The sequence below is a fragment of the Prunus mume genome, linkage group LG6 (assembly GCF_029339155.1).
Source record: "Prunus mume cultivar Tortuosa linkage group LG6, ASM2933915v1, whole genome shotgun sequence".
Taxonomy (NCBI): Eukaryota; Viridiplantae; Streptophyta; class Magnoliopsida; order Rosales; family Rosaceae; genus Prunus; species Prunus mume.
This window is the reverse complement of record NC_142703.1, coordinates 12707694-12768641: the sequence shown is the minus strand read 5'-3', so window position 1 is coordinate 12768641 and position 60948 is coordinate 12707694. Positions and strand designations below refer to the sequence as shown.

At 36.8% G+C, this 60948-nt stretch overlaps 8 protein-coding genes and 1 pseudogene across 16 annotated transcripts in view; 6 read left to right on the top strand and 3 right to left on the bottom strand.

Moving 5' to 3' along the window:
- Positions 1–5984: 5984 nt before the first annotated feature.
- On the top strand, positions 5985–10840 carry LOC103334851 (Protein phosphatase 2C family protein). Of its 3 annotated transcripts, none has more exons than XM_008237827.2 (5): positions 5985–6430; positions 6920–7358; positions 7768–8135; positions 8938–9174; positions 10244–10840. In XM_008237827.2, exons 2-5 carry the CDS (start codon positions 7040–7042, stop codon positions 10511–10513), a joined length of 1194 nt encoding a protein of 397 aa, XP_008236049.1. In that variant the 5' UTR covers positions 5985–6430; positions 6920–7039; the 3' UTR covers positions 10514–10840. The 3 variants fall into 3 exon arrangements, with proteins under 3 accessions (XP_008236049.1, XP_088910037.1, XP_088910038.1); XM_089053911.1 differs by having other exon boundaries at positions 6066–6430; positions 6839–7358; XM_089053912.1 differs by lacking the exon at positions 5985–6430 and adding an exon at positions 7473–7665 and having other exon boundaries at positions 7231–7358.
- A 4238-nt stretch (positions 10841–15078) lies between these two features.
- Positions 15079–18881, top strand: LOC103334853 (protein ALTERED PHOSPHATE STARVATION RESPONSE 1-like). The gene is made up of 4 exons (XM_008237828.2): positions 15079–16165; positions 17108–17334; positions 17510–17727; positions 17820–18881. The coding sequence occupies exons 1-4, from the start codon at positions 15223–15225 to the stop codon at positions 18655–18657; spliced, it is 2226 nt and encodes a 741-aa protein (XP_008236050.2). The 5' UTR covers positions 15079–15222; the 3' UTR covers positions 18658–18881.
- A 1064-nt stretch (positions 18882–19945) lies between these two features.
- Positions 19946–22099, bottom strand: LOC103334854 (chaperone (DUF3353)). The gene is made up of 3 exons (XM_008237829.3): positions 21642–22099; positions 20750–21110; positions 19946–20270 (listed from the first exon to the last, which is right to left on the bottom strand). Exons 1-3 carry the CDS (start codon positions 22044–22046, stop codon positions 20095–20097), a joined length of 942 nt encoding a protein of 313 aa, XP_008236051.1. The 5' UTR covers positions 22047–22099; the 3' UTR covers positions 19946–20094.
- Positions 22100–22974: 875 nt separating this feature from the next.
- LOC103334855 (uncharacterized) lies at positions 22975–26913 on the top strand (annotated as a pseudogene). Its single transcript, XR_016128000.1, has 13 exons — positions 22975–23329; positions 23409–23475; positions 23669–23775; positions 23904–23972; positions 24067–24121; positions 24376–24423; positions 24535–24689; positions 24957–25195; positions 25422–25512; positions 25797–25925; positions 26034–26186; positions 26394–26488; positions 26582–26913. The product of XR_016128000.1 is annotated as an uncharacterized LOC103334855 (transcript).
- Positions 26914–30359: 3446 nt separating this feature from the next.
- LOC103334856 (putative FBD-associated F-box protein At5g50270) lies at positions 30360–33000 on the bottom strand. The gene is made up of 4 exons (XM_089054672.1): positions 32840–33000; positions 31178–32197; positions 30951–31094; positions 30360–30723 (listed from the first exon to the last, which is right to left on the bottom strand). Exons 1-4 carry the CDS (start codon positions 32867–32869, stop codon positions 30430–30432), a joined length of 1488 nt encoding a protein of 495 aa, XP_088910798.1. The 5' UTR covers positions 32870–33000; the 3' UTR covers positions 30360–30429.
- A 1007-nt stretch (positions 33001–34007) lies between these two features.
- VAB2 (ATPase, V1 complex, subunit B protein) lies at positions 34008–38935 on the top strand. The gene is made up of 15 exons (XM_008237833.3): positions 34008–34213; positions 34879–34943; positions 35152–35207; positions 35352–35450; positions 35683–35742; positions 35867–35978; positions 36067–36281; positions 36426–36554; positions 36711–36848; positions 37077–37227; positions 37326–37408; positions 37882–37929; positions 38033–38086; positions 38178–38261; positions 38360–38935. The coding sequence occupies exons 2-15, from the start codon at positions 34886–34888 to the stop codon at positions 38543–38545; spliced, it is 1473 nt and encodes a 490-aa protein (XP_008236055.1). The 5' UTR covers positions 34008–34213; positions 34879–34885; the 3' UTR covers positions 38546–38935.
- Positions 38936–39632: 697 nt separating this feature from the next.
- LOC103334858 (Sept9 (DUF616)) lies at positions 39633–43848 on the bottom strand. Its single transcript, XM_008237834.2, is given in 10 exon segments — positions 39633–40518; positions 40694–40878; positions 40968–41383; positions 41715–41914; positions 42000–42077; positions 42767–42943; positions 43087–43150; positions 43152–43194; positions 43517–43629; positions 43706–43848. Coding segments are annotated over 8 exon segments (1560 nt in total). The 5' UTR covers positions 43170–43194; positions 43517–43629; positions 43706–43848; the 3' UTR covers positions 39633–40096.
- A 4662-nt stretch (positions 43849–48510) lies between these two features.
- Positions 48511–51202, top strand: LOC103334859 (DNAJ heat shock N-terminal domain-containing protein). 6 transcript variants are annotated; one of them, XM_008237835.3, is made up of 6 exons: positions 48523–48749; positions 49043–49737; positions 49833–50015; positions 50474–50566; positions 50715–50797; positions 50929–51202. In XM_008237835.3, the coding sequence occupies exons 2-4, from the start codon at positions 49072–49074 to the stop codon at positions 50492–50494; spliced, it is 870 nt and encodes a 289-aa protein (XP_008236057.2). In that variant the 5' UTR covers positions 48523–48749; positions 49043–49071; the 3' UTR covers positions 50495–50566; positions 50715–50797; positions 50929–51202. The 6 variants fall into 6 exon arrangements, with proteins under 6 accessions (XP_088911463.1, XP_088911462.1, XP_008236057.2 ...); XM_089055335.1 differs by having other exon boundaries at positions 48524–48749; positions 50715–50818; XM_089055337.1 differs by having other exon boundaries at positions 48511–48749; positions 49060–49737; positions 50715–51202.
- Positions 51203–52883: 1681 nt separating this feature from the next.
- LOC103334861 (transportin-1) overlaps positions 52884–60948 on the top strand; it is a 12246-nt gene continuing 4181 nt past the window's right edge. Inside the window, 19 exon segments of the mRNA XM_008237840.2 lie at positions 52884–53205; positions 53767–54054; positions 54208–54297; positions 54469–54505; positions 54508–54545; positions 54641–54721; positions 55319–55369; positions 55669–55754; positions 56873–56939; positions 57040–57096; positions 57191–57220; positions 57318–57377; positions 57541–57654; positions 58762–58875; positions 59498–59596; positions 59960–60085; positions 60177–60251; positions 60364–60435; positions 60617–60727. Coding sequence (XP_008236062.2) covers positions 53020–53205; positions 53767–54054; positions 54208–54297; positions 54469–54505; positions 54508–54545; positions 54641–54721; positions 55319–55369; positions 55669–55754; positions 56873–56939; positions 57040–57096; positions 57191–57220; positions 57318–57377; positions 57541–57654; positions 58762–58875; positions 59498–59596; positions 59960–60085; positions 60177–60251; positions 60364–60435; positions 60617–60727 — 1782 coding nt within the window. The 5' untranslated portion in view covers positions 52884–53019.

Sequence of the window (60948 nt, the reverse complement as noted above, 5' to 3'; positions counted from 1 at the left end):
ATGTTAAGTTTACCTAAATTTAAATCCAAAGAGACAGTCCCGGCCCGCACCATCATTACAACACATGATCATACATCTATTGTTTAAAATTATAATATATGGGATTTTCAGTCTTTGATGAAACATCAAATCCAACATATTTGATAATGACTTCCTTTTTTCCCTCTGCCCACTTGAAGTTCGAAAATGACTTTGCACCTTGCAATTTTAAGTGCTTAACTAAATGACTGAAGAGTGATTGGTTGATATCGAGTATCAGTCTTCTCGTTACTTAAGTGTTTAATCTTCTTTTACTGTAATTCCGACACACAGATGTTTCGAGCCTAATTCTTTCCAACTACCAGATACGAAAGAGATCGGAAATTACTTCTTCAAGAATGCATGTAGCACAAATAGTATAAAACTTACACAAGCTGCTCAGAAAATAGCACACTATGCCTATAGAAAAAATAAAGAAAATAAACAGTAAAAAGGGTTGAATTATTTTTCTCAAAATCGCTTTCGAAAACTCAATTCTGTGTTTCAGTTTGATGGTCTACTATTCATTGTCACACCCTTTGTCAACCGTATCTGCAGACCCTTGAACATCAATGTACGACTGATTATGAACCAAATGATTTTAAATTTTCCTCCACAGATACTACCTTCCAGACAATATCAATAATGATCCTATATAAGATTCTTTGCTGACCTTGAACATCAATTTTTAAGCACAAAAACAAACCCAAAAAAAAGAAAAAACTTTGATTTCCAAATTTAAAATTCTACTACTTTCTTTCTGATTCATCGCGTTTTTCATGCATATATATATATATATATATATTCATTATGCATGTAAGTTGACCATTGTAATAATTTTTATTTTTATTTTCCAATGTAAAAGAATTAATTTCCTAAAATTAAGGCAATGTGGATGTCACAGCATACATCATCCATGGTTTAATTTACTTGGAGGACACATCACACATCATGCAAAGAAAGAGTGATGGCTTTTTTTTTCTTCACATGTTGTGAGCTCAAAACTAAGCTTTCACTGGTATAGGGCAGTTGGGGAGAGTTTGGAGAGAAAAAGGAGTTTATACATTCCAAGTCAGTGGTCAAAATGATGTAAACAGAAGAGAATCAAGTTCATCAAAATCCAATCAGATTGGCCCAGAGATTGAAGATAGGGGGTAAGGGTCTACGGTCAAAAAAGAAGAAAAATATGAGTTTGGTCAATTGGGTCCTGCTAACTATATTGACAATGGAAGTGGGATCAAATTCAATTCTCACCCACATTGAAACAATCAAAAAAGGCCAAAAGGGCTCCAATTCATCTGCTCCAATTGAATAGCAGAGACCCTAGTGGGAGTTATTCAGGGTTGGCTTTAACTGAGGCTGGTGTTTTATACGAGTGATCTTGAGGAGGGAAGAATCGAACGTAAGACCTCGGATATAGGGGTAAATGTTTTCAACCACATCAGCTACAAGCTCTTCCCTCCTCATGCTTTTTCTCAACTGCATAAGTAGGCACAAGAGCAATAATTAATCTGATAATTAATCCTTGTTCAATGAACCAGCAAGCAAGAATAATGCATATACATAACATTTTTTTATATTTATAAAAAAAGAAAAAAAACCAAAATATAGATGGTCCACTCCATTAATGCTGCAGAACCTAGGCTCTCTCAGATTCATTGTTTCCATTTGAGACATGACAGTCTATATAGATTTGAGTCCTAGACTCAGAAGAACATTATCCATATTGTTGATATCTGGTGGTTGGGATACGGGATAAGGCATAGCAAGACTTCATAGCTGATAGATAGGTCATTACATTTTTGCTGTCATTGAATTTGATTTCTTTGATTGATCAAGAGCCTTATGAACCCAAGTTACTCTTTGTGATCAAAAGCCTTATCAAAAGTCAGATTTGGCATAACTACATGTTTGCTTAAAAAAATATATCTTGATTTACCCATCAACTTGGAATTGATACATTTATGACAAAACCATATGGGTTTGATTGTTGTACTTTCTTTTCATAGAGGTATGGAGATCCAAAGTAGGACCATGTTTTTTAAGGGATTCTCAAATTATTTGCAAGCAATCAGTTGGTTTTATTGTGAAGGGTTGCAATACAAAGAGCGGGTAGGATGTCTTATTCTTCTTCACATGGCACAACAACTTGAAGCTTCCAGATTGTCAATTTTCTCTGTAGATTGTACGGCCTCTCTGTCCCTTCTCCATCCATCACCCCTGTATATTTCGTTCAACTGGTAAATACAATACAACGCCTGGATCTTTGGGATTGATTGAACCAAATTTAATGATTTCAAGCCATTCTTTTCTAATCATAGAGATTGGCCTGTCCACATTGAATTTTTAAGTGTTTGGTAAAGGGACATATCTCTCTTTGCTTTTTATCCAACTTTATCTGTTAGTGTTTCATTGCATGCATGCCTATCACAAATATATATAATAAGGTTCATCAGAATGCAGGGATTTGAATAATTGTGCAGCATACACATTCTGGGGAAGGCTTCTTCCAGGATCAAACTAATTGGTTTTGCATTGAGATAAAGAGAAAGAGACAAATCAGCACAGTGCAGTAATAGATTCTAGTCAATGGTGCTGGCCTAATATGCATAGATAACACTATTTTGTTATTCTCGATTAATAACGCTATGATACGCGTGATAACACTTTTACGTGGCATAACATTATTGGTCGGGGATAACAAAACAGTGTTATCCCTGTTGCAACTAAGTTTTTCTCCCAAAATGGGAAATCTGGATTTTTTTCTAATAGAAAAAAGGGAAAGATGAACCTCAACAGATTACAGGGTTATATGCATCCACTCATGTCATATTCTAAGTAAAAACCATACTGCTACATCTCTCATATTTTGGTTTGAAATGGAAATCTGGATCTCAAACCAAAACACTGAATATGGCAATGAGAGTATGATAAGAAATCATCTACAAGACTGTAAAATTTGATGGGTTGTTAACTACCTGGTTTTTAACCTAATCTGCAGTGTAAAAAAAAGATTTACTGAGCTAAATAATGCTATTGGATTCTTTCTGTCATCTTATTTCTGTTCCTGTCTGCAGAAGGCAGCAGAGGCCTATACAGGAGGGGAACTGAGAAAGTCTTTTGTGTCTTTAGCACAGGCAGGAGATCATGTGTCTTTTTCAGCCATTCTTTTTTACTACTGTGAAAATCCATTGATTGCCATTTTACCCTGCCTCTCTAGTCATGAAAACGTGCTATTGACCATGAAACAGCAATGTGGTGAAATTTTAACCAGAAGCCGAGTTTGACTAATTATGACCATATGAGCCAAATTCAGATCATACGAAATTTCAGATAGACATTTAAAAGGTGCCCCCACAATGAATAAATGTGCCACATCTGTAGTCTTTAGTGCAAAACTCCTGTGGATATAGTTTATTTATTCATATGCCAAACTTGTCAAACAGTTGCTAATTATGATGGTGGAAGGAATAGTTTGATGAAAGTTAGGTCTTGTGGCAAATCGTTTTTGAGTAGCCTATGCAGGCTGCTGCATGAAGCTAGTACCTAATTTGTATCCTCTTTTAACAAGTAATGGTTGGTCCTCCTTAAAAACGTGTAGATTAATATATAAAGGCAGGCAGTTTTGTGGGGAAAAAAAAAAGCATATTGGGAAGAAGCATATCTTATATGGTAAAAAGGAACAATATCTTGTTAATTAGTGGAAAAGTGAGCAGTTCAAACCACTTAAAGTGGCCAATTGATTAGCTGGTTTTTAAGTTCAGATTAAAGGTATTTAGGTTCTTAGCTAGCTACTCAAAGTGGCATATTTACCTTATGCGAAATGAGAACTGCTAATGGCATAATCACTCAACCCATCAACGACTGAGAGTTACCGAACGACGCACCATGAGCAACACATTTTGTAATCTTATTTACCCACCAGGACAAAACAAAGGCACAAATGAAATTATGGTGCCAGGACACAATGAAGATGTACAGATGGACCAACATTGAGTAGAATGTGACAAGTCATGTGGATGTCCATGGATAGAAAAAAACAAGTTCTAAAAAGAAAATAAAGGGCACTGTTTTTCTGGTTACTGTAACTTTCTGCTATGGAGAGCCAAAATGACCTCTGCAAAATGGACCCGGTAGTTCTGGAAACCAAACATTATTTAGTTGGTGGATCATGCCATCTTATCCAATTACCTGAAAATGACAAACCCTTATTTTATCACCTAGTGCTATGTGCGTACGTTAGCAAGCACTCAGTTTTCCTTTTCCTTTTCCTTTCTCAAAAACCTTTCCCTCACCGTAATAAAACTGTAGCAATCCTTTGTACATTAACGTTGTTATATCAAACAAAGGCTAATGTTATCTTGCCAAATTTACGTTGCTAGATAGACTGATTATGTAGTCGCAATGTGAATTTGAACTATACAATCAAGTAACAATTTAGGTATTTTTGTTACGAGACAATTTGATAAGAAAACATTTTTCATGAAACAAAAGAATAAAAATAAATATTTTCAAAACAAGAGCTTCATTTAGAACAAAAGGAGATCAAAAGGAAAAGCAAGAGGATTTATAAGTCCAATTGGGGAAGAGTATTTGTACACGTGTTGTGAAGAGAGGAGAGGGGTTGTGTATGCTAGAATTCCTACCCTGAAGAAATAGCTTCTATGTGAAGTATGTGGTAGGCTCGAGCAAGGTAGGGTCCGAAAATAGATGGCTATGAACACCAAAGGATGAAGTGGATTTCACCTCAGCAGAAAATCCAATATGTGTAGGACACTGTGCAGGACAATGCCCTAAGAATTAGGCTTTGCAATGACTACATCCACACAAATAGTACATAAAGCTTAATCTTGATATCATGATTCATGACTGCAAAAAATTCACAAATAACTCTCCACATGCACTTGCCTCCTTAAAAATGTGTGATTGATTATCAATCGTTGATGTTATAAAGTAATTTTTTTAATGTTATCTTCTTAAAAGTGTATGATAGACTGTCAACCAAAGCAGGTTTCATAATATTTTTACAACTGATAAATCTGTCACGCACACAAAGCTCGACCTCTCAACCACCTAACTTGAAAAACGAATGGTGTTTAAACCAAAATACACATGAATTTAAAGGAGAATTACAAGTATGACGGTAAGATGGACAAAAATAATGGGCAGAGGTTGTTTTGTGCAATTTGCATCATTAGTGGGAAGCTCCAAAATTGTTCTGAAAGCATGATCACCCAAAAGTTGCATGGTAAAGCACCTCTGACTGACATTTGGAATTCTTGGCACTCTATTGGTCCTCTTCCCCTCAACTCTTCAAGTCACGCATGTATGGGATAAAAACTTCTTGTGGGTTGGACTTCAAAACTCTGAAGGCGTAAACAACCAGAATTAGCGGGCTCTGTCACTCCGCCCAGCAGTAACCTGGAAGCAGAGTCACCTTAAGCGGTACAACAATTCTGTGCTACAATTTAATTGTTTTCTAAAAAGAAAAAGGGTAGGGAGTATGGTTTTTTTTTTAAACAAATACAAATATTATGAATTCGGCTTCCTCCAACAAAATAGAGATTAAAGATTAAAAGATCAAACGATCAATTTGCACATTCTTTTCGAAAAGTTCATAAACTAATGATTTAAACTTCACCTATTTTAGACTGTCTTTTTTATATAGATTTTTAATAGAAAGGGCTTAGTTTATGGGATGGGAGCAGTAAAGTCAGGGAAGGCCAAGAGCAATGTTATATTGTTAAATAGTTTTACAGTAACTCTAAATTCATAAATAGTGTCACACAAAAATATTTTCTATAAACTTAAATTCCTTTTTGGCAAATTTCTCCAATGAAATCAAGTTTTACCACCACCAATTATTCCATGTCACATAAAAATCCCGACCTTTTCCACGTGTTGCCACATGGGCTGCAGTTCATGGAATGCCCGTAATATTTTCCTACACATTATCATTGTCCAAAATATTAACTTTCATTGACTCTCTTCCTTTCTCTTTCTATCTCTGTAGCATATAGTGGTGTGGAGCCCCTCGCTGGACCTTTGCTTTGCTGGCTTCAAGCTCTCCATTGTTGGTCTTTTATGGGGCTTGTCTGCTGAGAAAAAGAGAGAGAAAGAGAGAGAGTTTTAATTTTAAATTTTTCAGTTGGCCCAATCTTCTCTTTCACAAAGACTCTTCCTTTTGAATACTCCCATTCACTTGTGTCTGCTTTTTCAACAATCTCGTCATCTTCCACACAGCACTAGTTGATATATATAAAACCAAAGCTTGCTCCTTGTTTTGATTTCATGGATCCACAGATCTAATGATTCCATACCCACATGAGCTTCTCTTCTTTCCAAGATCTTCAACTTCAACTGCAGCACACAGGCGGTTTCAACCAGCAGAGTCAGTCAAATTTGGAATTGGGTAAGTTCCCTTTTCTTCTTGGTGCCGGTATTTGAGAAAGAAAAATGCTTTTTTGTGATTATTGGGGCTTTGGAATCTGTGGAACAGAAAGTTCATTTTTAGCAATGTGAATAGGTAGACCTTCTGGATTTCCAAATGGCTGACCAAACTCTTTTGTTGAACAATAAAAAAAAAGTGACTTTGACCACTCGTTTTTTTCAAACCTCCCATTTAAGTTTCTGTTGAATTTTTCTTATTTACCAGCGGCTTTTGTGGTCATGGGTATTTTGTTTTAAATGGATACAAAGATGGGTTTTGGGAGTATTGGGTCCTAATTACTTCTGTTTTTGTGCAATTCCCAAATGAAATTAACTGTAAAGGCAGCTTGTTTATGTAATTCCTTTGATCTGTTGGGTTCTGATTGTGCAGCTTCTATAAAATGAAAGACAGAGATTTTTAGTTGTGCAGTTATTAATCTTGTTGTATTTCTGCTGTTGATGTCTGTTGTAGTGTATAATAGTTGAGCTGAGAAATAGAGGACAATACTATACTAGACTCGATTGAGATTTCGGGGTGAGGGAGTTGTTTTAAAGTCGTTCTTACATGTGGAGATTTTGGATGAGATGAGGGATGTTATCAGAGTTGATGAACTTCTTGAGGTCCTGTTTTCGGCCGAGGTCGAATCGATATGTTCATACCGGTGCAGATTCGGGGGGTCGTCAAGACGGGCTGCTGTGGTACAAAGACACAGGCCAGCACATAAATGGTGATTTTTCAATGGCTGTAGTTCAGGCCAATAATTTACTTGAGGATCAGAGTCAGCTTGAGTCGGGCAGTTTGAGCACGCAGGAATCTGGCCCCTATGGTACTTTTATTGGTGTTTATGACGGGCATGGTGGACCAGAGACGTCACGCTATATCAATGAACACCTCTTTCAGCATCTCAAGAGTAAGTGGATTTAGACTTTTTGATGGAAATCTGGACATTTTAAATTCCTTCAGCAAGCTTTGTTGGCTATATGGCTTTTGGTTTGAAATTATGTTTGGCGTTTATATTGGTCAGGGATTTGAAGGGCAAAAATTTACAATAGAGGGCATGGTTTAGCTATGTGGTGCATCAGTTAGGATGTGGAACCTTGCAGAGTTGATTATTTTTTTTTAGTTTTAAAAAATGATGTCTCGGTCAAATTGAGTTGAGTATGTGCCATAAAGGCAGGTTCAAGTCCAAGGATTTTGCATTGAATCAACAGCTAAAGGTGTAGCATATGGAATGTAAATTTTACAATTCAGTTGGTGCATATGGGCTTAGATTTATAGACAAACTCCCTGTTGTAAAATTTTAATTCCTTGATGTGCAGGATTTAGTTCGGAGCAGCAGTCCATGTCTGTGGATGTAATACGAAAAGCATTTCAAGCAACAGAAGAAGGTTTTCTTTCCGTAGTTACCAGGCAGTGGCCTATGAAACCGCAGATTGCAGCAGTAGGGTCCTGCTGCCTTGTTGGTGTTATTTGTGGTGGAACTCTTTATATCGCTAACCTTGGTGATTCCCGTGCTGTTTTGGGGAGAGTTGTGAAGGCAACAGGGGAAGTGCTCTCTATTCAGTTGTCACAAGAGCACAATGCATGTATAGAATCTGTGAGACAGGAGCTGCAGTCTTTGCACCCTGATGATCCACATATTGTAGTTTTGAAGCATAATGTATGGCGTGTAAAGGGCCTAATACAGGTAACTCTTTTACAGTATCAGGATTGGTTATTGATATTAGTACTTTGCAGCTATACCACTCAAATAACTCCTCTACTTTCTTTGCACCAAGACCAAGTATTTGTAAATACTTGTGTTCGGAGGTAATCTAATAGTACTATAGTGCATGCTGAAAAGTTCCTAATTCTAGTGCTTTAGTTTAACTATACTTCCCCACCCCCCCTTCCTCCAAGAGTATGTTGGCCTCATTTACGTTTTCAGGACAACATTTGTGCTGCATTTGTTGGCTATTTTATGATTTTATAGGGGATTAAAAGTGGGATCAAGTTTTCTTCTGATGCTCTTTCCAAATTTGTCTTCCTTGCTTTCTTTGCTGAGCAAGAAGGCGAAAATTCTCAAACTAGACCTTGTACTTCCTAAAGCTATATAAACCTACCATACTTTGAATAATCTGAAAATTTTACTGATCTAGATTGTTTCTGACTGTGCGAGAAAGAATAATGAAGTTCAAACATTCATGTATGGCGAAAATATTGTATAGTTGTTATGGTTTCACGTCTTTATTACCAGTGATAGCTCTGGTAGATCATTACTCAAATCTCGATGAATATCAGTCCATGGAAGATATAATACAAGGTGTGCGATCACTCATAGGCGACACCTTATCATTAATGAATATAAACTCATTGATAGTACATCTTACGATGCTACACAAATGTTTTGGTTACTTTTAGTCTTGCAATTTTACGCCTTGTATGGTTTGACTTGATACATTTTATCATTTTTATGCTGACTCTGATTTTGGGAATCTTACATCTTGCAGATTTCTAGGTCCATTGGCGATGTGTATTTAAAAAAGGCTGAATTTAACAGGGAGCCTTTGTATTCCAAGTTTCGTCTTCGGGACCCTATCAAAAGACCGATACTGAGCGCTGATCCTGCAATTTCAGCGATCCAATTGCAGCCGCATGATCAGTTTATCATCTTTGCATCCGATGGGCTCTGGGAACACCTCAGCAATCAGGAAGCAGTGGACATAGTTCAAAATCATCCACGAAGTGTAAGATTTATTTCTCAATATTATACTTGTACTCTAACAATAAAGGGATTATATTCATTAAAATAGATTAACTATTTGTATATCTGAAAGTAGAATCAAGAAGCAATTGATGAGTTAAAACTATGGCTAGTGTATGTATGACTCATATCTCCATATTTTATTTTGCTAATGAGAGAAAATATTGGGGAAGAAAATAAAATTTTGACTGCACAAACTTACCTGGTATCTCTAAGTTGGTCTTCCATGCTAGAACTTTGATTCACAGAAAGTTATGTACATTATTTTAAGATCAAAGGATTGCCGTATCATCATGATTTGTGCGTATATCACTACCAGGAGGAGCCTTTGTATGACATGATATTGTTATGATCTGTATCAGCATGAACTGAGGATTTTCTGCAAGTTATAAAAAATTTATGATCTTTTGGTACATTGAATTGAATGAATGCTTGTATGTATTAGAAAATTTGGCTCACGTGTCTTGCGGGTAGAATCCATCTTTTAGAGTGGAGCCAGTTTTGTAAATAATGCCTCCTTAGCTGATTATATGGAGAAATTATGTCATCTTGTGAGATACTTGAAATGATCCTCCTATGAAGTCGTCGTTTTAATTTTAGATCCCGTTGTAAGCCCATGTTTTTGTAGGATTAGGTTCAAATTCCTTTTAGATATCATGCAGCAGGCAGTGCATTTTGATACAGGGGATCATTCAACCTTGTCCCAACTGGGTTCTAAAAACCCAAAATTTCTGACTTTTCTATTTAGGCCAAGTAAATTTAGCTGGATTGGCTCTTGTGCTGCTAGACATAGCTATCAGTCTATCATGTGCACAGTCCATCTAAAACCAATCATTTTCCCTTGTGTCTCCTGTGTTTGAGAATCACCAGCCTAAAATTATTCGCTGTTTCATAACTTCGGTTTGGGGGAAAGAAATACGAATCCGCCTCTATTCTATACTAACAATCTGTTTTATGGATGTTTTATTGAACAATGCCTTTTTATGATATGTTGCACCCAAGTCATTCGTCTATGGAAGAGAATTTAACTTTTGTTTGCTAACCACATGCAGGGAAGTGCAAAGAGGCTGGTGAAAACTGCCCTGCAAGAAGCAGCAAAAAAGAGAGAAATGAGGTATTCAGACCTGAAGAAGATTGACCGTGGGGTTCGCCGTCATTTCCACGATGACATAACCGTGATCGTTGTGTTTCTTGACTCAAACCTTGTGAGCAAGGCTACTTCGGGGAAGTGCCCAAATATATCAGTGAGAGGGGGTGGAATCAACCTGCCTCCTAATTCTCTGGCTCCTTATGCTACAGCGACGGAAGCTGGCAATACCTGATCAAACGGTATCTCATGTGTGTTTTTCTGTTGTACCATTATCTTGTGTTAATACTAGGGGTAGCTTCCAAGACAGATTACAAGGAGCGGGCCTTCAATTCTTTAATGTACACTGTAACTTTAACTGGAATCTAATACTTGCATTTAGCTTCTGTGCCAACAACAAAAAGAACTGGAGAAGAGAACTTCAAGGTGACAGTAATCATAGCTATATTTCCTTGACCCTGTTCTTATCCTTTTCTTGTTTTGCTTTTTATTTCTTTTGGAATTTCAGATCTGTAAATTGTATGACATGGCAAATTAAGTTTTTGCTTCCATTTTCTCTGCATGTTTGTTCTCTTGTGTATTTATTTCATATTTGCCCTTCACTATAATGCAGCAGATATTGCAATGATACATGACATAAAATTACCCGCTATCACGCATTGCCGTGTATTTTAACTATCTTACGTGATAGTCCGTGGTTGGATGGGGTATCGCCGTAGTGTGTGGTTAGCTGGGATGTAGTGCGTGGTTGGCTGAGATATCGCCACAGTAACGTTTTCGTTGCGTGAAAGTGCTCATGTTTGAGATTAAGATGCATAAAGTGTCAAAAGTATGACGACATATTATTGCATGTTTTCCACCATTAATAATCAGCTATTCCAGAAAGTACTTTTGCTTCTCCTGCTTCCTAATTGGAAATATAGCACATTACGTTAGGAGGATATGAATGAATGCTTTTCAAACATGGAGCATCTGTGGCTGCCATGTACCTGAGCTTTGATGCATTGTACATAAAACTCTGATAAAATCTGCAATCACTGAGTTTCTGCCTTTAATTATAGGCTTTTTATAGCTGTAGCTGCTATACAATTTATACAGCTATTGTGCAATATACCTAAGGTCCTACAAGAATTTCAAAATGAATATGGAAAAAAGGGAAGTAGGGAGTTGAGAGGTGAGAGAAAGGCTCTTTTACTCTCACTCGTCAGACTCCTACCAGGGCATATTCTCCCACCAACTCACATACAAAAAAAATATTTTGTCTCACCTAATTGCCATTTTTTTTATCTAACCCTAGACAACCAAGGCACACCACTCAATGCCACTACTGTACGCCCTTCAGGATTTGAGCTAGATAACAACTGCAAAACACTATCCATCTCAGAAATTGTGCAAGGCCCCATGGTCACAATCCCTCCATTAATAAGTCAAAACATTTCTTACCCAAAAAAACTCAAAATAGTTTGATCTGTTTTCTACTTTGATCTTTGTTACTATTTTGGTTATTTTCACTGTGTAGTTTTGTTTATAAATGAATCAAGCCCTACAAATGTAACAAATTTGAAGACAGAAATACCGTGACGTGTAGTATTTGTATATTGCCACATCGAATTTCTACGTGTAGTTTACGATTAAAGTTTGTTTAGAAGTCAAACTATAACTATATGATTAAGATTGCCAAAACTAAAATGATGGAGACTAAAATGAAAATTGAGTTGAATTAAGGGCACAAAAAGAAGTAGATAAGAAGCTTCCTCATGCTTCCACTTGCAATATGTCAAAGGCAAATATTGTTACTTAAATAATAGTAGCAGAAAATTACTGAGTACATATAATCTGATTAGGTTTTGGGCCAGATTTGACTAATGGGAAGACACTCTGTGTGATTCTGTGAATAGCATGTGGCAAGTCTCTGATTATTTGGTTGGAAATAAAATAGTTAAAAGGTTTTACATGCTCAAAATCCAGGGCAAACTTTGATGCACTCCCTAGATCCTCGGTTGTCATTCTCACATGCCTCTCCAATTCTTTTTATAATACCACGCAGTCAAATGTTATGATGAAACTATTACTCTTCGTTTTGGATGAGAAAAAATAATTCGAAATTTAGTTAAAAATAGGAAATTTAAGAAGAGAAATTGACAATTTCTTTGTTTGGCAACTTAAACTTAGAATTTATTAAATGACGCGTATGAAAAATTGTGGAAATTGGAACATCAAATTTCCGAGTTTAATTTCCACCAAAATAAGCTTCATTCAACAATTTCCATAGTATCATTTACAAAATTCGTTCTACATAAATCCAAACACTAAATTTTTTAATTGCCAGAAATTGAAATGATGGAAATATAAATTCCTTCATTTTAGAATTTTGTGTAATTTTCAATACCTTCATCTAAACAAAGGGTTAATAACAAATTGACAATGTAGTATAAATTATAAACATAATTAAGTGGTAATTCATGTTTGTAAGTATTATTGCTATTTTGATATATATGCAGTACTAATAATCGAATCCCTATTTAACCTTTTTTTAAAGAATCTTTTATATTGAGAGGGGTAATAATATACTAAACTTACACACACTATATATATGCTATGATTTGAATCCAGGACCTTGTCTGAAGGAGCAATTATTCCAAACCACTGTATTAGTGAGTCCTTTGCTATTTAACTTTGTTTTAGATGTTCGTATATGTACATGTAGCTGATAATTATGACGCGTATGAAATTAATTTCGAAACTAACACGTTGAAAACTAATAATTGTTTACCTCATTTGCTTAAGTTGTACTTAGAACAATCATATGCAGATGAGAAATTGTAAGTCCTTATCATGTTTTGCCCTAGTGCACCCTAAGTAGTCATCCTTAACACATTTATTTATAAATTTTGAAGAAAGCATATGAAGTTAATGACCTGCAAAGTTCATATGGAACTCAAATCAGATCTAGCAGAGGTACTCATTGCACAATGGTACCACGCGCCTGGTTCCCAAATGGACAAACAGAAAACTTCTTTTTGCTTTATGTCACTCTCACACCAGAGAACTTCAAATTCTTGCAAAATCCAAGTGCCATTTCCATGGATTTCACTTGTTGGGTAGACAATTTCGAAGGGATAGATTTTTCTCTATGGGAAAGACAATGACAGTTGAGACTTTTCGCGACAGTAAAACCCCATGCTTGACTGTTAATTTAGGGAGGTTCTGTTCGTACCAATGGAAATGTCTATTTCAACGACCAATTAATGAGCTTCTTTCATTGTTTTTAGGTTATTTTCATATTAACTGTTTTAAACAATATTTAATTGTTTCAAATTTGTATGAAGAATGGGAATAGAATACTGTCATGTTGATTGGTTAGTATGTTTGTATTCGTAGGTTATTGTATTTGTATTGGCCTTGCGTTTAACTTGACGGCCTTAATTATAAATGCAATTTTTCAACTTCGAAAAAAAAAAACCTGTTATTATTGTTTTGCAAGGCTAGACCAGCATGAATATCAACTTTTGTTTAGCTTTAATGAAAACTTTAAATATGAAAACTTCAGGCACTATCATTTTAGGTAAACTTGATAATAAGAAGAAAAGAAACTCTCAAGTTCCCATTCACTCTTCCAAACTCTCTCTAGCTTTCTGAACAAATTAGAATTTATGATGACATGTCCCTTTTTATATTATAAAATCAGATAGAAAACAACAAGGATACCCAAGAAAAGACAAAGAGACCTCTGGTTTCTGCAGTGGTGACCACCCCTTTACCATTTATTTACTGAGTTTGACTCCTCTTTTAACTCACCAGCCTGCCACTCTAGCTCTAGGGGTGTGTGTGTTTGTCATCCTTCTAAAACCTCAATGTTTAATTGTTGTAAACTTTTTTATTTTTCTTTGATTTAATTATTTATTTAGTTAAGGTCTTGTGGGAGAAAAAGAAAGAGTGGCTGGCTGAATGGGTTTATTATCAGAAAAATTTGTGTGAAATATGTATAACATTGTTTTGCTATTTTCAGTTAAATACAGACTGTTACGTAGAATAATTATCACTTATAATATGCTGTTATTGACCGAAAATAACAAAACATCAATATTCTATTTTATACAAGTGTTTAATTGTTCCAAACTTTTTATTTTTCTTTAATTTAGTTATTATTAAGGTCTTGTGAAGTTGCCCCAAGTCCTGTGAAGAAATAGAAAAAATGGCTGCATGGGTTTACTGTTGACATATGCAATGCCAAGTTGCCAACTAATTGAGCTCAAATTACCAAATAAAAGACAGGAACACTCTCTAGCTCTCTCTCTCTCTCTCTCTCTCTTTCTCGAGCCCCTACCTTCTTTCCCTCCTAGGGTTCTGCCTGGCATTTACTCTGTCATCTACTTGCTCTCTCTCTCTCTCTCTCTCTCTCTGTGCATACATGTGGTTAACTAATCGTGAGTGGGTTAAGGTTAACTGGTTAAGAGGACTGGATGAGATAAAAATCTCTCCTAGAAAGGAGAAACCTGTCTGTTGAACGGTGCTTTTAAGCAGAAAAGTATTTTCTTCCCAAAGCACAAAATAAAATAAAATAAGGCACTCTGCTGCAGCATACATCTGTGCATTCTCTCTCTCTCTCTGTGTTTGTGTGAGAGGCTGTGATCAAGGCACTGTGCTAAGAGATGAACTGGGTTATGGCTTTTAGAGAGCTGCATTTCTTGCTTAAAGAGATGGGTTGCTCTGAAACTTCTACAAAAGCTATATTTTTAACTTTATTTCTATAAAACCCCAGTTAAGGCAAGCACATTCTCCATTTGGGCAAAACCCCACCTCCTTTTTATCACAAGAAAATACACAGATTCCTCCAAAAAACCACCTTTCTCACTTTAACCCATTTTTATCTCCTAAAAGCAGCCTCAAGCCCCTCAAGAGCTATTGTAGTGAGAAAAGCTTCCAACTTTAACAAGAGAAGTGATGGGGGGATGTGTTGCCTCTAAGCTAGAGGAAGAAGGAGTAGTAACCATCTGTCGAGAGAGGAAACGCCAGCTGAAGTTAGCAGTGGAGAAAAGATGTGCTCTTGCAGAGGCACATTGTAAGTATTGTCATGCTTTATATGCAGTAGCTGCAGCCGTAGACCTCTTTGTTGCAGGCTACTCTTCTCCTCCTTCACCTTTCCTCATCACATTTTCACCACATTCACCTCCTCCTCCAATCACTGAAAATGTGATAACCAACCCAATGTTCCTTCAGCAAAGGCCATCTGAGTCAACCCATGAAGCCATTACCTGTGCTTCATGTGCTTCTTCAACATCCTCAGAGTACTCTGAGGAAGAGAGAGAGGAGGAAGAAGAAGAAGTAAAAGAAGAAAAAGCAGAGGAGAGAGAAGAACAGGCTTGTGGGTACTTTTATATGCAAATGCAACCATCAATGCCATCTCCTCAGAGAGATTTTGGGTGGGATTTCTTTAACCCTTTTGACGCCGTGAGACCGGAGATTATAAGCAGTTACAGGCGGAGCTCTGAAGATGATTTGAGGGTGGTGAGGGAAGAGGAAGGGATACCAGAGCTAGAAGAGGAAGGGGTTCCTGAGCTAGAAAAGGAAGGGGTTCCTGAGCTAGAAAAGGAAGGGGATAGAGAAAAAGAGCAAGAAAAGAAGGTAATGGTGGTAGAAGAAAATGTTGATGCAGAGCAAGAAAGTGCAGGTGAGGTGGTGAAGGTAGTTGATGAAGCTAATGTGAGCCATGGAGAGCATAAAGGACTTGCTGTTGTTGAGACACCAGCTGAAGGAAGGGAGCTATTAGAAGCATTGAGGGACATTGTTGACCTTTTTACTAGGGCTTGTGATTCTGCAAAAGATGTGTCTAGGATGTTGGAGGCCAACAAAGTGCAATTGCAGTCTGGTTTGGAGGAAATAAAAGGTAGGTCTTTGTTTTCTTTTCAAAACTTGAAATTTAACCGCATTTTTTTAATGCCATTTTTATAGGATGAATTCCCTTTCTGTATGAACTATGCATGAGTTCTGTTGTCTGTTACAGCACAATTTTAAGCTGATCTGCGGAGTGTTTGGTGATAAATATGGATGGCATAATTAATTTGTTGTTTTGGATCTTGACCCTTCTGTGTATTTCTTTTGTCTTCTCGTATTACTTTGCATGTGCCCTGTTTGTGGGCTGAAATTTTGATTTCAGACGATAAAGATATTTGTTCTTATTCTGGTCCTACATGAGTCTTGGTTTCATTTGTTTGTGCAAACTTTTTCCTCAAATTCTTAGTTTTTCCTTTCGGGCATTATTTTCTTTTAAAATTTGATAGAAGCAAATATGTAGGGGCTTTCTTTTCTTCATGAAGTTTACATTTTTCTCCAAATTTTTGTCTGAATGATCTGCATTATGCATTCACTTTGTTGATCTGTTTGTAGCTGCCTAGATTTCTTTCAACGTTATTGAACTAATAGAGAGAATGCCTAAACAATTCCCATTTGCTTCCAACTACCCTTTTAGTTATTCCACTATCTTCTGAAAATATCAATGGTGGGGCTCATTTAGTTTTTATGTTTGTTTAACAGAGAATGTATTGTTCTGTTTAAACTTTTTCCGTGACTTGGTTTTTACATATATACCCAAGTCCTATTTCCAAATTGTTCCAGACTAAACAAGGATATGGTTTGGTGGACCTCAGTTTCATTTTCTTTTCTCAAAAGGTTGGAATATTCTTGCAAATGTAGATCATCTTCTTTTTCAAATGAGAGGTCTAATAATCACTTTTAATGCTCTCTATCTGTTTTGATGTTATTGGTCTCTTACTCTATTTCCATCTCCATATAACATTTATAGTTCTTCACTGATCCTATTTTAATTCAGAGAACTCAACAAAGCTAATTCAAGCTATAGCATGGCATCAATCGACGTCATCATCCAAGCTTTCATCATGTAAGAGTCTCGTATCGTCTAGCTCCAAGAGTTCTTCAACATGGACAGAATTTAAGAATGATCTTTTTGATGATTATGGAGGAATGGATTCAGGAAGTCATGCGCTTACTCTAGGAAGGTTATATGCTTGGGAAAAGAAGCTCTATGAAGAAGTTAAGGTAAGCTGTTTTTGCTGAAAACAGTCTCCCTGAGTCTGACTAACCCAGCACATGTTTCCTTTTCACCAAGCTATAAACTTGAGTTGCAAGCAAAGAACGGAGAACACAAACACTTAAACTAATTTGTTATTTTTACTAATGTGGTCTGAGTATTTGACATTTACATTGCCTTTAGGCTGGAGATATCACACGGAAACTATATGAGAGAAAATGCTCACGACTTAAGCACCAGGATATAGGAGATGATGACGCCATGGACAAAACTCGAGCTGCAGTAAAAGATTTATATGCTAGGATCCTGGTTGCAATTCGGAGTGCTGAGTCAATCTCCAAGAGAATCCAGATACTGAGAGATGAAGAACTGCAGCCCCAAATTGTTGAGTTGTTGAAAGGGTATGGAAGTTAACAGATAGAACTTAAGCAGTCCTCCAAATTACTTTCACTCTGAGTTTCATCAGTTTTCATTTTCCTTGTATCTTGTGCAGCTTAATGCGCACCTGGAAAATTATGTTGGAATGTCATGAAACCCAAAACAAGATTCTTTTTGATGTGAAATCTTTTACCGGCTCCACGTATGGAAAGTTCAGCAACAACTCTCACAGGCGAGCAACACTTCAGCTTCAGGTCGAGCTTCAGAATTGGCATGAATGCTTTAAGGAGTATGTTGCAGCACAAAAAGCATACGTCGAAACTCTCCATGGTTGGCTGACCAAGTTCGTGGTCCCTAAAGAGGAATTCTACTCTAGGAGCAGTTCAGCTGTGCCATATGGGGTCAATGGTCCACCATTGCTTGTGATTTGCCGTGATTGGTTGGTTTCTGTGGATAAATTACCGGATAGGGCAGTCACCATTGCCTTGAAAAGCTTCGCAAAGGACGTGAGGGCTCTGTCTCTTCAGCAAGGGGAAGAACAGCAACAAAAAAGGAAAGTTGACAGCCTAGCAAAAGAGCTCGACCGGAGAATTCTATCATTCCAGAAGACAGAGAGCAGGCTTCTTGAGCCAAATCTTACAGAACACAAATGCGAGTCAGATATGGAACGACAGAGTGAGTCCTTGACAGAGAAGAAGGAGCAGCTAGACGTGTTCAGAAGAAAGCTGGATGTGGAGAGGGAAAAACACCAAAATTACATGAAAGAAACTCAAAGGATCACATTGAAAGGATTTCAAACTGGCTTTTGTGCAGTTTTTGAGTCCTTGTCCGAGTTCTCCAAGGCTTCTCAAAAAATGTACAATGAACTAGTTACTTGCAGTGAAAATGCAGAAAAAGTTGGGAACCCAGCGTATATAGAAGGCACAAAGCATGAAGAAAATAGCAGCAGGTGACATATGGGCTTTTGAGAATTTGGAACTGTGGATTGTATTTGTATATATATTGTGTCAAAGCCGCTCGCTGAGACACAATTATTTTAAGTTTTTGGGGTGGTCTTGTATTGTAGCAACGAATTGTTAAATGTTGCTATAATTAGTTGTTATGATTGGTATCTGCAACTCTCGTGGTAGACTTCTTTGTTTCCAAATGAACAGAACTTTCTCCATGGTTTCATACAGTTCTGACTCCTGAGCACATTAAAATTGCATCACCTCGGTTGGTTGTGGCGTGTGACTGATTTAGGGCCGATGCATGTGAGTTTCAAAATATACAGTTTTGACTTCTAGAACATCAAAATTGCATCATGGTTGTGGAGGTTTAAACAGAAGGAACGTGATTCCCCTTGTTAAACCCACATGCATGATGCATCTACTTGTCAGAAACCATCCACCCGCATCCGAACAACGTACCTCAGCACTCTTGTAAGAATTTCAGAAAGGCACTGACTTGTCGTCATATGTGAATTCAAGGGCTGTGGCCATCATTCCCACTGGAAAAGCAAAAGCATATCGTGCAAAATTGGACAAAAAGATGGAGCTGCCTACGCCTACGCATCTTTTCATGCTCCTCAAGATTGGTTATTACAACTCAAATATCTTCCCCGTCCTATTCATGGCTCCAAGTTTGACAATAAAAATTATAAAAATTATTCATTTTGTAGAATTACAGTTGCCTAACTCGATAAACAACCCACTAAAAGCCAATCAATCAAACTTGTCCCACGATTCTACTCCACCAAGGGCCCATGGGCTTCAATTCCTTGGGTTTCGATTCAGCCACGAGTTCCCTTGGTGGCCACAGACGTCAAGCTCAGAGATCTACCAAGCAATCAACACACTACCTTCTATCACCATCCTTTTGTTCCAACACTCAGTATAAGCGAATGACTTTTTACAAGAGTAGATTTTAGGGAACTCAGGTTTATCACAATGTCTATGGAGTGCCATTAGCATTCTGGTTAGATGGAATCGACAAAGGCTCATACAGGTACATAACAAGTGCTTGGCAGGAGAATTGGAAGCTAAATCTGATCTTATGAGTTGGTGAATGGGAGTTCGGAAACCACATTTAGAGCTTTCAACTCATGAACTCCAAAAAGTAGGGACCTAAGGATACAAAATAACATAGAAATAAAGTTGTTAAACCCCGAAGGGTTGGAAATAGCAACTCCTGGATCCGAATAGAATAGAGGAAAAGGATGAAGGAGAAACAGGTAAGGGAAAGAGAGAGAGAAAGAGAGTGTGAGCGAGTAAGTGAACGATAAGTTCCACTACTTTCTATTGTTAGTTTTGTACATGTAATGATACACATCCTTGAAAAAAAAGCATGGGTATGATCATGCCAACGAATAATTACAGATTTCACATATAAGTCGTGGGTACAATGCTCCTTTACCTTAAATATAGGGAGACCACTAATTGCAAAAAAATTATAAATTCGCTTACTACAGCAGCCGGAGAATGGATGCCAAGAAATGGAACAATGTCTACCTGCAGAAAATTCTCTACTGCTGAGCCCACCACAGCACCAGCAACAAGCCCCCCTATGGTTATGATAGTCGCCTTCCCTGCAAACACGAACAGAAAATCACTCCAAAGTACTAAATGCCAAAGATCAGATTAGAAAAAAAACACACACACAAACTAAGGAGCATGAAGTACAGGAATTTCCCTCTTTTTCATTTTCAATAACCCAATGCAATTATGTTCTTTAGATTCAGTGTACCATATTTAAAGAATGCAGATATCCAGCTCAAATGCCGAAATGGCAGGTGAGAAATACTCTTTTGTTAACAAGAGATCACTACTTTCCAACCACTTTCTTATGCAAAAGTTAGGGACACATTGGATCCATCATTATCAAAGTTGAAGGTAGATAACCTACCTAAATAAACAAATCCTAGATTTCCATTCATGATTATGAGACTATCACACAGAAAATAGTATTCTCCAATGCCTTACAATCTAATAAGCAGTAATAAAGAGAAGTCTGTACCGAAGAAAACTACATACCTAACTTAATACTGTACCGAAGAAAATTACATACCTAACTTAATATTCTTTTTGGTCATGAAGTACAAGGAAGCTCCAAAGCTACCGGCCAGGATCAGTCCAGGAACATCAGCCCCTCCATATGGCCCCACAGAGGAACTGGAAGCTCCATTGACATAAGTTAAGGCCATCAAAGCTCCGTATACACCAGCTTGTACGCCCAGATCACTAGTTGAGGGTGTTTCAACTGCAATGGGTGGATTCTTCACATTAGCTTGCAACCACTGAGGCACTGATCCAATTCCAGGAGCACTCACCGGCTTAACATCAGCATAACGAACGCTACTATTCACAACTTTCCCCGCTCGTCGCTGAGTCAAGCTTCTCATAAGTAACATGTCGTATGCAGCCTCAACCTAAACTAATTAACATTAGTGATAAGGAAATCATAATTAGGGTACAAAATGCCAAACCAAAACTAGTGACCACCAGAATATATGCTTGTGATATTTACCAAAAAAATACCATCATTCATAGCTTGTTTGCAAGCATTAAATATACTCATTTGCAATGGTCCTAAAATCAAATATTATATCAAATAAACGAGTAAAACAAATGAAACTATTCACTCTACAAATTCTAAGCATTTAAAATAACATATTAATACGAAACTTACTAATTAATATGCTCAAATTTACGTGCACTAGAGCTAGAGTGAATTGACTTAAAAAAGAAAGAAAGAGCTAGAGTGGCTAAACTTAAACATTATTCAATAAGTTCCACATTAAAAACTCAAATCTCTCCAATTTTGCAGGAATTGATTAGTTCAACTTCAACCCACTTTGATTTGTAGAAACCCAGACAAATCATACAAAGTGATTGACATAAATTTCAGAAAGTCGAAATTTTTTTTTGAAGTTGAATGGAAAATGAGGAGATATAGCAACCTGCGCAATCGCCTCCTGGTCATCTTTACAAGCATCGACAATCGAGTTCTTGGCGCGAAGAATTTCATCGAACGACGCGCCGTCTGATACGCCGAGGAGCTTCAGGGCGTTCTCCACCGACATCTCGAACGGCGCCGAGTCATCGGCTCTGGAGCCGGCTTGGACAAGAGTGGCGGCCCAGGCTAATGTGCGGTTGGAGGGGACGATAGAGCCTCTCCAGGGCTCGAATTGCACGTCGGGTTTTCGGAGGCGGGCCGGAACTGGCCGTCGAACAGGTGGCCGAGGGAAGGATGAACCGGCGGAGAGGCGGTTGGGCCGGACCGAGAGAGTGGCTGCCATGTGTTCGGAGAAATGTGAGGCTGGATTTGATGCGAAACGTGCGTGGCGATATGGGGCTTTGGTCATAAAACCAAACAAACAGTTTGGTTTAGAATGTTGCGTTTGGCTGCGTCTTTGCGGTCATCTAAAATTGTGGACCGTTGATCGACATGTTATCGGATTTAAAGGATGACCAATCAATAATTTGTATCATTATTGCCTTTGATCTATATTTCTTTTAATCAACATGGAAATTGGAACTTTGTAATTATTTTAACGCTGAAAAGAAAGTTACCCCTCTTTTAAGAGTTTGTATGATCTACAGAGAGACGTATGTTAATTATCAAAGAAAGAGAAGAGAGCCATAATATAAGATGGAAGTTTACATTTTCTATCCTTTACATAATTTTAGTGATAAGTTCATCTCACACATCTTATGTCACTTAAGTTAAAACTCGTAAACATTTTAATCTTTAATAATAAATTTAAAAAACACTCATAATATACGATAACTACTTGTATTATACTTTTGGTTAATACACTCTCATTTCCTCATTTCAAGTCACTTCTATGTGTGCATGATATGTGTGCAATGCAATCATTGTCGCTGATTGTTTATTTTTCCTTACAACTAGACGAGATGGGTTAGTGTTCAATCATTCTACATAATTCATTAAACAAATCAGGTTAGAAATTATAGTATTTGAAAGAAAAAACTCGAAATAACATGATACGAACACGATTCATTAACACAGATTGTGACCCCTACGCCCAATTTGTTTAATCATATTTGCATAATCCCTAGCTTACTTTTCATCGTTGTTCTTGATAGCTTTATAGTTTCAGCTTCAAACTTATAAACTTGGTTGGTTTAGTGATTTACCCACAGACAGAAAAAAAAAAAGAAAAAAAAAAGACTTGGTTTAGTTTAATCTTTGTTCTTCTTTGTCGTGTGGGTCCCGTCCAAGTTAGCGGGTTTTGGCGCCACACATTGTTTCCTGGATATCGGTTGCAGAACTCCGCACAACCCACGAGCCATAAACGTGTTACTTGGCACGCTTATGGCCAGAGCCGAAAAAAGAAAGCAGAAAGACATGCTAATCGTTAATCGTTGTCGTTAGTTACCCAAAAGGTGGGAACTCAATTTGGAAACGATGTCGTTGGCTTGTTGTTGGAGGCTCACTCTGACGTTCCCACCAACCACGCCGGGTTTCTCTAGCAGAAGCCGAAATGGGTTTCGTTGCAGAGCTTATGCTGAACAAGACCATGCAGCCGCCAATGGAAGCTCAAACAAGAAGGAAAAGAAGAAGGTTGTCGTTGTTGGCTCTGGCTGGGCTGGCCTTGGCGCTGCTCACCACCTCTGTAACCAGGTCCAATCTCTCTCTCTCTCTCTCTGCTTCATGTTTAAGTGGGTGAAATTTGAGTGTCTAATTTGGTATTTATTTGCAGGGTTTTGATGTCACTGTTCTTGAAAGTGGTAATGACTTGGGTGGACTTGAAGAAGTTGGTATCCGAGGTAACCAATCAATATTTTGCCTTGGATTTTCGATTTTGGAAAATGGATTTTGCTGATTGAGTTCTTTTTATTTCATATTTGATTTATAAGATTGGTTTTTTACACACCCTTTTTGATTTTTGAGAAGCCCAAAGTAAGGATTTTTATGGCAAGTAGAAAAGTTCACATAGTTGAATTCTGCTATGTTTTGTAGGTTATTGGTATCCCTACCAGAACATTTTCAACCTTGTTGATGAGCTGGGTATCAAACCATTCACTAACTGGACAAAATTTGCACAATATTCAGCAGAGGGATTGGAGGTAATCAATTGACATCTTGCTTTTGGTTTCTGTGTTCAAACACGGCTTCCTGGTTAGTTTCTTGTTCCTGTTGAAATTGCGTTAGAGGATTTGGAATGTGTTAATAGGGAGGCAGGAACATTCTGCAGGTTGAATTTCCAGTATTTCAAGACCTTCCTCAATTGCCAACTCCACTGGGAACCTTATTCTATCCACAGGTCTAATTTGCTTGCCCCCTTATGTCTCATTTCTTATTCCAGTGGAAAAATTTAGCAGCTTTGTGTTGATCAATATAGGTTATATCCTGTGCAGTTTGTTCAGCTTCCATTGGTTGATAGATTAACTACGCTTCCCTTAACGGCAGCAGGTATAGTCTTTTACCAAAATGTGGAATTTAATTTTAAATGCTTAATTAGTGAACATTTATTTGCCAAAGGAGCTTGTAGGAAGTTGTAGTGAGTTCTGTTAATCAGTTATTCCATTGTTTCTTTGTTCGAAAAGGCAAAAATAGATCACAAATTATGATTGTGTGAGCGAATGTTGGAGGAAATTGTTGAATTGTAGTACATCACATCTTACAAATCCTGCACATATCAACACATCTGTGTCTTTTCTTTACAGTGATTGATTTTGACAACACGGATACAGCCTGGAGAAAATATGATTCAAGTAAGGCTCTATATGTCAGGAGCTCTATGGAGTTCCATCGTTTGGATAATGATTTGTTACATGTGATGGATAAACTCAAACTTAAGTCTTATTAAGAGTTTTAACTGGTAGTTACCGCAAGGGAGCTTTTTAAGCAGTTTGGCTGCTCAGAAAGGCTTTATCAGAATGTCTTATCGCCATTGCTTCAAGTGGGTCTCTTTGCTCCAGCAGAACAATGTAGTGCTGCCGCAACTCTGGGCTTGTTGTCTTACATCCTTGCTCACCAGGTGTGATTAAATGAATTACTTTCTGGAGTAAGAAGGATCTTTACTCATGATTCTTACAGACCATCTGTGAAATATCTGTTCACTCGAACTCTTCCTTTTGCCAAATACTAGAGTAGATATATTTTACCAGTGCAAAGTTCCCATAACGAGAATCTTAAAGTACATTCAACCTGAAGTACATTTATTTGTCACTTTTGAGAAATATCTTATGTTTTCATCCTTTCTCCTTATTATCAACTAAAATCCTAATTTTGTTGATGTGTATAGAAAGATTTCGATATTGTCTGGTGTCGTGGAACAAGTAGAGAAAGGATTTTCAAGCCCTGGGTTGAGTCTTTGACGGCTAAAGGCTGCAAATTCGAGAAGCGTATAAGAGTAACAGACTTCTTAATTAATGAGGAAACAGGTTGTGTTTCAGAAGTAATTTGCGGGAAAGAAATTTATAATGCTGATGCTGTTGTCTTAGCTGTTGGAATCTCCACTCTTCAAAAACTTATTGAAAATAGGTATTGTTTATCAAATTTCAGAATGTAAAATTCATTCTGTCTTATGTCCAATGTCATTGAGTGATAATGTTAAAAAGTACAGTGAGAACTAGATTCATTCTAACTATCATCCACATGAAAGCCTAAACAATAATTTTATCCGAATAGATCTTTGTGCATCTTAGAGTTTCAATTGACCCTATTGCTGCTATTCTACCTTAATTGGCAGTACTTGAGTTCTGTATAGTGCAGTGTTGTGTACAAGGGAGGAGTTTCTTAAGGTTTTGAACTTGGCTAGCATTGATGTACTCTCTGTTAAGCTCTGGCTCGATAGGAAGGTGAGTTCAGTGGAAGTCCAATTTCAACATCACTTCCTTCTCTATATATTATGTGGGAAGGGTAATTTTATGAAATTTTTATGAGCCGCACCAAATCTAGCCTGCTGCTTATTTCTGAGCTTTCTCCTTTGCTTTAGTTTTTCAAATATAGAATATCTACCTTACTAGTTAGCCACTTTGATTTGGATAGTATTTATATAAATTAAATATGCTAGTAAAAGGGTATTTTTCCAGTTATGTTTTGACAGAGCTGATTCTGTGTTGTAAACTCCACACATAACCAGGTTAACATTTCAAATGCAAGTAATGCTTGCTCTGGATTTGATGATTCATTTGTGTGGACTTTCTTTGATTTGAATGCAATCCATGACGAATATAAAGATAGTTCGGTAACAGTGTTACAAGCTGATTTTGTGAGTATCTTCATGTGTTTCTTTCTTCTCTGATCTTGTCATTATTCACACAATTTACTTTAGAAATTAAATCTTATCTTTAGTTTGTCCCAAATGTCTGATGAGCAGTATCGTGCCAATGAGTTGTTGCCGCTGAAGGATGAACAAATTGTTTCCAAGGTGACATCTTACCTGTCAAACTGCATCAAGGACTTCAAAATGCTACTGTGACAGATAAGGAGATTGGCAGATTTCCAAACTCCTTGACTCACTTCTTTCCTGGTAAGAGTTTTTATGGCATGACCTATATCCTGTCTTATTATATGAATCAGATTGTTTAGCTACGGCATTAAAGTAAACTAACTGTATTATAAGGGGCACATTTCTGTGGTAAGAATGAACTAAGGGAAGAATGACTTTATCAGATGGTAAATTATACTTTTGTTCACAACACCAGTTTCTTTTTCTCTGTTGTGTCCCTCTTAACAGGCTCATATAAGGACATGATGCGTGGCTCTACATCTTTCCCGAACTTGTTCATGGCTGGAGACTGGATTATAACCCGACACGGTTCATGGTCACAGGTTAAAGATTCATACTAACCATTATTCTTATCTTCATGGATCAAGATAAATGCAGAAAAGCTGAAAATATGGTTTGCTGCATTTCCTTCACAGGAGAAATCTTATGTCACGGGACTTGAAGCTGCCAACCGCACAGTAGACTATCTTGAAGAAGGAAGCTTTGCTAAAATCATACCTGTAGAGGAAGATGAACCTCATATTCAAGCACTTCGCAGCCTTAACAGAAGCTTCAATGAGATCACAGCACAATTTCCATTGTCTAGTTATTTCCTCCAATGAACTTGTCTGTTTGATTCTCTTTTTGCTGCATTTTTATGCCCTTGTATCTATTCTTACTATTGAATTAAAGAAATCTTATAAAATCCACAGTTATGAACCTTATCATTTCATGAATTGAGTGTTTGAATTGATTGGCCTATGGGGTATGCATGAAAGTCATGGTAGTTGCTAAGTTATTAGTCTAAAGAGTTATTGACTGAACTGGTCCTCCAACTTTTGCTCCAGTCTCATTTTGGCCCTCCAACTAAAATTTTCATTGCAATAGTCCTCCAACTTTCCAGTTAGTATCAAAATGGTCCTACCGTCAGAGTCTCACTTGTACAATACATGTATTATACATTTGCTTTCATTATAACGAGTCTTCAAGACGTATACGGAAAATGAAAGTATTATTGAAAAATACATACGCACGTGTATAATACGAGTATTAAATGGGGAAATGCTAAATTCTTTATATAGGTAATAACTCTGGAAAAGTAAAAAAATCAAAAGGAGACAATAGCTATACCTTGGTAATGGCCTAAACGAAATGGATATTGCTCCAAGACTGATCTTATTGACAAAGGAAAATCATGGAGAAATAATTTAAAAATCAAAAAGGTACACACCCATTAGATATTTAAAGAGTATAACCGTGCGGCTATACTCTACAAATAGAATATTTTAAAGGTACAGCCGCTCGGCTATACTCTACAAATACTAAATTATTCACTAGAGAAATAATAGGTAGAACATAATACCCATGAAAGTAATTAAATCAGGCTAAGATATTATTCAATTACTGAAAATAAAATTTTTTTTAAACAAGTTTATTGACCTAAAGATACGGTATTATATTTATTTTTTTAAGAAAACCTCTCCCGACAAAATTTGCCGGATTAGGTTTTCCCGACGAAATTTTGTCGGCAGAAGGTGTTTTCGTCGGGAGAGGTTGTTTTGCTTTTTAATACTTAAATTAAATATTAAAAAAGAGAAATTCAGGAAGTCAATCATATGTAGCCTTCACTACCAAGCCCATCAGGCCACCAATCGTTGTTTGATTTGTCAAGGTTTCATGCTTATAAAGCATTTACAACCTTTTGTTTCCTCCAACGTGGGAGATTTGCTTTCAAACTTGCAACACTATTTTCTGCAATTTACTTACTGTTCCATTTGTTACCTTCCACGGTACGTTTTGAATTGTAGATGGCAAAACAAAGGCCTTCTCTTTAAAGCACTTCGCTATCGAATTATCATCTTCAGGTTGGTTCTGTTTTTATCTTCTTGTCTTTTAGTCTTATTTGTATATTTTGATTGTGAGCTACCTTCCTGCACTAACTCATAATTGTTTCCTTTTCATCATGTTTTAATGCTTTTCTTACAATATTGTTAAATTGAAAACTGGGGCATTGCCAGACCCCTCAATCTCCCAACGCACAAATCATGGATGAATATCCAGCACAAGTGCAATATCTTGCTGAGACGAAAACCAGATGGCATGTGATGTACTCACTTTTAGACAATAAAACCATATGAAGAATATTATAGCATTGAGATTTTAGTTCAGAGGCTGAGTATGATATGCACTTACCATAAAACACACCACATTGTCGAGTGTTTACATCTATATTCAAGTACAAGGACCATGCCCTTTTTGTGTTGCAGGGTTTCATTTCCTATGTTACTTTTCTTTTGAGCAGGTGAACATACGCTTTTGACACCCTAGAAACCCTGTCATTGGTGATAATAAGTTTAGCAGCCGACATGGACAAAAAGGTGATTGCTCCCAGTTGTGGCTATATTGATATGCCATTTTCTGAGGTTACTAATCTTATCATCAATCCACATGCATTTCCTTCAAGGATGGCAATAGAAAGCTAATACTAGGACCTATGATTTGTTGACAGTCTAAATGCATTGCTGGTGCTCCCCCTGTAGACAAAGTACAGATGTTTATGTTCTGTGGTGGCCTGACAATAATAAAGTGATGGAAGGCTAATTTGTGCAATCAAAGTTCATGGACCATGGCATAAATTTTCTACTCAAAAAAATTACTGGATGAGCATAAATACTAGGAAGACTATTTTTCTGAAATAATAGTTCGTGCATCATATTTAACAATGAAAAGAAAACAATCAAAGATGCTTCCTTAGTCTTGATGGCTGCTAGCTTCCTAAACAGGATTTCTGTTCTATGAGGTACAGGCCTGGCCCGGCCGCACGAAGAAGAGGAAATAGGTATAGGCTGGATCAATAAAAGAAAGATAACGAAAAGGTTCTTGTTTCCGGTAGGGATGGTTCTTCTCGACAGATTAAGCTACTTACTATAGTTAGGGTATCAACAATGGGTGGCAACTTGCCCAAAAAAATAAAAGTACAGTGAAAGATTTTTCGTCACAAGAGGGGAGAATATGTTGACGCAACACCTTTTGCTAATTCAAAGAAGGCATAAAAGACTCAGAAACCCTTGTTGATGAACTTGGTGAAATGTTAAAGGTTAAGGGGTTTAACACTATGGTTTAGAGGTGTTGTACAGTGGGGTTTATGGAACCAAACTGACATGTGAGATCTTTATTGGTCCTGTTTATTTCAACGACTACAACATATGGTTTCAGACAAGTTTCAGGTAAAAAACTTTAACATTCCCTCCCAACCCTACAGATAAAAAGTTTTTTAAGATTTTCTCATGTGGTTGTGCAAAAAAAGAAGGGAATTATTACAAGTTTAAGGTTACAATATGTAGTCCATCATCAGTGCAATATCTTGCAAGGCATGTGATCTTTTAATTGAGATTTTAGTTTGACACTTAGTACAAGGATTGCTACTATAATGGACCCAAATGTAACAATGGTCAAAGTTCATGGACCATGGCATAAATTTTCTGACTATTTTTCTGATAAAGATTGGGCCATCCCAAAAAAAAAAAAAAGACAAGAGGGCTGCAAGGCTCAAGCTGCCTTAGAGTATTTAAATGGGAGTTTGAATGTGACATGTGTTCTGTAACTTAGGATGAATGTGCATGGGATCTGTTTTCATCTCCAAGGAACCAGGTCATTTGGATTTGTCTGCTCCAGTTGATATTTCCAATGTTTATTGTTTGATTCGAGCAACCGAAAGATTGAATGAGCAGAAATTTGGGTTTTTTACCTTTTTTTTTTTCTAGATTGATTCAGAACATTTCTTTCTTGTTTATAAAGTCAAGTTTGGGGAACATGTTTGTCTCATTGCACTATAACACGCTCTATCCATCTATGCCTTGCTTCTCATTCCCAAACCCTAAAATGGCTTGCATCCATTCTTGTTTGTGGCCTTTTGCACTTGCGTCCATGTTGTTAGTTGCTATGTGCAGTTTCTCATGCATGAACATGAGCCATCATCATATTGATAGTCATATGGTTGCTTCTTGTTTCAGGTTTTGGGAGTGAATGTTTGTTGCTAAATTGGATGCTGCTTTCTTTGCTTTGCAGATTGTTATTAAGAAAAGTGACACATGTCTGGAAGAAAAGGGAGAATGTCGAAAAGAGAACGTTAAAGAGAAGGTTGCTAGCATTCAATGTTGTCAGAAAAAACTCTTGATATTTCCCAACTCTAACCATATATATAAAGAATAACCATTATAAATCAGTTAATCAAAACTTAGTACTTAATAAATACTTGCCCAATCTCGAGATAATTTAAGCCTCACTACAGGCATACAAATTCAACAGTTGAAGGCAATTTTTTTTTAACGAGTTGCACAGCGTGCTCTCTTGCTTTCGCTTCCTCAGTGAAATCTTCACTACCCGCCTCCCAACGTCGGAGAGGATCAATAACAATTTTCTCTAAAGCAACAGCACTCTTTATTAAGAACATGATATGCTCAACAGCAGATGCACGAGCGTGATACCCGACTATTTCTACTACCTTGAGGGAATGATGGGGGCATTTCACAGCTTTATTTATTTCTCCTAAGTCCTCCCACAATATAATGAAATCCAACTGCACCACAAAAAAAAATTGTGTAAGACGCAACAAGAACCAGAAGGAATATGAAGTCTATTACCATGTTTCATCACACAGCCAAATTTAACCTCCTTGTTTTGTTATACTTTTCATTCTTCAAATTGTCAGTGGAACGAAAAGAAGATGAACAAAATCACCAAAAGTGCACATACATAGACCTACATATAGTTTTACCATGTAATCTGCCGAATACAAACATATACCTTCAACACAAGTCTTTGCAAGAAAGGAGATGCTTTCAGAAAAGAAGTTAAATGAAAAAGAGCGAGACGGTAATCTGCAAGAACTATTAGTTCCAAATGCTTGAGATTTGCCAGGATAGGAAACACATGTTTCGGATTGTGTTCCTGAAAACCAAACAAGGAACAATGAGCTACATAATCCATAAAAGAAGAAAAGAAAACCAACGCATCATAATACATATACTAACCGCTCCAGTGATATTCAGTATGAGAATCTCCAGCTGAGAAAGACAGCATGAAAGTTGGCGAGAGAAATGCTCTATGAATGCACGGGGATTGGAAAGATTGGACATGGATACCTCCACAAGCAACAGTACATTACTGAGAAGTACGTTCTCACTATTCTTACAAACAAATGAAACAAGGTTTGCATCACAAATCTCAATGCTTTGCAGGCCAACACAAATTCCTATCACTAAATGCTTCAATGCAACCGATGGACGGATAACTCTTAAGTTAACCAAACTTTTCGTTTCAAGCAGGGTTAATCGTTCAAGAACTGGACAGTTGGACAAGAAGTATTCAAAAACTTTATCAGTCATGTCAACACATTGGAAATGAAGAACTTTAAGGAACTGAAATCCAACTTTGCATCCACAAGGGCGTAGACTTGGAATGTAAGAATACACGTGCTTCTTCTCGAGACCTAATAGCTTGTGGGGAAACACATAGAAATTTTTTGAAGCAACGCCACATTGTGTATTAAACTTCAACACGAGTGTTTTAACTCCCTTTTCCATTGCAAACTGAATCCATTTGTCAATGGAACTTGCAAACCGATCATTTAGTTGAAAGCAAGCCCTGAATTCTTCGATGTTTGGGCCTCTATGTTCTTCCACCACACGATTCACCCAATTCACGTATCTACCACCTTCCAGATATCTTAATTTTCTTTTGAGGGCTATGAAGCGGCAGAGATTTCTATGAATATCAAAGTTAGCATTAAAGTTGAGAACCATAGTGGACATCCACACATACTGCCAACGTCTAGAAAGGATACTGGTAGCAGCTGCTTCCTTTAGCGACAAGAGAGACAATATACTGACAAGAATTTCATCTGTCATCTCACTAATTCTGTCTACCAAGTTGTACGCACCTTTTTCTTCCTCATTCTTTCCTGAGTTCTTTCCTTCACAACGTCTGCGTCGCTTTCCCGAGTTATTTCCTTCACTACGTCTGTGTCGCTTTCCCAAGTTGCACTCATACTTCTATAAAAGAATCGGCCAAAATTAAACGTCTCTCTTTAAGTTCATGATTCCATCACATTGTTATATTTAATTTACATAAAAGAATATTAAATAAGAACAATAAAACCAACCAAAACGCACCTACATACAAGAGATCGGATGAAAATTTTCTACAAGTTAGATATGGAGACATAAAACAGGATGCAACTTTGAAACCATTTGGATACTTTGGGTAACTAGAACAAAAAAAACAAAAAAAACAAAAGGTGCCAATATTTTACCAGTTTAATATCTGGGAAATGAAAAGGATGCAACTTTCAAACCAATTAGATATCCCAGATAAAGAGAATGTGCAAAGACACAGCTCAACCAATTACATTACAACGACCGGTTTTGGTTCGGTTTTGACTAAAACCACAAGGGAAACCAAACCAAACCAAACAAAACCATTGTTTGTCAGTTTGGGCCTAACCCAAATCCATTTTTTCCACCTCCTGTTACATTTACAGACCTGCTACTGACTTTCAAAACATAAAAAAATCCAATCAAACCGAACCTGCTTGCAAGTTCTAAGCATTCTATCAAGACATAATCATTGACAACAAAGATCAGCAATTATATGAGACTAAATGGTAACAGATACAAAAGTTATCAGAAACTCACGACCAGTGGCACCGAGTCAGATTGATCCATAATCACCACCAAGCAGCAAGCACACCAGTTAGCAATCCGAGTCCTGGACCAGTTAAATCCACGTATAAGTTTTGAAACAAATTAACTTGGGGTTAAAAAAAACTGTTGAATACCAAATCTCTGGGATGATTAGGGCTTGTTTGGTATTTGATTTGAGTTCAATTTTATAAACTCAAAAACAGATTTTAAATTTAAATGCCCAAAAACTCGTTTGGTAGGCCTATTTTTAAAAACTCAATCTCAAAACAAATTTAAAACGACCCTTACTATTAAAAACAAAATAAATGTGTTTTTCTTGTGTTTATTTTTCGCGTTCGCTCTGCTGCTTCACTATGCACTCAAGCTTCAAGCTTCCATGGGAGAAGCTTGAAGCTCGCTTGCTCCATCTCTCTCTCCATCTCTCTCTTCGTCCTTTCATAACTTACTAAATTAATTAAATTATCGAATAATTTAAATTTCAATCGGGATGTATTTGATATTAAATGGAGAGTTTGAGGACTATTGAAATGAAAATTTTAATTGATGAACCAAAATAAGACTTGAGCAAAAATTAGAGGACTATTTTGATCAATAACCCTAGTCTAAACTCTTCCCCTAATAAGAGGCATGGACAAGACTAAGAAGAGAATGTAACTAGAAGGATCATATCAACTATCTTGCCAGATTTTATTGAGCTAATATTGACTTCTACATTCAATAGTTTGGTGACTCGACTTGAACTTGATTGGAGTTAAATCCAATCAATTTTTATGAGTTATATTCCTCTGGACAAAATTTGTAAGACAGGTTATATTCACCAGACTGAGATTAGAACAAATGTCAAAGCAACATCGTTCTCCTAAGCTTGTAGTCTTTTCACCAGACTGAGATTATGTAACAAAGTTTGTAGTCTTTTCACTTCTTTTTTAGGGCAACCATAGTCTTTTTACAGTTTTACTTTTGAGAAGAGAACAAACCACTGTACCTTTCAATTGTCTATCCAAATTATGAAGGTGCAGTGGGCCCCAAGTCCCAACCAAGCACATCCCCACGTGGCCCAATGTAGAGGGTCGGCGCGCCATCTAGTTGGACACTCCAGTACAGTACACTCTTTTGTTGTCTTTCACATTATTTCCATTATTACCACTTATTTCCAAACAAAACAAAAAACCAGAAAATTAAAAAACATTACAGTCTAAATAATTTTAATTTCATTTATTATTATTTATCTGTCAACGAATTTCCAATTTATTTATTTTTCTAGTCCATCAGATCTCGCTCTCTTTGTTATTCATCTTCCTCCTCCTCCTCTTTGCTCGTCTCTCTCTTCCGCTTGGCTTGGCTTGGCTTCAGATCGAAAACAAGGTAGGTTTTCAGATCCGTACGTGATTCTCAGCCACCTTTGATCGTAATTTCCTTGATTCAATTCCAATTGCAACCGTCTGATCATAAACTCCAATGGGCTCGAACTACACGTGATTAGAGTTCGTGTTCGTTCAAGCTTTGTTTTTGATCCAGAAGTTGGTTAATTTTAGCGAATTGTTGAAATCAGCAATTGGATGTGATTTAAATTGTTGTTGTTTCCTCAAATTTTGTTTCTTTTGAACAAATTTTGGGGCACTTTGTTGGTCGCTGAGAAAGGGAAGGGAAAGAAGAAGGTCGCATTGTCAAGGATTGGAGTTTTTGTTATTTGGGTTCGGGGACACTATAATCTACACAACCCAAACTGTTTTCAGTATTTAGACAGTTAAAACTTACTGTAATTCAATAATCTATTGTATGTTTTTAATTTTTTAATTTATTTATGTTACTCTCTGTTTCTGATATTCATACAAACTTAGTGTTAATTAGGAAATTTTTTATTGCTATGATCTAATTCTTCACTCATTTGATTGGACTGATTTGTAATGTTGCTTTAGGAAGTGATCCTAGTTGACATCTTATAAAATTGGTCTCACAATTCGCAGTTGCTTTGGATGGCATCTAGTGGTTTTTATTCATAATTGCTGATTTTTTTTTTTTTCGTGAAGCTTGCAAATGGCTGTTTCACAAAACAATCACGACATGGACGAGGGACAACTAGAGGTCGGCATGGGTAAGTCTTGGACTGGTTTACTTTTTTAGACATGGGTAATAGTGGCCATGCGTTTTCGGTCTTCAGTCATAATGGATACTTTGTGAGTTAATGTTGAACTCTTCAAATTTGTTCAGCTAGACAGAGTTAGCATTACTATGAGTTCATTATGGATTAGTACATTAATGGTGTCAAATTTGACCTTATGTCCTCTGCCTTGACATTTCAGAGTACAGAACTGTTTCTGGTGTGGCCGGACCTCTGGTTATCCTTGAAAAAGTTAAGGTAGGTGATCCTATCTCTCTCTTTCTGTCTCTGTGCCTGTCTGTCTGTCTGTCTGTCTAATCTAGATTGTTGTTAAGCTTTTCTGTGTGGAACTTTCCCCTTTTCTGAAACCAATAACTAATTTATTCTCTTTAACTATGTCAGGGACCTAAGTTTCAGGAGATTGTTAATATTCGTTTGGGAGATGGAACAACACGACGTGGTCAAGTCCTGGAGGTTGATGGAGAGAAAGCTATTGTTCAGGTGACTGCTGTTTAGCATTGTTTATTAGTTTCTCCTGATTATGCCCTTTAATACACAACCATGGATAGGCTTATAATTTTGATAACCTTTAGTCCTATTGTTGGCTTTTATGCATCATCTGGACAGCAATTGTTATGATTGACTTAACCTGTACTAGATGATAGCATCATTACTTAATCTTGAGGTGCTTAATTTTTGTATGGTTTAGTTAAACGGTTTCTTTGCTGCCCAGGTTTTTGAAGGAACATCTGGAATTGACAACAAGTACACCACCGTGCAATTTACAGGAGAGGTATTAGAACTTTAATCATATTCTTCCTTTATTGTATTGTGGAAGCAAGAATAATAAATCTTTTCCGACATCTAGTTATGCTATTTTCAACCTATTTTGACCCTCCCCCTTGAATGTTTGTCAGGTTTTGAAAACTCCAGTCTCACTGGACATGCTTGGGCGCATCTTTAATGGTTCTGGGAAACCCATTGATAATGGCCCCCCTATTTTGCCTGAGGCTTACCTAGACATATCTGGTGAGTTATTTGTTTTAATGATTATAAGTTCGGCTCCAATTTTTTTGTGCATTAACATGTCTGTCAATCTATTGTATGTCTTCCCCAGGGAGTTCTATCAATCCTAGTGAGAGAACATATCCTGAAGAGATGATACAGACTGGAATTTCTACAATTGATGTCATGAATTCCATTGCCAGAGGACAAAAAATCCCACTTTTCTCTGCTGCTGGTCTTCCTCATAATGAAATAGCTGCTCAGATATGTCGCCAGGCTGGTTTGGTCAAGCGGTTGGAGAAATCTGACAGTCTTCTTGACGCTGTGGTATACTTTGTAACCAAATCTTTGTTGGCCAGTAGAGATTGCACATATCTACTATTTTCATGTTAGACATGCTAAGTGCCCAACATTATTTTGATATACTTATAGCATTCATGTGATTGTCTGACCTACAGTATGAAATTACAGGATGTGGAAGACGACAACTTTGCCATTGTGTTTGCAGCTATGGGTGTAAATATGGAGACAGCACAGTTTTTCAAACGTGATTTTGAAGAAAATGGTTCAATGGAGAGAGTGACCCTTTTTCTGAATCTGGTATATTTTGAAATGAACATATGAAGCCTTTGATGATATATTTAAGGGTTTTTTTTCCTTATTAAATTCTGTGAATTGGGAGTGTTCTTCCTACATATCTCATACTTTGTGTGAATGGTACTGGGCCTAAAATGTGTTTTCTGCCATCTCCTACAGGCAAATGACCCTACAATTGAACGTATTATTACTCCTCGTATTGCTCTTACTACTGCAGAATATTTGGCATATGAATGTGGGAAGCATGTTCTTGTCATTCTCACAGATATGAGTTCTTATGCTGATGCTCTTCGTGAGGTAATGTGAAAAAATTGTGAATGCCATTGTACCTTAGTTTTTGAAAACAATAAAATACGTGAATTCTCAAATTTCATACATCATGTTCATCTTCTTTCTGATTCTTTATATGAACTTGAAAAGCATTTTTGCTCTTTTATATTTTAAAATACCTCTACCAACTAATATTGTATTCTTATTATTGTGTAGGATAACTTCCGTAACCCAAACTATTGATTGCTACTGCAGGTATCTGCTGCTCGAGAAGAAGTGCCTGGAAGGCGTGGATATCCAGGGTATATGTATACTGATCTGGCACAAATCTACGAGCGTGCTGGACGAATTGAAGGCAGAAAAGGCTCCATTACACAAATTCCGATTTTAACTATGCCAAATGATGGTAATGTATTTTTATTACACATTGACCGTCTCACATATCATGCATTCATGCTTAAGTGATATGGCGTAACACAAGCTTTGATTTCTTTATCTTGCCAGATATTACACACCCCACCCCAGATCTTACAGGATATATTACTGAGGGACAGATATACATTGACAGGCAGCTCTACAACAGACAGGTAACTGAAATTTTAGCATGTTTTCATTACATCATTCAGTGTTGTGGTCTGAGAATGGGTATATAATTACCTTAAGAATTAAGATGGTCATGGCGTACTTTACCATGTTCATGCGTTCATAATGCGGTACACAATACATGTTGCATGATTTTGTGAAAGGGAAGTTACCATGGTTTTGTTGCTTATATGCCACCAGAACAAATGGTACCTTCTTTATCTTTCTCAAGTGCCTGGGATTTGGACTTCTCTCGTTGAGGCTTGACTTGATGAAATTGTTGGTCACTGTATCAGTCCATAATAAATAAAATAAAAATTAGCTCCCATTTAGCTTGATACCAAATAACGGTAATTCATGATGCATTTAGAAAGTTGGTTTTCTATGTTTGGACAACCTGCATCGAGGTGGTAACAATCAGTTATGCAGAGATTATAAATGAATTGAAACTAACCATCAAGTTCTTTCAACTGTGCAGGTATACCCGCCAATCAATGTTCTCCCATCACTGTCTCGTCTAATGAAGGTAATGACACTTTGATTTCTTTATACTCTAAATATTTAGAGATGGTTCACATCACTGTAATTATGGGGTTTATGTTAAATAAAGTAGTTGGTTATGATTGCAGAGTGCTATTGGTGAAGGGATGACTCGCAAGGATCATTCTGATGTATCCAACCAGGTTAGTTTGGGATTGTATGATAGTATATTTTCGAATCTGTCGTCACTTAACACCATCTAATCTCCCCTCTCTTGCATTGTTTAACTTTCAGTTGTATGCAAATTATGCTATTGGGAAGGATGTCCAGGCAATGAAAGCTGTGGTTGGAGAAGAAGCACTTTCTTCGGAGGACCTGGTCTCTTACCTTTTTGGTTTTCTTATTAAGATGGTTTTGTTTATTAACAATCAGCCGTTGGGAGTAATTGATGTGATATTTTCTTTTGATTGCAACAGCTATACCTGGAGTTCTTGGACAAATTTGAGAAGAAGTTTGTGAGCCAAGGGGCATATGACACCCGTAATATCTTCCAGTCACTTGATTTGGCATGGACGTTGCTGCGGATCTTCCCTCGTGAGCTTCTCCACCGTATACCTGCAAAGACTCTTGATCTGTTCTACAGCCGAGATGCAGCTAATTGATGGGGTTGATATATCCCTTTCTTCAAAGTTCTTCAACCTAATTAGCTATCGATGAGCTCTGCAATTTGTTTATTGATTCTCTCCCTAGGTTGAATCTCTACTATCCCGGCATATATAATAAAGGTTGTGCTCTGTTTGAGTCCCTAGAAGGTCTTGGCTAGCCCAAATATTCTTTCAATGAGGACATTTAGAGATCTTGTAGCTTTTGTATTTTCGTTTATGAGTTGTTAGTTTGTCACCCAGTTGTGGTTTGGTTTCAAAGAGGACATTCAGGAACAGTCGGGCCATCTAGGATCTAAAGAGCCCTTGCAGTATATATTTGCTTGTTTCAAGACCTTATTTATTTTGTAATCTGTCATTTTTGGCTTTTTATTGATCTTATTTTCAGAATGTTCTGCCTTGTGTATTTTGACATCCGAACATGCCCAAGTTTATTTTGAGAGTTTATTGTTGTTATATGTGAAATGAAATGAGTATTTTGGTATTCATTGCACCATTGTTACTATCTCACCAAATTAGGTTCCCAATAAAGCAGGTCTTGCCAAGTTATTTAATATGCAGATTTTTATTTAGTTTTTCTATATATTCTTTTATATTTATTTGTATACAACTGATATTGCATAAAAGGGAAATTAAACTCAGGCTCCCGATCAGTAGATTGTTTTTTGTATTGCGGAAAAAATAAATAAATAATACCCAGGGTAAAGTGGTGCAAGTCCTTCACTTTGATTTATTTGAAAAATAAATGAAAAATACCCATGGTGAGGTGTGTCCGCTGCAACTTGCACCGAAGTTTTAATTTTCCCTTCCAGTAAATTAGAATAGTTTCGAACATTGTTTTTTTTTTATTCATAAAAAAACTCAAGCTACAAACCTTTTTCACATTACAGAATTATTAGAATGGTTAGTTATTTTTCTTTCTTAAATAACAAAAAATAGAAAAATATATTTTTTAAGGTAGAAAAACAAGAAAGCCTTGCCAGGACAAGGGTAAAAATTGGTAGATACTCAGAAACTTCGCTTTGAATAAACCTAGGTTTGCAGTACAGGGTCTTGACTCATGAGTCACATCCTTCAACTCAGAAACTTCGCTTTCAAAATCGATCTTATTTTCTTAAGTACTAAACTGAACAAAACAAACAAACTCACTTAAGTTACACAACAATGAATTCGATCTCGCATTTTTCATTTCTCACGAGTCACACTCGTTAAAAAGTACATATGTTCCTCCAATCTGTTTTTCAATCCCTTTTTCTTTGTCCCATAGAAACTGAAACAGATGCTAAAAGAATTTATCTAAGTCAGTACACATTTTGTTCCCAGTTTCAATCTTCGTGAAATTGAAAACGTTGCTGCCAATTTCCTTGTTAATCATCTCTTAATGTCTTGGACATATAAAAGACCAACAGCTCCATTCTTCTCCATCTTCTTCTTCTTCCTCTTTTGTTATATACCATACGAGCCCTTTCTGGGATGAGATAAAAATATGCAACCAGCAAGAAATCCTCCAAAAAAGTTAATAAGAATGACCAAAATGGTTTCAACTGAACCTCAGCCAGCTTTTGATGTTCTGTCTACATGGGGTAGGACAACTGAATCAAGATTCGCAGGATAAGGGGTCCACAAGCCTAAGCCCCCCCGACTCTCTATCAAATTGCCATTGTTCGCATTAGCTTGGTCCCAATCTTTACCCTTATTCGAAATGGTTCCGTTTCCTTTAAGCTGATTCCAATTTGTTACCCACTCTATTCGAGAAGAATGCTCCCTTATGTGCGGATGCAACACAAACAGTGAATTGTACTCGCAATTTGGAAACATAAAGAACCTAAACAAAGCCCCTAACCTGTACACAACGTAACCAAAACTCAGTTGGTCTCTTGGTGTGAAGAGGTTGACCTCATTGAACCACAAGCAGCTAAACAAATTACTCATTGCAGTATGTTCCCGTATGATAATGGCTCCTTCTGGCACATCTGCATGTAACAGCTTGCATCAATGATATGAATAAAAAGAGGGTTATCATATATATGTAGATAATATTAGGAATTAACTTAGTTTTCAAGTGCCTGTAACTTGCGGCGAGGGGAGGAAACAAATAAACAAAACCAACAAATTACATAACTCAAGATCTCCTATCTTCCTTCTTACCACTAACAGTTTTCTTCGTTGAATTCCATGGCTCCAAGCCCTCATAACGATAAATTTTCATGTGCAGATCAATAAGAGGTCGAGCATATCGCTTCCTCCGCTTGTTTGAATCAGCCTCCTCATAAATGTTGCGATGATGCTTGTGCTGAGAAATTGCAAATGTATGCTTCCCACGCCATAAATATCTGCAAATCAAATTTTAGTTCACTTAGCTGTAGTTATATATGTATGTGTGCACACATGTCAAATGCAAACGATAAGGTCAATTTATTACCTTTCTAAAATTAGCAATGGATCAACTATTAGCTCCATTTTACCATCAATCCAAATGCTGTACTGTGCCTTAGGGAACAAACGGTGGGTTAATATCTTGGGGACCTTCCCATTCCTTCTTGGCTCATCATAAGGTGGATGCTTCAACAAAACAAGACGCCAGATACCAACCCATTTCCCCCCATCACTATCTTCTGTTACTGTGACATTTTCCTTAATAAATTTAAGAGATATCTCATCCACCGCCATGAGAAAACAGAAGAGCTTCTTAGAACGAGGACTTAAATTTGAAGGTTGATGGGGTACATCATATCCATCAAAAATGCCCGAGGCAACCACAAACCTACATTTCTTGGCATATTTGATGTCTGCAGGAGCCATTTCAGCACCACCATTTCGAATAAAACCACAGTGCACCTGCAGGATAATAACATTACCCAACTAATGATGGAGAACGGCAGAAGTAACACCCCCAATACAAAAGGAAAAAGAAAGTTTTTCAAATTTCAATAAACAGGAAAGGTTTCTATATTAAGTTGACGATTCTCACAAAGTCTCCCATCACTATTTTCAATTTTAAAAATACTCTAACATACTGTAAACTACAGTTTAATAACAAGAGGATGCTATGGAAGTTGAGACCTATTATTCTTTTACTGCTAACAAAACAAACAAGTGAAGCACATGCTTTGACTGACAATATGTAAATATGTAAAGCTAATACAGTACTCTGAAGTTCTAATTTTACCTTCATGTTTGATGTTAGTCTAAAGCTCTCCTCTCTCTGTGACCAATTTTGATGTCCTCCGAATAGTGGGGATGACTGTGTTCCGTCAGGCAAAATTTCATCCTCCATAACATAGGTTAAGTTTTTGACAATTTCATCACGAGTTCTTCCTTTTGGAATAACTATCTTATCAGGGTCATCAGCAAGGGGAATTGGACAGCCTATTTGATATGAACACAAACAATATCATTTAAGAAAACTAATCAGTGACCAATAATACAAAGAAAAAATATTCAAAGATCTTACGATGTTGTGATTGTTGTTTTGGTACAAACCCCATAGAGCCTAACATGGAGAATACCTTGCTATCTTTGTTACACATAGCTGCAGTTCAAGTAGAAGACTAATATTATTTAAAATCACTGAGAAAACATATATCCATGTACAGGAAATTAAATAGCAGAACCTCTTTCATCAAGCACACACTGACAATATTAATCGCACTGGCACCAACATTTAGCAAAACAGGGGCACCTATTGCAAAGCGATACCAAATTTATTGACAAGATTCCCTTCCTTACTATCATTGGGAAATTATTTGATAATGACAAGACAACTATGATCCCCCATACCACAAGAAAGCTGAAACCAATAATATTTGCAGCATTTGCTCATGTATCTCTAGTCAAATTTTTAGCTCTCACAGGCTTACTTGAATTATGTCACCCTGACTCTAATAAGTCTTAATTGAAAAAAAATAAAAAAATCATACACTGGATATCACTAGCTTTATTATGCATGCTATTCAAAGAAAACCTAAAAATGCACTGTTTTGTTTCTATAAGATGTGTATGAATACAAAAGACAATCACTTTGAAATAAAGACTTTTCAATGCTCTTCCATTTTTGGACAAAGGTGTGCCAATCAGCTAAGACTAATTCAAGTATTGGGCTTTGGGATTGAGCCAACAACACAAAACAAAATATGAAGTTCTATATGCATGAAGCATGAACTCAAACAAGGAGCCAAAGAACTTAAGGCATAGTTCCATGAGAAAATTTAAGAAAAATACCTGAGAAGAATGAGATAGAAGACTGGCAGGACCAAACATGAAGCAACGATGCAAGAAGAATTAGTAGCATCCACAAGATGCCACCTACAAGAACCAATCGAATAAAGCCCTTCTTCCAAACAATCTTCATGGGATAATCTTGCGACACCCTTCCCTGAGGAAGTCCTGCTTCCACATCTGTACCACCAGCACCACCAAATTACTCACATTTCTTGTGCTAAACAAAATATCTACTTCATTAATATGAAAATCAATGACACGTTTCACAATTCATTATTAAGACTCATTTGAGAAATAGTGAAAGGATAGGCTTTATTTACCTTTAGTATGTAAGGTCAGATTACTCCGTTCGCCTCTACGGTGTGTGCGAAAAGAGATGGACCGGTGGACTCTCTTTATCCATAATCAACCAGTACACCTTCTCATTACTGCAGCACAATCCATACATACATCATACATATATGCATAGACACATACAGAATCAACAATAATAGGAACAGCAATAAAAACTCCTTTCCCATATTGATTAGCATTGCACTATACTTCCCGCAAAAACTCAAAACATTTACACGCACTGAGATTCAATAAAAATTTTGAGACTAAATTGAGAAGAAAATGTGGAAACAAAGCGAGTCCTAAGGAATTCCAGATCTGGGTTACTCATCAAATAGAGCCAACGTATCGGCTGTATCTGAAGTTTCGTTTTTTAATGCAGAAAAAGGAAATATTCAGTTGTGGAAAGTGACTTACAGATTGAAGATGGTGTGGTTGGAGCCAGAGCTTGTAAATTCAATGCGCAGATCAAATCTCAGCCCCAGATATCACCAGAACCATGAAAGCTCTATTCTTGGTTAACCTCAAAGCTGAAATACATTTTTTGTAAACCTCAAATTCGAAATTTCAAACATTTAACCAAATAAATTACACCAGCATGCATACCTGTACTTTCAGATCTCAAATATGGAGGCTTTTGAGTTACAAAGACAACCCAAAAACAAAATAGATCAAAATCAAACCAGAAAACACAAGGGCTAACAGTGAGGAGTTAGTGAAGAAAGACGGAGATTTTATTTTTTTCATTGATTTTCTACAAATAATTTTCACATATTTAGTATTTTATAAATCGTACAGCCGCCGGCTGTACTTTATTTTTTTGTTTTAAAAAAATAGTATAGCCGCTTGGCTATACTTATGTTGACACATGCCGCCTAATCGCAAGACGGGTCATTTTGTCATCCCCTACACAGTATAGCCGGACGGCTATACCTTTGACAAGGGACACCTAATCACTAGGGGTTTTTTTGGTTGTAAATAGTATAGCCGCATGGATATACTGATTTAGATACGTGGCATCTAATCACTAGGGGCATTTTTTAAATTATATAAATCGTATAGCCGCGCGGCTATACACGGGTTTTCTAGAGTCGTTACCTTTTTGACACGTGGCGCATAGGCGCTAAGAGGTTCCTTTTTAATATATTTAAATAGTATAGCCGCTCGGCTATATGTTTTAATATATTTTTTTAAAATAGTAGAGCCGGTCGGCTATACTGTTTTTAAAAATATTCAAGGGTCTATACTCTGGGGGTGATGAACCAATGGCTGTCCGTTCGGAATGAGGTAACAGATCAACCTGACACAACTTATTTCTGCAGCTATTGTGAAGAGCCATGTAGTGGTCTTTTCTTGGCATGGTGTTTGCTTGTGGTGTCAAAGACTGGTACATGTGGATTGCCACAGTAGCATGTCCAATGAAACAGGTGATATTTGTGAATTTAGGTCCATTGAAAAGGTTGATTCTATCCCCTCCTCATGTAAAGGAATTGAGCCAGACTTCCGCTGGTGGATTTTTGAGCTCCATTACTCCGGGGGCCAATGAGATAGCATCTTTAGTACGTGCAGCTACTAGGTGTCAAAGCTACAAGTCCAATCATGGAAATGAAACCTATGTTGACAAGGGAAATAGTGGTAGTATTGGGGATATGTCCGCAGAAAGCACAGCTGATACTCATCACGCTGTTAATGGTTCTCATAAAATTGAGGAAAACCGTAATGGTACTGTAAATGTGGATTTGCAGCACCAAGATGGTGATGTAGATAGGAAATTGGATCAAAATTAAGATTTGCTAGTTTAGCCCCTAATCAGGAAGTCCTAACAGTACATTCTAATTGATGATGAACCTATTCTCTATTTATATTTGTGATATATAATATATTGTTGCTTAATTGTTGCATCTTTTGTGTTTCATGTAGGTTTTTGCCTGGACTCAAAACTTAAATGGTCTGTAGGTGAAAGTAGCAACAGCAAGAGGAGGAGGCGGCATTTGCATAATCACCCGCGCCTATTTTTAGGGAAGCACTGTGTGGAAAGGCATTGCGAAGAGGCTTTTCTTGGCCATGTGTCTCCTCACCTGGCAAATCAGAACCATCGAGTTTAGGAGCTTGTGATGTCTGAAATGAGTGAAGAGCCATGGAAAGTTGAATGGTGATCATCGGTGATCACCCTAACCGCAGTTAACACTGACAATACAAGGCGGAGGAGCTATGAGGTTGAGAGGTCCCATTTGGAGGCCTCCAAATTTTTCCAAGTCAACCCATTAAATTAACTAAAACATGAAAATAAAAATGAAATATTAAATATCACCCCACAACACCACATGTAGCACTAAAACCAAAATTGAATAGAATATTAATTATCAACAAATTCTACGACTTAGGAGGAGGCGGGTTTGAAAAAATGTTTTCCTCTTCCCAATTTGCTGCATTCTAATAAAGTATTTCCGTCATTTCTCTTCATGCTTTCCATCAAATTTTGGTTGTAAAAACCAAGCTTTAGATTTTCCAAAAATCACAGTCCTTTTCTCCCTCCCTTATCATAAACTTGATGGAAAATCAATTTACCAGCTATGCGGTCATTTTTTGTTTCTAGGGTAATATAGGGCACATCCATATTTGCACAGGGCCTCCAAAATCAATGAGCTTCAGTGGCGCAAGGCAATGGTTTCACTTTTGGAATTTTCCAGGACATAAAGCAATGAGAACTTAGAGGGAGAGAAGATGATCAGAAGGTGTTTGTGTTCACCGAATCCGGCTGCCAACAGAGGAAGTACGCAGGAAGTTTGGGCAAGGGTACGAGGATTTAATTTGGGGTCTTTTTGACTTGAACTTCCTAGTATAGAGGAACTTCATCCGGCAATGTGTCTTCTCCGATGAGTTGAGCACTTGGACAATGGTGGAGAAATTGGCCCGCATCATGCTTGGCAATCACTCTCCGTGAGGTGGACTGAGAATATCGGATATGATTTCTCTGTATATATAGCTAACTACCCTGCGCGTAGAGATTCTTTAGCAACATTTCAAATCATCATCCTGCATGCATCATCCGTTTTACTTTAATTGAATTGAATGTTAGACTTGGGGTATTTTCAATGTAGCTAGCTAGCTACAATATTTTCTGCTCTGAAGGTGAAACTATTGGTATACGTAATGACTGGGGATGGATTAGATTTTATATTAGATTATATTAGATTCGAAACTTAGAAAATAGTTGAGTATTACCGCGCGGCTCTACTATTTCTTTTTTATAAAATTAGGAAAACTATATGGCCGCGGCTATACTATTTCTTTTAAAAGGAAAAAGGACCCTCAACCCAGAGGTGCCACGTGTCAAAAACCGTATAGCCGGGCTGCTATACTATTTTTTAAAACCAAATTTAAAACCAGGGTATATCCGCGGCTATACTAGTTCTTTTAAAAATTAAAAACCGCATATAGCCACGCGGAACTATTTCTTTTAGGCAAAACCTAGGATAACCACGCTGGCTATACGATTTATTTTTATTTTTAAAAAAGGATTATTCCAGAAAGCACAGCTGATACTCATCGAGCTGTTAATGGTTCTCATAAAATTGATGAAAACCGTAATGGTACTGTAAATGTGGATTTGCAGCACCAAGATGAAGATTGTGATGTAGATAGGAAATTGGATTCTAAGCCCTTGTTAGTTTTTATCAACAAGAGGAGTTTGACTCAGCGTGGGAATTCACTGAGGCAATGATTGAATATTCTTCTCAATCCTGTTCAGGTTTGATTTCTCTACCATCTTGATTGTTGCATCTTTTTGTCTATCTACTGAACCAATGTCTATTTTGGTTGTTTGATGAGTCAGTTCTGGAGTCAGTTTTGCATGGGGATTATTATTACTTCTATGCCTCTTTATTTATGCCCTTACTTCACATTGAATGGGCTCTCATTTGTCTTCGCATTCATAACCAACTCTGGCATGCTTCATTTGTAGGAATTGGGTCTAATTTGTCAAAAATTTTCCGAATAAAACATGTATTTTTTCCGATATAGTATTTTAGAAGTAGTACAGCCGCACGGCTATATTCCATTTTTGTCTTTTAAAAATAGTATAGCCGACCGGCTATACTGTTCTGACACCTGGCGCTTATGCAAAAGGCTGGCGGCTATACTCGGTTTTTCTTTTTCTTTTTCTTTTTAAAAAAATTGTATAGCCGAACGGCTATATTATTCTGACACGTGGCACTTAATCACTAGGTGGTTTTTTTTTTTTTTTTGGTAAATAGTATAGCCGTTGGCTATACGTATTCTGAAACATATATTTGCAAGGTATTTTTTATATTAGTATAGCCGGCCGGCTATACTGTAATGTTCCTAAATATAGTATAGCCGTTCGGCTATACGTTTAGCCACATTGGCCACTAACTGCTAGGCGGGTCCTATTCCTTTTTTGTTTGGTTGAAATAGTATAGCCGGTCGGCTATACATATTTTGCACTTCACTTTTTGGCGGTTATACTCAGTTTCATTAATGTTTCCAAAAAAAATAGTATAACCACAAATCTCATAAAAAACATGAGTCAATCTCACTCTGAAAAGGTAATTACTAACCAAAATTATCAAAATTTGAGTACCCAGCGGCCCATATTTTTTTTCAAAGCTTTCAAAATGCATTTGTGCTAACTTGAATTCCAAGTTTCTTCCGTTTTGGTGGAGAAATTATGTAATGGTAATGTACTACCACATCAGCTAATAGTACTTCCATTCAAAATAACTCGGAATTTAGCTCAAAATCGGGAATTTAAGAGGGAAAATTAACAATTCTCTTGTTTAATAACTTAAGCACGAAATTTATTAAATAACACGTGGAAAAAATCATGAAAATTAGGGCATCATAATTCCAAGTTTAATTTCCACCCAAATAGGCGTCATTTCACAATTTTCATAGTGCCATTTAAAAATTCAATATACATAATCCAAAAACCGAAATCTTCAATTGCCAAAAATTAAAATGATGGAAATCTAAATTATATCATAGAATTCTATGTAATTTTCAACTCTTTCATCCAAACAGAAGGTTAAATTCAGTCATCTTTCAATTGACCTATCAAAGTGAACAGAAGAATATCCGTACCATGGCTGCTGCTCTCATGATGTGATCAGACAGGTTGTATCTGGATTCCCCTTCCGAATGTTTCCCTGCAAACAGAAACATGACAGTCCAGTTGAAACAAAATCACCCCCTAAGAAAAGTGCAAAAAGTTGAAACTCTAATTGGGGAATTTGATTTTTGGTCGAATCGATGTAATTGGGGATTTTATTTGGTAAATCCAAGATGGGCCCAAGTCTTGCTAGTGTAGTAATGTTTGTTTCATTCTCAGCTTATCTTTTCTGACCAAAAACCAAAAAATGATGTGACCAATTCACCCTTTTGACCCGATTTGTTAAGTGTGTCCAACACCACGGACCTTTAATAAACGGGTTATCGGGTACCCGCAGCCACCGTCCTCTCAGTTTCGTCCGTTTTTGTTTGCCTCAGCCTCAGTTTCGTTAGAGCCGTCCATTCTCTGATTCCGAGTCTTTGAGCAGCTCAACGCAGCCCACCGCGGATTGACGAAGAGTGGGTTGTGCGCATCTGATTTTGCTGCTTCTTATCAATTCACTGGTTCCTTCTTCTTCTGGTAAGTATATATTTCGAAGTCTGATTAGGGTTTTTCAGTCTCCTGTTAGATTTGCAGTTTGGTAGCCAACCCCTTTGTTGAATTATGCACAGAGTATTTTTTGGAGTGAAATTCATGCTATTCAAAATCAAAATTTTATAGGCATGAAACAGAATCAGCTTGTTAGATGAAAATCAAAGACACCATGAATTCTATTTGTTTTTTTTCTTTCTCTGTTATGGGTTTTGTAGCTCTTGCTTTGAATTGTTAGGCATATTTGCTGATTGCAAATTATTATTTTTGTTTTCTGACAGGATCTTTTAGTTTGTAGCTTTAGATATGGATGATCATTGATCATTATAAGATTCTCGGTTTGCCTTCCGGTGAAGAAGGTGCTAAGCTTACAGAAAAGGAGATTTCAAAGGCATACAGAGCAAAGGCTCTTGAGTTGCACCCCGATAAGAGGCTGGATGATCCCGATGCCCATGCCAACTTCCAAATTCTCAAGTCATCCTATGAGATACTTAAGGATGAGAAGGCCAGGAAGCTGTTTGATGATTTACTGAGAGTTAAGAGAGAGCATCAGCGGCGCCATTTGGAGCGCGATTCCAAGCGACAGAAGATGGTCTCTGATCTTGAAGTGAGAGAACGAGCTGGCTTTGCTCCAGATGCAGCTGCCAAAGATAGAGATGAAGAGGAGAGAATTGCTAGGAAGCTTAAGGAAGAGATTGCGAGAATACGTGCCATGCATGCGAATAAAGGGGCGGCAACTGCTTCAGTTCCAAAAAGAGAAAGTAGGGGAGTTGGGAAGGAGAGCGTGGGTGGTGCTAAGCCAGGATTGGATAAGGAGAAGGTGCTTAAAGTTTCTTGGGAAAAGGTTGGTGAAGGTTATACAGCCCAGAGGTTGAGAGACTTGTTCTCCAAGTTTGGTGAGGTTGAAGATGTTGTTATCAAAGATGCTAAGAAGAGAGGTTCGGCCCTAGTCGTAATGACAACTAAAGATGCGGCTGTAAGTATGCCATGACTGTTATGTTTATAATTTCTACTTTGAACTTTTATTTTCTTAATGATGTAGTGACATACCATTGGCGTTATTATTTGTAGGTTGCAGCAACACAAATTGTGATGGGCGACCTTTCTAATCCATTGCTAGTTTTACCTCTTCAACCAGTTGCAGTGACTGATGCTCCACCAGTTCAGAAGTCTAATGAACCTGATCGACTTAACAATTTGATTGGGGCGAGCTATCAAACTTTTGAGGATTCTGTTTTGCAGAAACTCCAAAAGGTTTGACTAGGATTAACTATTCTTCATACCTTATCTAAAGATTGCAATGATCATGCAGAGACTTCAATTTAAGTCACTTGACATAAAGAGAAAGTTGCCTCTCTTATTTTTTATTGTGCTCTTGCTGTTGTATTTTTGCAGTTAGATGTCTGTGTTATACAATTTTTGCATCTTTTCATTTTAAAGCAGATATATATATATATATATATATGTTAAACTGTTAATCAACCGGATCATACACAGACTATTATGCTTGCATGTAGTTATATCGTTAAAACTATGATATATTCTTGTGCTTCAAAAGGGCAATAAGTTGTATGTGCCCACGTATCTGACAGTTGATTTTTAATTTTCAAATTTTGATACTGCCCCGTAGTGAATAGGGAAATAAATTCTATTTTTTTGCTCTGCTTTTTAGTACATCAGTTTTGAGTCTTTGTCTGGTTTTTCTACTATAGGCTGCGCAGAAGCAAAAATAATATTCTAGAAGCATGAAAGGATGATGATCCCAAAAGCACTACAAGATTCACGAACTGAATTCCCATGTACAGGTAAGAATGACCGTTACTTTCATTATTTCATTTTTGCCACTCCCAATTCATGCCAGCCTTTGTCTGGGTCACTTTGTTTTCTGAACATAAGAATGATATCCAAATACCTTTTCAAAGTGCATGACAAGCACATTTCAATTGTACATAGGAGCATATGCTTTTGCCAAGCCAATGGTAACACAGACCACGTGGCAAGAGAAGTTTATAAATACCGATGTGATTGGAGCAAAGGTTGCCAAGGCCTTTGAAAGAGTTGCTGGACTTGCATTTCTCTAACCAAAATCATCTATGCTTTTGTGAAAAAGTACAAATAGCCAATCTTTGCATGACTGACTGATATACTCTAATTCTTTGACATGCAGGGAACTGGTGAGAAGTCTCTCAAGTATCAAGATTGTGCATGAGAAGTGCTTTTAACCAGAGATGTTATAAACATGAATTAGTTACTGAGAGATCAAGACTGGCATTGATGTATGCTAACAGTTTACCATTCTCAAGGTTAGGACAGAATTATTTCTGTTGGCCATTTTGAATTTGGTGTATTGGTTATATCCACGGTTGCATCCTGTGCTATTTCACAAATCATTGTACACTCCATATTGTATCAAGTTAATGATTCACTTGGGTTTTCATTTATTTCACTGTTTCATCATTTTATATCGTCGATAAAATTTGGATTCATCACCCCCACTTAACACTGTTTCCTCATCTGTTACGTAGAATGATGGCCGGATGACTTGTGAGATTGAAAGGTGATCGATGTTAAGTGTTTTGGCATGGCATTACTCTGATACTTTGAGCGTTAGGTTCACGGCCTCTTAGAGCTCTCATCGTGCCAGTGAAGATGTAGCAGAAAAGAAAAATTGTACTTTATTTCCTATTTGTTTATACTTTAAACTATTAATTTTGATTTTTTATTATATTTTCGGTTGTCACGTGTCAATATATAATTTTTAAAAAAAATAACATTTTTTGAATAAAATTTTCAAATAAAATTTTTGGATAAAATTTTTCTCTTTTTGGTTTTGCCTTGATAATCTATTAAAAAAGAAATTGGACAAGAAATGCGGATTTTTTTTTACAAGATTGTGTGATGAAAAATATTGGTGAGTTTTATGAAGATTAGAAAGTGAATAAAATGGTTAGGTATTTATAGGAAAAATACATGAGTGTTATGGGTAGCAGAAAAGAAAAAATAAATTATTTATAATAAATATAAATTAAAAAAAACTCAACTCTTTATGTACTGCCAATTTGGATAGGTGCATGGTGTTATGGGTGCTTTGGTATATGGAGTCGAGTCAACTCTCTCGGTTTCACTATTTTACAAAAATATTGGAATTTTATTATTACTTTGTCATTTAAAAAAAAATAAAAAAATGTTATCACTTCGACAATTTCATTAAGAATTTTATATGATAATTTTGGTTTACTAGTCGCGATTCTATGGGAAGGCCAATTGGTTTTGGCACTCATCTCTCATAACTCCAAGAGATTTCTTTCAAGCATTTTAGCAAGGAAATCGAATGTTAATGTTTGTTACAATTCATCTACCACATTTGAAACGAAGATGTTTGATGGCTCAAGAATTGGGATCATATCTCACCTTCGTAAGTAATTCTATGTGTCAAATGAATAAAACAAGGTTTGATTGTAAGGTGTATTTGGTGGCGGAGCTATGCTTATACATATCATAATTGTGCCAAATTTTTTGAATTACTACATAATATATGTTCATTGATAAAGAAACTAAGGGGGAAGGGGCATGACAACCTCGGATATGCACTTAGCTTAGCTCCCAACCATGCTTGTATGCATATAACCTGTCGTACTAATGTCCAAACAAAGATGTTTGACTGCTCAATAATTGGATGATATATTTCTTTCGCAAATTATTCTCAAGGTTCAAAGGAATGGAATGAGGTCTGGTTGTACGCATATATGAGATCACTATCAACTTTTCAGATGAAGATGTTTGATGACTTCATAATTGGATGATGTACGTTTTATTATGGGATAGTTTTCAAGTGTCAAAAAAAAATGAAATGAGGTTTGGTTGTATGCAGATTATTTACGGATATTGAGGTATTACGGATAAACAATTTTAATTTTTAAGTGTCAAATGAATGCAAAAGGGGGGCATTCTTGCTATAATTTAAGTTTTTTTTTCAAGACAAAAATATTATAACAAAATTAACATTTAAAAAGTGAAAAGAAAAAAATTCAAGAAAAATGATTATAATTTTCTGTCTAATAATATTAATCTACATTATTATATAATAAATTATGATAATTTTGTATAATATTTAAACATAGATCGTCCTCTTTGCCTCGTCTCCGCCCCACCAAAACCCCTCATAGCTGTCCTAAAATCCCCCTTTCCTCTCTGCTCAAAACCCCAAGCGTTCAATTCAAAATTCCGTTGCAGAATCAGAACCTCTGTCTCCATTTCAATGGCGGCGAGTGCCTCGTGGCAGCCAAAGGAAGAAGGGTTCGCGGAGATCTGCGGGTTGCTGGAGCAGCAGATTTCCCATTCGTCTTCTTCCGCTGACAAGTCTCAGATTTGGCAGCAACTTCAACACTACTCTCAGTTCCCTGATTTCAATAACTACCTCGCTTTCATTCTCGCACGTGCCGAGGTAATCGTCTCACTCCACTTCCCCTAATTCTGTCTTCATCTCCAATTTCAATCAGTAGGGTTTCTGTTTTGTCTTTTTGATTATGTGATTTGGTTGGATAATGGGTCTGATTGGATTGCATACTTAGTTAGAAATTGATAATCGTTTTTTGAGTTGACGGGGGCTTATGGGTTTGGGTTCGATGGAGGTTATGGGTGCCGATGAAGTTGAGATTAGAATCGCTTCACATGGCTGATTGTTCTGATTGTATTTGTTTTCTATTCTATTGACTTTGAGAGCGGTTTCAAGCTGGTGGCACCAGAAAGCCTTAATTACTTAGAATGTTTGTCCACAAATCCTTGTTATGTCAAATCTATTTGCTGTGGTGGAAAGGTTGGATACTTAAATTTGTAATTGGTAAACTTTGTCTTGCTTTTGATATACTGGAGTTGATCCTGTGGCATGGTAACGTGTATTGTGAAGAAAATGATTTATTGTTTTTGGCTGTTGGGTAACATAGCATAACCAGTTTTCAGCTTCTGGGTGCTGATGGAACTTCGAATTTGGGTAACTTTTGGACAGGGTAAATCAGTGGAGATACGACAAGCTGCGGGATTGCTTTTGAAGAATAACCTTAGAAATGCATATAAACCCATGGCTCCAGCATACCAGCAATATATTAAATCCGAATTGTTGCCTTGCTTAGGAGCAGCAGACAGACACATCAGGTCTACAGTTGGCACCATTATAAGTGTTGTTGTTCAACTAGGGGGAATTTTGGGGTGGCCTGAACTATTGCAAGCTCTTGTAAATTGTTTAGATAGTAATGACCTAAATCACATGGAAGGTGCTATGGACGCATTATCCAAGGTAAACACAATGTCCTAGAGTTTACTGATTAAATTTCCTGATTAAATTTTTGCATATTCCTGAAAGATCCTTTGCTCTTGTAGCTCTTAAAACCAATGGCACAAATCAGAAACTTATTAATTTTTGTGATACTAATGTTGTGATGAAACACAGATTTGTGAGGATATACCTCAACTGCTTGATTCAGATGTACCCGGTTTGCCTGAACGTCCCATCAACATATTCCTTCCAAGGTTACTGAAGGTAATAATGAAATAGCTGTATTGTTTTATAAGTGATCTTGAAGTTTACGTTTTATGTTTAAATAGTTATTCTGCCCCATCCCCTATAAGCATGGCTGAACTCTGAAATTTTACTGATGGTCCTTTTTTTCTTTTTGGCCGGGTTTTCTCAACGTGGCTTCACTTTGTACAGTTTTTCGAGTCACCACATTCATCGCTAAGAAAGCTTTCCCTGGGTCTGTAAATCAATACATTATGTTGATGCCAGGTGTAAGTATATGTGGAAACCTGTTGTTTTGGTACCTTTTGGACCTTATTCTGATGATTGGGGGTTGTAGCAATTATGTTGTTCTATTTGATTGCAGGCTCTATATGCATCCATGGATCAATATCTTCAAGGTTTATTTGTCCTTGCTAATGACCCTTCTTCTGAAGTGAGGAAATTAGTGAGTACTCCATCATTACTTTATCTTATCTGGGTTTAATTCTGAAGATAATAGTATTGCGTGGAAATTGAATTGGATATTCCATTTCAGGTCAAAAAATTTCCGCTCAAAATTAACTTCCATTAACAGTTTAAATTTGTTTTCTATTTGGCTGTAAAATCTTCAATATTCACAAATATGTTATTATTATTATTATTTATAAATAATAATAAAAAGCCGAATTCATTGTTGTGGAAGATTTGTTTCTGAATGCTTGAGTTGCCTAGGATAACCATGACCTGTGTAGTTGTTTTTAAATGGATTATATTGGTTTTTTTTTCTGTGTTCTTTGCATTGGTCTAAACAGATAATATTATAATCATGACTGGATAATGATCAGTGGGATATTTGAATTGAATTCTTTGTTGCTTTTAAAAAAGTAAATAAAAAGAATCATATACTAAAGAGAAGTTGTAAGGAAGGTGGACAAAGATATCCATCACATTCAGTCTTAGAATCAACAAATAAAGGTCATATTTGATGGGCGCTGAATGTTATTAGATTTAATAATTTTGGCTTTGTTCTCATCTTTTCCCCCCCTTTTCATTGTCCAAACAGGTTAGTGCAGCATTTGTTCAGCTAATTGAAGTCCGTCCATCATTCTTGGAGGTAACATCTTGTTGTGTTATTCTAGCCTTGTTCTATTCTGTGCCTTTTTTCATTTGTCTATGTGCTACATGCATTTTGCTGTGTCAACAACAGGGTATAGGACAAAATTGAATTAATCCTGCTTGCACATTCCATCATGCATCTTACTGTATATATCTATCTGCATATACACATGTATGCACATACACATGCTTGCACAATCTTACTCTATGTTTCATATATTTCTATGATCATTGTTTTCTTTATTGTCATCCCTTATCCTTATTGCACTTTTAAGTGACTCTTACCTGGTACTGCAGCCACATTTGAGGAATGTGATTGAATACATGTTGCGAGTCAACAAGGACACCGATGAAGAAGTGGCTCTTGAAGCCTGCGAATTCTGGTATCCTCCAACAAATGGCATATACTAATTGAATGTTTTCACCATTAGCTTATGATTCATTAAATAGTTTTCAGATATTGAGTGAATGAATTCGGTTAGTTATTGGGTTCTTCTCTATATCTTTCTATTTAGTTATATTAAAGCCTTTTAATAATTGTGTTACCGAGAGAGGAGAGTTACAATTACATCTTTGGTTTGTACTGCATGCTAAAGTTTGTTATGGAGTTTGAGACTTTAGCCTTGATATAATTAGCCAACACCCAAAATTTGAATAAATTGATTTTACTATAGGAGCTGTCTACAGTTGGATCTTTTGCATCATTGACAGTGATGTGGTTACCAATATATTCTGGGTGCCAAGCATTGCATCTCAGTACTGATTCACACACCAAGTTATATTTGCGGCTATGTGCCATTAGTGAATCTACTTCCTCATAACTTGTCTAAATGGTTATATCAATAGGCTTCAGTGGTGGTGATCAAAGATATGGGTAGTGGAGAATTGATTGTGGTTGTCTACTGTGTTTGGTGAGTTAAGGTGGTGGTTCTTTGACTAGGACTTGAAAACACTTTGGGAAGAAGAGTAATGGATATGTGATATTTACAAAAGTACAACATTCTAGATTAGAGCTGGAATTCCATGAGTGATAATGGCCTCGTCCATTCCCCTCATAAGTTCAAACTGAGCAGGACAATTTTGTCTATTAGAACAGAGTTCACTCCAATTCTTCTAGGAATTTATTATTGTTCACATGGAGCTTGCGTTTGATATACAAATATTGTTTTAGATGTTATGAGTTGCAATTCAGTCCATGTTTTTTCTTAATGCACCAAAGAATTTTTTAATTTTAAAATCACCTTCACATCTGGAAATCATTACTTTAACGTTTACATAGAGGAACATTCTATGACTACCTTTTGTATAAAAGTTTTTTGTTCACAAGTATCAAAATGTTGGATGCCATAGCTTATTTCTTGCACTTTTCATAACTCTGGAGCTACTCTTGCGTGTATATTGTGCTTATTACTTAGAAGATTTCTCCTTGTGGTTGGCATGTTTGTAACTTAACCTCTGTCTTGTATATTAATTTCATTTGACAATCAGTATTTTTACACAGGTCTGCATATTGTGATGCTCAGTTACCACCTGAGAATTTAAGAGAATTTTTGCCACGTCTAATTCCGGTATACCCAATTGTTGATCGTTTTCTTGGTGTGATAACCATACTTACAATGGAATCTATGGAATTTTTTTAATACAACACACCTGTTTCAACTTCTGTAGGTTTTGTTGTCAAACATGGTTTATGCTGATGATGATGAGTCCCTCATTGATGCTGAGGTTATCTTTACTGGGTCAATTTGTGTTTTTGGGTGATTCTGAATTGCCATTTGTTGTAGTTCGTTATTCATTTGGCATCAATTCATTGTTGCAGGAGGATGGGTCGGTTCCAGACCGTGATCAGGTTCAGACCAATTTTGTTTTTCGTTGTTGGTATTCTCTTTATTTTTGGTATCTTAAGTTATATTCTTAATCTGTTATGCTGATATTGTGTACCACAGGATATCAAACCTCGGTTTCATTCATCACGGGCTCATGGATCTGAAAGTGTGGAAGATGATGTAATTTGCCATATTATTATTTTTCTGTTTATTATTTAAATAGTCTGGTTGATTATTCTGACTCTATTAAATACTACTAAAAAATTTCTGCTTTATGTAGGGTTTAAGTATGAGGGAAATGAGTAGAATATCTTTTAAATGACATGATTTGGGATAATGACAGGATGATGATATTGTCAATGTATGGAATTTACGGAAATGCAGTGCAGCAGCTCTCGATATCCTGTCAAATGTGTTTGGGGATGAGATTCTCCCAACGCTGATGCTCTTTGTTCAGGTTATATAGACTTATTTGGCATTAAAGTGAAAGCATTGGTCGTTAAGATTTTATACTTTTATTCTTATAAAAAATATATTTGTTTATTTTTCATCCTCCCATTTTCTCTGAAAGAATTGAATGATTTAGAAGATTATATGGACAGTTCTATCCATTAGAGGATTATGTAGATCCTCAAAGTTGAAGTAACACGGTTTCCCTTAGAACATTTCATGTTGGATTACATAGCTCTTTAAAGTAGGAAGTTGCATCGTTCTCCTTGGAAAATTATGTGTCGCATGCTGATTTCGATGTTTTGGGTTTTCTTAAGTTACACATATACTATGCATGTTCATGTAGTTTGTTTACTTGGCTATCTCTTCAAGATGTAGTTTGAAAAGCTTGCTCCAAGTTATGTGACATGCAACAGGAAAAATATCATGTGTGCTCTGTATTTGTGAATGTTCTTTTGAGGATTAGGTCAGCTGAAGAAGATACTCTAATTGTGTTGTGAGTATCCAACATTGAAAGATGGAAGCCATTGGTGCTTAAAAGATCTTGGGCCTCTCTACCCATTCCAAATTGGTTTTGGGTTGGATAATATGGTATCAAGTTGGTTATCCATGTGGTAGGCCTAATGGTCCCACGTCACCCAATAAGAATTGTCTTCGTGTTTGGTGCAAAAGATTCCACATAGAAGGGGGTTCATTGATTGTATCCTACATCGAAGGATAGAAGCCTAGCATAAGTGCTTTAAAGATCTTGGGCCTCTTCAACCCATTGCCAATTGATTTTGGATTAAATGCTCATATTCTGATAAATAGAATTGCACTGCTGCTCCAGTAACCTGATGGGTTGACCTTGCTAAGTAGTAATAATGTTCCAGAATGGACATGTAGAAAATAAGGCTATGTGGACCTGTTTCTCTTTGAGAGGGAAATGAAGGAAACAGAATTAGTTAGTTATTAGAATTGTATGATTTGATACAAGTCAATACTATTAGTAAGATTCTTTCCCTGTAAGTTACTGAACAAGCCTTAGCTAAGGTCTATTATGTTGAAGAATTTTTGCTCTGCTAATCGGTACTCCTGTTTCAAATAAAAGTTTTAACATCTCAAATATCTGCAGACCAAGTTGGCCACCAGTGAGGATGAAACCTGGAAAGAAAGGGAAGCTGCTGTTTTGGCACTTGGTGCCATAGCTGAAGGTTGCATTAGTGGTCTTTATCCTCATTTGACTGAGGTAATCCCTTGTGACCTGTTTTTAATTTTTGTTTTGTTTTTGGGATGAGAACAAAACTTTTATTGTCATAAACTTCAATTGGTACAAGAATTCCTTTTCTGTAGTACACTCAAATACAAACAAGATTAAAAAAGAAACAGCCTCAGAACAAAACAAAAGAGAAGCAAGCTAACTAATAGCTGCCTTCCAGTTCAACAATACAGCAGAGACGCTCACCCCTAAAATCAGTAGAAAACGCCTGAAGAGATGACAAAACAACAGGCCTATCCCCACCCTTAAACTTAACCCCTCTGTGATCTGCAAAAGTTTGTCTGTCCTCTCCATCCATAGAACCCAAATGACAGCCAGTATTCTGCATTAATGGTCTCTATTTATTATATATCTTGCATGCTAGGTTGCCACACTGTAAATTTGGACCACACTTTCAAATATGAATCTACACAATCAATGGTCCATATTGACAATTCAAAAACTGTCTAGCTGGAGAAAACATTTCCCATGCAGCCTATATATTTGCACAAATAACCAGCAAACAGAGTTTTTTGCTATTAGATTGCTCTGTGTACACTATCTAAATTCTGTGCTGAATTATTCAAGTAAAAATTAATTATTCACATTGCAGATTGTTGCATTTCTAATCCCTCTTTTAGACGATAAGTTTCCACTTATACGGAGTATTTCTTGTTGGACTCTTTCTCGTTTCAGCAAGTTCATTGTTCAGGTATTTACACATTCCTATGTCTTTACTTTCTTGTTCAGGTATATCAATTTTGCTATTTCTATGGAACTGACATTCTTTTTTTCCCTTACTCATGGTTGAGCAAGAAGTGAAAAAAAGAAATTTGGAGAGCACATGTTTTCTAAAAAGTGATTTCGCATTTTCATGCATTGAAATTTATTCCATATTTCATTGTTGAATATATCACTTTATCTTTATATAATCTTTGTGAAGCCTTTTTCATTTTTTGCATAATTGTAAATTTTGTATTTTTATGTGACTATCTAGGTTAGTGCTATATTTTGATCCCCACAGAGTATCATTCATCGGCTCTGTAGAGTTTTATGCTTGCCTGTTCTTCTTCAGGGTGTCGAACATCAAGTAGGTTATGAGCAATTTGACAAGGTTCTTGTGGGTCTATTAAGAAGAATATTAGATAATAACAAGCGGGTACAAGAGGCTGCTTGCTCTGCTTTTGCGACACTTGAAGAGGTTCTTATATAAATGCAGTCTAATTCTTTCAATCAATGTTATTTGACTATTACATATCTGGTTTTAAATACTGATCGTTTAAAAGCTGCAGGAGGCAGCAGAAGAGTTGGCACCACGCTTGGAAATGATTTTACAACACCTTATGTGTGCTTTTGGGAAATATCAGGTTTCTGCGAAGCCTTTACCAGAGTTCCTCCAGTGTGAACATGAAGAGATGAAACACTGATTATTCCCATTCTTTAGTTTATTATGATTAATAGTTTTGTATTGTTATTCAGAGGCGGAATCTCAGGATTGTATATGATGCTATAGGAACTCTAGCAGATGCTGTTGGTGGGGAGTTGAATAAGGTATTTTCCTTTCCTGTCATCTCTGTTTTCTTCCCTCAAAACAAAATAAATAGTTTTTAAGTCATGAGTATAGAGTTTATCAGATGCAGCGATTATGATAAAACAATTTGTGCCAATTGACTGTAGTTTGCTTTTCAGCCCACTTATCTTGAAATTCTGATGCAATGGCTTTGGTTTGCAGCCCGCATATCTTGAAATTCTGATGCCACCATTAATTGCAAAGTGGCAACAACTTTCAAATTCAGATAAAGATCTCTTTCCATTGCTAGAGTGCTTTACTTCTATATCACAGGTACATATTGCTGTTTTCTTTCAGTCGTCTTCTTATTTGTTTTAGTTTTATTTTGTATGTGTGCAATTTAAACCACTACCTGTGTATATGGTAGTAGTAAGGCACAATGGAAAGGCGAATGTAACACTCATTATTAGCATTTAGTAGTTGAAATTTTGATACATAATATGGTTAGGAACGGCATGGTTAGAATGTCAGTGCCATGAATAAGACTCTTTTGC

Excerpts from the sequence above, each read along its gene's own strand:
- LOC103334851 (XM_008237827.2), top strand. The coding sequence starts at position 7,040 with ATGTTATCAGAGTTGATGAACTTCTTGAGGTCCTGTTTTCGGCCGAGG. Across the intron at positions 8,136-8,937 it reads GTGTAAAGGGCCTAATACAG|ATTTCTAGGTCCATTGGCGA; the intron begins GTAACTCTTTTA and ends TACATCTTGCAG. Across the intron at positions 9,175-10,243 it reads TTCAAAATCATCCACGAAGT|GGAAGTGCAAAGAGGCTGGT; the intron begins GTAAGATTTATT and ends AACCACATGCAG.
- LOC103334853 (XM_008237828.2), top strand. The coding sequence starts at position 15,223 with ATGGGGGGATGTGTTGCCTCTAAGCTAGAGGAAGAAGGAGTAGTAACC. Across the intron at positions 16,166-17,107 it reads TGGTTTGGAGGAAATAAAAG|AGAACTCAACAAAGCTAATT; the intron begins GTAGGTCTTTGT and ends ATTTTAATTCAG. Across the intron at positions 17,728-17,819 it reads ATTGTTGAGTTGTTGAAAGG|CTTAATGCGCACCTGGAAAA; the intron begins GTATGGAAGTTA and ends TATCTTGTGCAG.
- LOC103334854 (XM_008237829.3), bottom strand. The coding sequence starts at position 22,046 with ATGACCAAAGCCCCATATCGCCACGCACGTTTCGCATCAAATCCAGCC. Across the intron at positions 21,111-21,641 it reads ACCAGGAGGCGATTGCGCAG|GTTGAGGCTGCATACGACAT; the intron begins GTTGCTATATCT and ends TAATTAGTTTAG. Across the intron at positions 20,271-20,749 it reads CAAAAAGAATATTAAGTTAG|GGAAGGCGACTATCATAACC; the intron begins GTATGTAATTTT and ends TCGTGTTTGCAG.
- LOC103334856 (XM_089054672.1), bottom strand. The coding sequence starts at position 32,869 with ATGGATCAATCTGACTCGGTGCCACTGGTC. Across the intron at positions 31,095-31,177 it reads TACTGAATATCACTGGAGCG|GAACACAATCCGAAACATGT; the intron begins GTTAGTATATGT and ends TTTGGTTTTCAG. Across the intron at positions 30,724-30,950 it reads TGCAAAGACTTGTGTTGAAG|TTGGATTTCATTATATTGTG; the intron begins GTATATGTTTGT and ends TTTGTGGTGCAG.
- VAB2 (XM_008237833.3), top strand. The coding sequence starts at position 34,886 with ATGGCTGTTTCACAAAACAATCACGACATGGACGAGGGACAACTAGAG. Across the intron at positions 35,208-35,351 it reads TTATCCTTGAAAAAGTTAAG|GGACCTAAGTTTCAGGAGAT; the intron begins GTAGGTGATCCT and ends TAACTATGTCAG. Across the intron at positions 37,930-38,032 it reads CACTGTCTCGTCTAATGAAG|AGTGCTATTGGTGAAGGGAT; the intron begins GTAATGACACTT and ends TTATGATTGCAG.
- LOC103334859 (XM_089055337.1), top strand. The coding sequence starts at position 49,072 with ATGATCATTGATCATTATAAGATTCTCGGTTTGCCTTCCGGTGAAGAA. Across the intron at positions 49,738-49,832 it reads TGACAACTAAAGATGCGGCT|GTTGCAGCAACACAAATTGT; the intron begins GTAAGTATGCCA and ends TATTATTTGTAG. Across the intron at positions 50,016-50,473 it reads TTTTGCAGAAACTCCAAAAG|GCTGCGCAGAAGCAAAAATA; the intron begins GTTTGACTAGGA and ends TTTCTACTATAG.